The sequence below is a fragment of the Eublepharis macularius genome, chromosome 6, assembly GCF_028583425.1.
Source record: "Eublepharis macularius isolate TG4126 chromosome 6, MPM_Emac_v1.0, whole genome shotgun sequence".
In the NCBI taxonomy this organism is placed as follows: domain Eukaryota; kingdom Metazoa; phylum Chordata; class Lepidosauria; order Squamata; family Eublepharidae; genus Eublepharis; species Eublepharis macularius.
Genome location: NC_072795.1, coordinates 103,734,095 through 103,806,183, shown reverse-complemented (window position 1 = coordinate 103,806,183; position 72,089 = coordinate 103,734,095). Strand labels below are relative to the sequence as shown.

General features: G+C 42.4%; 1 protein-coding gene across 2 annotated transcripts; it reads right to left on the bottom strand.

Moving 5' to 3' along the window:
* Positions 1–26,659: 26,659 nt before the first annotated feature.
* LOC129331931 (putative lysosomal acid lipase/cholesteryl ester hydrolase) lies at positions 26,660–54,073 on the bottom strand. 2 transcript variants are annotated; one of them, XM_054982625.1, is made up of 11 exons: positions 53,106–53,184; positions 51,697–51,750; positions 46,459–46,567; positions 42,090–42,207; positions 37,848–38,046; positions 37,405–37,514; positions 37,057–37,193; positions 34,381–34,527; positions 31,700–31,771; positions 29,983–30,054; positions 26,660–29,698 (listed from the first exon to the last, which is right to left on the bottom strand). In XM_054982625.1, exons 3-11 carry the CDS (start codon positions 46,558–46,560, stop codon positions 29,465–29,467), a joined length of 1,191 nt encoding a protein of 396 aa, XP_054838600.1. In that variant the 5' UTR covers positions 46,561–46,567; positions 51,697–51,750; positions 53,106–53,184; the 3' UTR covers positions 26,660–29,464. The 2 variants fall into 2 exon arrangements, with proteins under 2 accessions (XP_054838600.1, XP_054838601.1); XM_054982626.1 differs by lacking the exons at positions 51,697–51,750; positions 53,106–53,184 and adding an exon at positions 54,000–54,073.
* Positions 54,074–72,089: the final 18,016 nt, after the last annotated feature.

The window sequence follows — 72,089 nt, the reverse complement described above, 5'->3', positions numbered from 1 at the left end:
GATGTGCAACCTATACTCTGGACAAGAGGCTACTGTCAGGACAGAATATGAGGAAACAGAATGGTTTCCAGTTGGCAAGGGTGTCAGACAAGGATGCATATTATCTCCCTACCTGTTCAACCTCCATGCAGAAGTTGAACAGGAAAACTGGATTAGATCCAGAAGAAGGTGGAGTGAAAATTGATGGGAGCAACATTAACAATTTGAGATACACAGATGACACCACATTACTAGCAGAAAATAGTGAAGACTTGAAACAACTACTGATGAAGGTTAAAGGAGAAAGCGCCAAAGCAGGATTACAACTGAACAAGAAAAAGACAAAAGTAATGACTACTGAGGAATTACACAATTTTAAAGTTGACAATGAGGAAATTGAAGTTGTTGTTCACGATTTTCTATTCCTTGGCTCAATCATCAACCAACAGGGAGACTGCAATGAAGAAATCAGAAGAAGATTGAGACTTAGAAGAGCAGCTGTGAGGGAGCTAGATAACATCCTTAAAGATAAAGATGTCTCCCTGGGAAGCAAGATCAAGATAATCCAAACTATGGTATTCCCCATTGCCACGTATGGATGTGAAAGTTGGACAGTAAAGAAAGCTGACAGGAAGAAATTTGATTCATTTGAAATGTGGTGCTGGAGGAGAGTTTTGCGGATACCATGGATGACCAAAAAGACAAATAAGTGGGTACTAGATCAAATCAAGCCTGAATTCTCCTTAGAAGACTAAGGCTATCATACTTTGGTCACATCATAAGAAGACAAGGTTCTCTGGAAAAGTCAATAATGCTAGGAAAAGTAGAAGGCAGCAGGAAAAGAGGAAAACCTAAAATGAAATGGCTTGACTCAATAAAAGAAGCCACATCCTCCAGTTTGCAGGATCTGAGCAAGTCTGTTAAAGATAGGACGTTTTGGAGGTCCTTCATTCATAGGGTCGCCATAGGTCAGAGATGACTTGACGGCACATAACACACACAGAGCAATCAACAAAACATTATCAGGGTATAAGCTTTCATGAGTCAAAGATCATTTTTTCTGCTTCTACTACGGGATTCAAATTTTATTCTGCCACTACAGACTAACACTGCTACCCACCTGAAACTGGGCACTAAAGAACAGCCTTTGAAAAAATCCTATTAAGTTCAGCGGAGTGATTACAGAATGCTACATCTTAAGAAAACAGGGTTGCTCTTACCTATATCTGTTGTTCATTGAGTGAAAGATTTCAAGCTTTAGAGCCCTACAAGGGGACATCTCCTCCTCTCTGCACATGCACAGCAATTTCCCACCCAATCACATGCACCCTCAGATCTCCTGAACCACTGGAGTCCTATTTTATGCCAACGGACAGAACTCTCAGCTGGGCAGGAGAGAGGAAATGTGTTCCTGCACAGAAGAGACTCGATGAACAACAATTACAGGAAGGTGCAACCATGTTTTCATCCTCCTCTCTTTTAGTGTGGTTCCACATGGGAGAATAACGAGCTACTTACTGAGGAGGTGGGTCAGTCTGTCAACTGAATAATGAGCGTAGGATGGCTGTTCCTGCAGCCAATTCTTGTCTAGAATTGGTATCCACTGAATAGTGCTTCACAAAGGTGCCGACTGAAGACCACATCAATGCTTGGCAAATCCTGTGTAGTGGGACACCTCATAGGAAGGCAGCTTAGGAGGCTTGAGCTCTGATAGAATGTGCCTTGATTGCCACAGACATGCAACATTGGCTTGTTTATATGAAAGTATAGTGACTGGGCAGACACCAGGTGCCCCTTATGGGGTCCCACATAACAGACAAATGGTCCTTTTGTTTTGCAGAAATTTTTTGTTCTAAGTAAAACAATAAAGCTTTACATCTATCTTGTGCAGGGCCCTCTCTGATTCTGATGTGGAGTCAGGAAAAAACACCGGTAAGGACAGGTGGAACTTTGACACTAACTTGGACAAAAACTCAAGGCTAGTGTGGAGCCCTACCTTCCTGGGAAGAACTGGGTGAATGGAGGATCCACTCTAAGCGCGGTCAGTTCCCCAACCCTTCTGGCAGATGTAATTGCCACCAGGAAGCTCACCTTCCATAACAGTAACACCATGGGGCAAGATGCCGTTAGTTCAAATGGCGGAAGCATGAGTCTGGCTAGTGCTAAAGATAGGCTCCATTGTAGGACTGGAGTGGGCCATGAAGGAAACGTATGGATGAGCCTGTTTAGAAACTGTTCAGACGTATAGTGTAAGAAAGCCGTCTTGCCATCAACTGACTCATGAAATACAGATATAGACACTAGGTGGACCTTAATGAAAGAGACTGACATCCCTCCCTCAGCTAGGGATAGCAGATACCCGAAAATCAACTCTAAAGAGCAGGAGAAAAGGGACTTCCCTTTCTCTTGTATCCAGGAAAAATACTTGGTCCATTTGAAGCCATAAGACCTACAGATTGAGCTTTTTCTCGCATTAAGAATTATATCCCATACCTCAGGGAAGTAAGAGCAGATTTAGGTAGAGCAGCCTCAACGTGAGTGTGAGCCTGGTCACGTCATGGTGGAAGGTCTGCTCCCTATGAAAGAAGTAGGGCATGGGAGGGAGATTAATGTATAAACAAGATTCTGACACATACCCCTTGTACGGAACTGTTTCCGCAGTGGGCACCCCATCCCTGAAGAGATGCGTCAATTGTAACTGTGATCTCTGCCGAGTAGTGTCCCAAACAAACTGCCCTTGGACAAGTTGGATGGCTGAACATGGAGGCTCCCCTTAGCCATCATGTCCGCTAAGCTACTGTTGGCGCGCTCACGTGCTTGCTAGCAAAGCCAAGCTCGCAAGAGGGCAACGAGGCTACGAAGCGCTCGGCCCGTTGCAGCCCGAAAGGAACCCCAAGGCCCCTCTGGACCAAACAGCTCCAGCGCGCCTCCGGGCTGCCGCATCTTCTTTCCTCCCACCTCCCTGCCGAGGCGAGGCGCTTCCAAGCCTGCCCGGGACGGATTCCACTTACCGGGCACGCGAAGCAGCGACGACGCACAGCTCAGCGAGTGCCCGGCGGAATCCTTGTAAAGCCGCCTGCCCCGCCTCCGAGGAAAGACGCGCAGCGCAATCAAAGCGAAGGCCTCTCCTCTCCTCCAAGCCCCTCCGGCAATGCACCTTGTGCGACCGGAGCTCACGGGAAAGCGAGGCCGACGCCGCCCGCTCTTTCCAGGAAAGTGGAGTTAGAGTGAAGGCAACGGGCAGGGCAGCTCGCCCCCATTACACAAGCCCGTTTTTCCTCTCTCTCTTCATTGCCGAAGTATCTAGAAAAGTGCTATAGAGATCGTGTGAAACGCATGCTTGGAATTGTGTGCGTGTGTGTGGGGGGGAGGTGGCGTTCGGAAACTCTCCCTTCTTCCTCTTGCAAATAGGTAAAAAGTCCTCTCCACCTGCTGCATGCTCTGCACCTGACCTGTTACACCCCGCGTTAGCTTCTGAAAATGAGGAGTAGCTAACTTTCCTGTTAAAACAATTTAGCAGAGGTCCAGTGCATAGGAGAGATTGTAACTCTAACCACAAAAGCACTCAACAGCAACAGTGCTTTGGACCCAGTAGCCAGCTAGCCATTTGGCACCTTGTTTTTACTCTTACTGTACATGCAAACAGGAAAAACAACATTGCATCACTTACTGGTGGTCTTCAACTTTTTCCAAATCCGAGGCTTCCCTTTAACCTCCAGAAGGCAACATGGAACCCATTTAGAGATGCTAACTCCTGGAATTAACAGCGGATCTCTAGATGACAGAGATCTCTTCCCCTGGAGAAAATGGCTGCTTTGGTGGGTGGACTCTGTGACGATGGAGATCCCTCCTGTCCCCAAACCCTGCCCTCTACATGTTCCACTCCCCACCCCCGTCAAATCTCCAGGAATTTCCCAACTCAGAGTTGGCAACCCTAGACCCACTGTGCTGAAAGCACATGAGCATACTGAAGTGTTTTCAGTAACATCCTTCCTTGAACCAGGCCAGTATTTTAGATTGAGCTGAATTAATAAAATGTTATTCCATTACAGAATTTACAGTGGACTAGGAGGACCCCCTACAAAAAAGAAGGGGAACTAGAGTTGGAATGTCATCGATGTCAAGGTGACAACCATAGACAGCAGTCCCCAGGAATCGCCAGTGTGGTAGCCATGCCAGAGCTGATCAAGAGGATAAATCTTGTTTCCTCTTCTCTCTCTGCTGTAGAAATCAGAGGCTGATTCTGGATATCGATATTCCACTTTGCTTCTGCAGGAAATAGCTGTCATCTTAGGTATCAGAACACTTTGAAGCCTGCTTCTTTGTACCTCCTGTTAAACATTTGCAAGGGGAAGAGTTATAGTTTATAAGGATTTCAGTGTTTATAAGGATTTCCTTTTAAATATTTTATATTTTTTTAGAGACTAAACCAGATCACTTGAGTCTCATGGTTCTCACTTTCATGAGTCCATTTTTTTTAAAGGTACCCAATGGGTACCATGGCATCTGCCGATAGCTTTCCTGGCACCCAAGAGTTTCAAGAAAGTGGGTAAGGCCAGAGGAACTTTTGCCCAGTAAGGCTTCTGATTGGCTGTGCAGATTTTTAAAAACATTGCTTTGGCAGCAGCTTTCACCAAAAAACAAGGATCTTCACTGTGTGACTGAAAGTAAGCTGTGTGAACCATTTTGTGGTTGTGCCCACCAAACGGTGTCAGAAATTTAAGTTCTGTTTTGAACAAAAAATTGTAGTCCCCTCTGTAATTGTAAAAGGATGCTTCTGGCGCTACACATATTGCAAGAAAAACAAACATGAGAAACAGACCTCAGAAGTTACGGTCAACATATATCTCACTCCAAAGTAGTACAACTTAGTGCCACAGTACCATCTTGTAATAAAACAACAACCTTGATGCAAGCAATGCTTGTTTGTGAAACACATGCAAACTGCAAGAAGTGACAGCACTTTCAAGACAATTGTATCAAAAAGCAAAAGCATGCTGCATTTTCAACATGTTCTTAAAATGATAGCGGAACAATCCTAGCGAGCTTGAGAGGACCCTCTAGGATAGTTCCCTTGATTGTGTAAGTTACTTAGGGACTACTTCTTTTAGTAAGTTCACTGCCACCCCACCACCACCACACTGAGAATAAAGGGGAAATAACCCTCTGCACCAAGAATAAAGAAAGGAGGATAACCAAAGCAAGAGCTCCTATTTCTGACCTAATTAATCTCCTCAAAAGGATGTATAAAGGAAAGAACCCCTTGAAATTTTAAGGATACTGGACTGAAGAGAAAATTTAGACTGAGAGTTGGCACTGCCTGGTATGCATCTTCCAACCCCAATTTCTAGATTAGGTAAATTTATTAATATGGTCAAAGGCCAGCACAAATCACTTAAAACAATTCACAAGAATTGAATAGAGACTTTGGATGCAAGATATTAGAAGTTAAACACAAAATCTGCAGACCAAATAAATAATGTTTAGAATCAATTACAAGATTAGTAATAGTAACAATAGTAACAAGCAGACCTCTAAGTACTTGCAGGGGCGTTTCATTTTCCTCTCTATTTCCTCTTTACCTTCTCTGAAAGCCCTCATAGCCTATCTTTTTTTTATGCTTCCTTCTTCCCACTCATCAGCCAAGCTACCTTTATCTGCCTTGCCTTCAGTTTTCCCTCCTGGCAGCCTCTTCCTAAGAAAACTGGGCCAGGTACCCACAAGAACTTGCAGGGGCCATGTCACTTTCCCATTTCCCCTTTCACAGACTATTTTGTCTTTTTTTCTGCCTGCTAGCAGCTCCCCCATATCCTCATCTTTCCCTTCTTCCTTTTTCCTCTCACTCATCAAGTAAGCAACCTTTTATCTTCAGCCATCTTCAGCTATAGTTATTATTAATTTATACCCAGCTTACTCCACAATGGGGAAACTTACATCATTCTCCTGTCCTCCATTTTATCCTCACAACAACCCTGTATTGTAGGTTAGGCTGAGTGTGTGTGACTGGCCCAAGGTCACCATGTGAGCTTCCATGGTGGAAGGGTGAATCGAAACTGATCTAGATCCTAGTCTGAAACTCTCCCTACTACATGACACTGGCTGGGGTGGGGTGGGGGGCTCCTGCTGAACAGTTGCAAGCATTCAGTCTGGGTGAGTCATGCAGGTCATGCGGTATCAAGTTGCCTGGTGGTGGCTGCTAATCCCAACCTCAATGAGTCTTCCGTCAAAGGCCAAAACAGCCCTGGAAAAGGCCCTGCCTGCTCCCTCTGCTTTTTAACTGACAGAAACCAAAACTGTTTTTTAAAAAAAAATTCAGGTTTTTCTGCAAACCTACAGCTGTTTTCACAGCCACCAATTTTAATTTAACCTCATACAAAATCTCACATCCATGGACTTTGTGGGGCCCCTTCCCTGGACTCCGCAGACGGCTCGATACATCCTGGTTCTAATGGACTATGCTACCCGCTACCCCAAAGCCATACCTCTACAAGACATGAAGGCAGCAGAGATGGCCCAAGTCCTGCTTTGATTTTTTGTGCAAGTGGGGCTCCTGAGGGAGATTCTGATGGAATGCAGCAAACCCTTTACAGCCAACCTAACTAAGCAGCTGTGCCAGACACTAATTGTCCAGCAGATCTTCACGAGTGTGTACCACCCCCAAACAGACTTGTGGAATGCTTTTGTCAGACCCTGAAGGCCATGCTTTGCAAGGTTGCCCACAACAAACCCAGTCAGTGAAATCTGTTTGTAGACTCGCTGCTCTACGCTGTTCAGGAAACCCCACAAGCATCCACAGGTTTTGCCCCTTTTGAGCTTCTCTACGGGTGCAACCCTTGGGGCATACTGGAGGAGCAATAGGGGCCCCAGGAATGGAGGTAACCTGTCAGCGGTACAGATGGCCCGGAAAAACTATAATGACAAGGGAACCAAGACCTGCACCCTTCAGATGGGTGACCAGATCCTAGTGAGCCAGAATGTGGTGGCACCAAGCCCCGGGGACCCCTGGTGAGGTCCCTTTCCCATCACGAAGGTTCTGGGGACCCTCTCATATGAAGGGCGATGTGGGCCCTTATGGCGACAGGGTAAATGACTGCATATCAACAAGTTCAAGGCCTGGCATAACCCTGAGACTGAGCACTGCAAGCTAGCAGAAGATCCCCTGGTCCTACCAGAGGGAGAACTGCCCTGGGAACCAGGCCCAGGTGGAACAGAAGACCCCAGTTAGATGATGGGCCTGACTGACGCACAACGTGCCCAGGTGCGGGAGGTACTACGCCTGAAACCCCGGGTCTTCTCTCAACAGCCAGGGTGGATGACAGCCATATCCCATGCCATCCATACGCCCCCAGGGAAGGTGGTTCGGGCCCCATGGAGGCCCCTTCCCTAAAAACATCCCATATTCTTAATCAGCAGACAGTAACAACCGGCTGAGACCAAGTATGCAACTGTCAAAAAGGAAGCCTTGGCCATAAAGTGGACTGTGGGTGCCCTACAGTTCTATTTGGCCATCAATCTCTTCACCCTAGTCACCGACCACACCCCCTCCTTTGGATGGCCTGGATGAAAGAGCATAATCCCTGCACCTTATGTTGGTACCTCTCTCTCTTTCCTTTCAGCTTCACCCTTCAGCATCAACTGGTATAATACCATGTGAATGTGAACTACATGTCATGGATCCACAAAGAATCCACTCCTGCGACAACACCAACCACCAGGGAGTGGCAGCCACCCACCCTGGACTTGAGTCCAATACCATCCTCCCAGCTGGGAAAGGGGCCGGAGTTGCCCGTCTACCACCTCCACCCCAGCTGCTCCCAACCTTCATGAGCCCACTCACCCATCTTAATGGCAACAGGGAGCACGTCCAGTGGGCCAGAGATCTGGCAGTCACCTCAGAGGGCCAGCAATGGGTGGGAGCCTCCCCAAGTGTAGCAGCCACTGTAAAGAGCCAGCTGCAGGCAGTGGCTTTGGGAGGCATGGCCACCACTGCTATGGCAGCCAGAGCCACCGCAGGGGCCACCCTGAGCAGTGACGAGCCTGCTGGGGGGAGACTTCCAGGACCTTCCCAAGTGCTGATACAACCACTCAGAGCCCCCAGGGATCAGGCGCTGGCTGCTCCAGCAGCTGGTGAATGGAGCCCAGCCCCACATGGCATTGTCAGGTTATGCTTGGCTGAGCCAGAGGGCAGGATCAGGGGGATGGGGGAGGGATAGGGAACAATTTGCCACCTTAACAGGCCATGGGCCTTCAGGCCAGGAGAAGGGGCAAATGAAGGCTGAGCAACAGGGCAACAGCCTGTTGCATCAATCCCACCAGGTGGGAGGGGGAACTGAGGGCAAGGTGTTGGGAGAACCAAAGAAGCTATTGGGTGCCTCTGGGGTGGGTGGGCCTTGCACAGGTGCCATCAAAGGAAGAATTCTTCATGAGGCCAGGTAGGAGACTGCTGGCATGACTGAGCGCAGCAAGAGTCATGGCACAGCACATAGAAGGAGGAAACAGGGGACGCAACCCGCTCCCCTACCCACATCTGAGGCTGAGGGAATACTCCCAGTACACCTAGCAATGGGCTTCTCAGGCACAGCATACAGCCCAGAGGTTTACAAATGTTAAGAGCAGTAACAAATGTTTTGAGGTCAGCCATGGGGAGCGGTTCCTTCAGGCTTTTGTTCAAATGCATGTTCAGTCTTTTCTTCAGTTCATTCCGCAGTACTCAGCTACATCCAGTGTTATTTACACACCGTGTTTCAAGCAAACCTCTTATCCAAAATACATACTTTGAGTAGCAGTTCAGAAAACTTTCCAAGCTTGGTCACTGGGTTGCTTGAAATCTTTATTGTGGCTACCGGTGCCAATGCAAAGAATTTTTTGATCTTCTTAGCTAGCTGTAGCATGGCGAAAATGCAACAAAAGCTGGATAGAGGGGCAGGGGAGACAGCGAATGAAATAGTTCTTAAATAAGCAGCACAGTCTTCAAAAAGGTGAATTCTATTCTCTCACTTTTATTACAGACAAAAACAATCCAGCACACTGCATTTATGATCTTTGACTTTATGAAACTCCCTCCATTTTATGGTTGTAATGCCATAGAAGTGAAAGGGAACTTAAAATGTTTAAGACTGTATGCTTCCTCAGCAATGCAAATAAAAAGCCTTTACAAATATTTTTGGCTCTAGGAATCAGCTCAAAAATTTAGTAGCCATATTAATTTTTAATAGTCAGAGGGTTTATTTTAACAAACATGTTCCTCATTACTGCTATCAAACTCAGTCTTAATCTCTCCATGGTTGCTTTTATTTTCTTAAAGTTATAATAGAAGTGTAACAGAATATAAATAAATATGAGGTAATCCTGGTTGTCATCACCATAACAAAAAGCTAATCTTCGACCCTAAAATTCACCTTTCCTCAGTTTCTCATCCTTTCATTACTACTTTTAAAAGCTCATTTAATGTATTTATTTACTTGTGTCATTAATAGTTTGCCCTTCTCACTGAGATTCAAGGCAGATTACACAGTGTGAGTTAGCACCGTACATTTCAAGGACATTTCAATAAACAATGCAATAGGATACTTAAATGCAACTTTGCAAGGATTTGAAACCAGCAGAAATCCAATACAGAACTGAAGAAATGCTGAAATAGAGCATAAGCAATTCTAAGACTGACACATTAAACAACAGAGAACACACAAACAACATAGGATGACACCCAAAGCAACAGGCAGCATACAGTAGCATGTAGTAGTGAAGTCTATTGTCCCTATCTGTCTAGTGAAGAATCCCTCTGAGACCACTTCCTTACAGTACAGCCCTCTTATCTGAGTAAAAAGCACTCTTGAATAGTTTAAAGAAGCACTTCCGCATAGTTTACAGAAAGCCAGGAGAGTGGGAGCTTTCCTGACCTCTTCAGGTAGGCCCTTCAATAAAGCGAGTGCCACCACAGAGAATGCATGTGTGCAGGCAGCAGTCAATTTTGCTCATGCGCAAGTGGAACCTGCAGAAGGCTGTGTTCAGATGAGCAAAGATGCCATGGAGGAACATATGGAAATAGGTGGTCCTATACATATGCTGAACCAAGGCCGTGAAGAGCTTTGTACGTGAAAGCCAACACCTTGAATTGAGTCCAGTAACTGATAGGTAGCCAGTGGAGTGACTGCAGAATGGAATTAATATTCATTCTTCTCCTAGTGGCATCTCTGTGCCAGCTTAGAGGGGAGACCTATGCATTACAAATCAAGTCCTGATGTTACCATAGCATGGATCGATGCAGCCAAATTGGCCTGTCAAGGTAAGGGACCATCTTCCAGGCTAGACTGAGGTTGTAGAAAGCATTTTTAGTAGCTGCCTTAACTTGCTTTTCTAGCAGTAGCACTGGATCCAGTATAACTCCTAGGGTCTTAACCAAGTCTGCAAGAGTCAGACAAACTCTGTTGAAAGTGGGGAGTACACTGTCCTTCAAGGTCTCTGCGTTCTCAGTGAGCATCACTTCCATCTTGTCTAGGTTACGTTTCAATTTGTTTGCTTTCAGCCATTTGACCACAGCTGTCAGGCAGCAATCCAAGATCTCTACTGCATCCTGCAATGATAGTGAGATGATAGATGATTTGGATAGTGAAATAGAGAGTTGGGTGTCATCTGCATATTGAAGGCATCCAATTCCATAGCTACAAATTCAGTACAAAAAGCAACCAATTAAGAATTGAATTCATCTACCGCCACTGAATAATGTAAAAGTTAACATATAATAAAGCAAAGAGTGCAGACAAGGAGAAGCAAGGAGCAGCTCTGCTGCCTCTCTGAACTTGGAACCAGGATGAGATGGTGCATAAGTTGGCAAGCCCATTGAATAGCCTGTTAAAGTGCAAAAAAATTTACCAGTTATAGCTTAGATATTAAAAATAAAGAAACTAAAATATATAAACAACCAATGATAAAAACTTCATGCACATGCATGATTGTGTGATATAAAACATGTTCTGATGTGAAATGATAAATAAGTTTTGTACTTCTACTGAGGATCTCTGAGAAGCACTGTAATAAAATGATTGCTGAAAATATATGCAGCAATGAAGTTTCTAGATGCCATAGTGCCTAGAATTCGTTGAGCCCTGGCAAGGTATATAGTTTTTGATTAGCATATTCAGTGGCTACCCTAAGAATCAGTGAGGCACAGAAGTGACAGCTGGATAATAAAATTCCACCCTCTGTTATCCTTAAGAATGTCCTTGGCCTATAGATCTGTTGGCCTGAAAGATCTGCTTTTCACACTTCTGTCTTTTAATATCACATCTAACTCTGACGAAAAGTCATGGTGGGCTCAAAAGCTTGAACAAAGTTCTGTGTCAGCTTGGTTGGTCCAAATAAAAAGGTATTACCTGAATTTTGTTCTTCTCTATCAGCCTTGCACAACCTCTGACCCACCGGCCCTGTATTGCAAACTACCAACTGCTTGACAGCATCCCTGGTTTTGGTACTGGCAGGAAGACAGCAGAACATGGGAAGAGTAATCAAGCACAGGACTATTCTGCATCATAATCTTTTTCTAAATTCTTAGAATTTGCTATGGCAAGCAATAGGAGACTAGTGTTTGTTTATAGCATTTATAAGTTGGCCAGATGTAGGACCCAAGGTGACTTGAAGTGCATCCTGGTGCAATCCAGCAACCTGAATCCACTGAAATCAATGTGCTTAGACTGCAGTAACTGCACCGGGGAGGGGGGGAGCGCCACACTATTAATGGTGGATGCTTGAAGCTGAGGCTCTGGTCCTTGCCCTCGATCTGACTGCTGTTTTAAACACCGAGGATCTATGAATACCAAGGGAAAGTCAGGGGTAGGCAAGGCAAAGCGCCCCCTCCTTTGCAGGACTTGACAGGAAAAACATACTTCTTGTCAGAAGAAATGAAATCTAAATTGAATTCTACTCTCAGTAAGAACCCCCAAATGGCATCTCCAAATATTTTCAATGCACTGATGAAACAAGACCTCTTAGAATCCTGCCAATTAATGGAAAGCAATATCACAGAAAAAATAACAGAACAGCTTACTGAAAAAATCCTAAAGTATCTAGAATCCCTTGTGAGCCAACTTGGAGAGACCAAGGAGTCATTAAATATCATGACTCAGACCATGGAGACTTCCCTTGAGCTAGGGATTACCCTGCAAGATGAAATGAGGCAGCTGCAAATTGTGGAAAACTGGCTGTCAGACAAGATTGAACCTTGATACAAAAATTAAAGCCAAGAAACTGAAATTCAGAGGATTTAATGAAAATGGTGAAGGGTCAATTGATCACTCTATTTTATTGCCACATGGCTGGCTTCTGTATTACAGTTAGAAGATGGCGTCACACAGCATTGATCTAGCATGTAGGGTAGGAGCACTCTATGCATCCCGATCCCGATCTTCATGTGACATTTTAGTACACTTCTGAGACTATAGAACAAAAGGAAAACATTTTATAAGAGGCACAGAAAACTGGATACTTGCCCTACCAATCCCCTCCATCTACCAAGATCTTCCAGCTAAAACCCTAAAAAAGTGACAAGACCTAAAGCCTATCACCAGTGCTTTATGTAAAGCCAACATAAAATACAGATGGGCAGGTTCCTCAGCTAAACTGTCCTTCATAATGGCTCTCTTCAAGAAACTTGGGACTTGGAAGAAGGAAGTGTTCTCCTAAAAGAGCTAAACCTAGATCTTCCAGCTGAAGTTTTTTCCAAGCCTCCATCTAAAGACTCCAAGATATCTTTGGTGACCAAAAAACTGAGCAAGATTCCTGCTAAAAATCCCTAAGAATCTTAGCTATACCATGGCTTACTTCTTTTAATTATTTTACTCTGCAGTCGGTATTGAATATGTTTGTTATAATCCAGCAGTTGGGTTGGGGGATGGGGACTAGGAAAACTTCAATAAGCTACATATTAAGTGTCTCATGTATTTTTAATTGGCATAGTTTTCATAGTGGATCATTTCAATGGCCTGAGGAAATCATTGTTAGATTTAACTAGTTCCTATAATAAGCTTTATCTTAAATCCATCAAATGCACTCATGTTAATATAGCTACTAAAATTACAAGTATATCTTCCTTGTATTTTATTTATAAGCGTATTAAGATAGCAATCCAACAGCTATTCATTTTTGCATCGTGGGAATGCTTAAAGATGATATTACACTATTTGACTATATTCTATCTTTTTTCCTTTCATTATATTAAACAATGAATTAAAATTATAAACTAGCATGAATCGATTGCAGAGGGCTGAACAACAAGATTAAGGTTAAAAGAATGGTGGCTGCTTTAACTAAACTTAGACCTGCAATTTCGTTTCTTCAAGAAACACACTTTTAAAAAAGCAGCAACCCCAATATTTAGATCAAATTGGTTTGCACAGCAGCATCAGGCCCCGGGCTCCTCCAAATCAAGAGGGGGGGGGTGATCTTGTTTTCAAAAAATATACATTTTTCTTTGACAGCCTCTAAAATTGACAGAAAGGGCATATATATATATTTCTGAAAGGTCTTTTAGAAAATGAAACAACTACTCTAGCATCAATATATACGCCCAATCAAAATCAATTACAGTTTGTGAAGGAAACTCTAGCATAGCTCTGCCTTTTTGCTGAAGGAAAAATAACGATCAGAGGTGATTTTAACTTTATCATGGACCCAGATTTAGATAGGTCCACAAAAAAACAATGTCAACCTAAATCAAGAAGTAGAAAAACTGATTTGGCACATCTTATGGACAAATTTGATCTTCATAACATTTGGACTTATTACCACCCAATGGTTAGAAACTACTCTTATTACTTACCTACCCACAAAATTTATACAAGAATTGACTAGTTTTTTTTAATCCCACAATTTAATTAATCATCACAAACTGGCAACAAATTATGGACAGATCATGTCTGGATCGACTGTATTCTAACAGAAAGATGCAGTTAAAAGACAGATGAACTGGAAATTGAACAAGTCTCATTTATTAAACAGAACAATTTATTCCAAAGTCACCCTTGAACTTAAACAGTATTTCAGAGTCAATGTACATTGCTGGGTTTACCAACCTTCAGGATGGGATGCCATGAAAGCAGTGATAAGGGGGAAATTGATCTCTATCGCCAGAGCCAGATCCAGGGGGGCAGGGGGTAGCCTGCCCCCGGTGCCGCCAAAGAGGGGGCACCGAGCACAGTTGCCAGCTGCAGGGAGCGTGCCGCGGCTTGCCATGCGAGAGGCTGAGCGCAGGGTTGGGAGGCCCTCGCCTGCCCCACTGATGGGGTGGCTGGCTTGCCACGCGTGCAGGACCTCCCAGCCCTGCGCTCAGCCACCTGTGCAGCAAGTCAGCCGCCCCAGTACACGCCTGTGCCGCCACCGCCAGCTTCGCGGTCCACCATGCACTGGGGTGGCCAGCTTGCTGAGCGGGCAGCATGGAGCAGCAGGGCAGGCAAACCCCGCGGAGGGCCTCCTAGCCCTGTGTTCAGCCGGCTGCCCCAGCGCACACCCAGGCCACCTCTGCCAGCTCCGCGGTGCACCAGGCGCTTGGGCAGCTGGCTTGCTGCGCAGGCGGCATGCCTCCCACCCCTGCGTGATGACATTACAGAGGTGAGGTCATCACACAATGCTGGCAGAGCGTGTGCATGCACAGAGAGCCAGCCAAGGGTTGCTCTGGGCGCCGGCAACCCTAGATCCAGCCCTGTCTATCACTTCCTATCATAAAAAACAAAAAGCAAAAATTAGAGAGGAGGGCGTAATTAGAATCACAAAATTGGAATTTGAACAAAAATGCAGTGAAAATTTATAAACCACTATTGGCAGAAAGAAATTTTTTTAGAAAATTTAGAAACATTCCTAATGAAAAAGGACGAATGTATATGAAACAAAAATATCTCTGAAACTACAGGCATGGAAAGTCAGGAAAAACATAGAAGTATTCATTATATCAATGATTCCCAAGGAAGAGTTCAGACTAGCTCTGATAAAATTGTTACCTCATTTGTAGAATAAACTACAAAAAAACCCGGTAAATCTGATAATCCCAATAGGAATCAAATCTTTGATTACTTACATCACACAATTTTATTTAAAAATTTTGCTAGAACACAAGCAGTTCATGGAGTGTCCTATTACATCTCAGGAGGTGAAGGACACCATCAAATCGCTAAAAGCCAATAAAGCATCCTGCAGGGATAGATTCACTACTGAATTTTACAAAATATTAATAGATACTCTTCTGGTTCTATTAACTGATACATGTAATTCTGTTTTGTCAGATGGCGTACTACCTCCTTCTTGGTCTGAAGCTGAAATAATAGTAATACCAAAAAAAGATAGAGATATAACAAACCCAGGGTCTTATCGAACCATTTACCTCCTGAACCAAGACCAACAAATTTTCTCTGCTATACTGGCCAAAAAGTTAACTTGCTTGCACCTATATACACCTAGATCAAACCCGCTTTATGCCTTCAAGAAATCTTATTGATAATACTCTTAAAACTTTAAATTTAATTAACTTCTGTGCCACCACCAAGATTCCAACAATACTAGTAGTCCTATATATTGAAAAGGTGTTCAATAGATTGGAGATTAGTTATTTAAAACAACTGTTGCATCACATGGGTTTTGGTGAACAGTTTTTAGGTGCAATTAAGGCTTTATATTCAGCTCCAAAGGCTTCAGTTAAAATCAACATGGTTTGTTCTGCAGAATTTCATTTAGCTAGAGCAATGAGGCAAGGGTGTCTCCTATTCTTTTTACAATGACAATAGAGTCCTTAGCTTCTGCAATCAGACACTATCCTCAAATCAAAGGTATTTTAATCAATGACAGATAATTCAAAATGAGCTTCTTTGCTGACGTCCTCTATATAACTGACCCCGTGCAATCATTACAAACACTAGAATCATTACTTACTCATATTAGGCAAATCACTGGACTCTCTATCAAACACTCCAAAACAGACTTATATCATATCAAATCAATTTAATGCCAGCAACTAGCAATTATGTCAAAGGTACATTTCCTTCAAGTGGATCATGAAATTTTGGAAACACTTGGGTATAAAAATACCTCTAAATTTAAATGATCTTTTAAAATATAACCATTTGGAATTACAACACTCTACAAATCTAGTTTTAAGAAATTGGTGCAATTTAAATCTGTCTTGGATGGAGAGAATCAACCTAATCAATGCTATGATTTCCCCAAATTTCTTTTCTATTTTAGAGCTATTCCTATACCGATTCCGTCTAAATTATTAAAGGGCAAAAATTATTTAACAATTTTATATGGAATGAAAAGAAACCCCGGATAAGTTTTCAAATTCTCTGTAGTCACTCAAAATCAGGTGGCCTCGACCGTCCCGATTTGAAACTATATTATGAGTCATTTCAGTTATTTGCTGGCAGTGCTAAACCATGCACATCAAGCAGAATGGCTAGTTATAGAATTTTTTATATGTACCCCAAAATATTTCAGGAGGCTATTTGGAATAAACAGGCTGATCTTCCTTTGAAAATCTCGAGTAATATTTTTTTAACCAATACCCTACAGATTTGGGATAGAAGAAGACATAAATGGACAACAATCTCTCCACTCACCTAATTTTGGGGCCAAAAATGGTTCAAACCTGGTGAACATCAAGACTTTTATAAAGCATGGAGAACCAACAGATTATCTCACCTTACTGATATTACCAAAAGTGGGCACCGTTTACCAAAATTGGTGCTAGAATCTCAAAAAAAAATACAGGGGTATCAATATTTTCAAATCATTCATATGATGAACCAACCTGATATAAAGAGTATGTTTTCACATAAAACAACCGAATTTGAAAACTAAACTGCATCAACTATAAGGGCTCCATTTCAAAGCTTTATAAAATTTTAATCTCTATTGAAAATTCAAAATCTCCTTCCTATATGAAGGCATTGAACACAGACTGTAATTTTACTATCTCTGATTTGCAATGGTCCAAAATTTGGAGATCTCACATTTTCATCACCAGATCAATTAATATCAGAACTCAATCTATAAAATTGCTTACTAGATAGTACCTAGGTAAAAAAAAGGTAAAGGTAGTCCCCTGTGCAAGCACCGAGTCATTACTGACCCATGGGGAAACATTGCATCATGACGTTTCCTTGGCAGACTTGTTACGGGGTGGTTTGCCATTGCCTTCCCCAGTCGTCTACACTTTACCCCTAGGAACCTGGGTACACATTTACTGACCTCGGAAGGGTGGAAGGTTGAGTCAATCTTGAGCCGGCTATCTGAACCCCAAATGCAAAAAAGCAAGCAAACAAATGCACTGTGAAAACCTTACTAACAAAGTGAAATAAACTCTATTGGTATATGTACAGTGTATCAAGAAATAAATACAAAGAAACAGTCAATATTGGCTGCTGGCTGCTGCGGTAGACATAGGAATCATTAGGGACATGTTCTTCTTTTAGCATTGTAAGCATAGATCACTTTAAATCTACATTTATTCATATGGTCTGCTGTTGTCTTCCAAAGGACATGTGACCTTGCAAATGCATTATAATTAGATGTCTTAGAGTGTTGTTGCATAGCCAGAAATTACTGTACATCAAAACTTGAATTAATTTACAATATTGACTGTTTCTTTGTATTTATTTCTTGATACACTGTACATATACCAATAAAGTTCATTTCACTTTGTTAGTAAGGTTTTCACGGTGCATTTGTTTGCTTGCTTTTTTGCTGTTTATCTCCGTGATTCTCTCATGTGTGGATTAGTTAGGCTGCCTGAACCCGGCTTCCGCCAGGATCAAACTCAGGTCTGAACCCGGCTTCTGCCAGGATCGAACTCAGGTCGTGAGCAGAGCTTGGGCTGCTGTACTGCAGCTTACCACTCTGTGCCACGGGGCTCTTAGATGGTACCTAACTCCCCCAAATTACACCATATTAACTCATCAATTCATCCTTATTGTTTGAAGTGATGCAGTGAAATAGATACATTTTCACATTCCTAGTGGCATTCTACACATATAAGGAAATATTGCCTTGACATTTTATCTCAGATTACAGGGTATTCTCTCTCCATGAAGCTGAAATTGGTTTTACTTACTTATGATTGGATATTGATTGCTATTCTTCTGGCAGTCACCAAGTCTACTACTGCCACTCTATGGAAAGATCCTAACCCCCCTTCTATTACCTTATGGCACAGGTAAATCTGGAATCACTTTTTCATGGAAAAGATCACCAGTCAAATTTCTCATGCTGACTTGAATCTCTACCACTCAAGTTTTTTAGAAGACTGGTTTGGAATATATAGCCAATTTGAATATAAAACCTGGTAAATTATATCCAATTGATCCTTTTATTTTATAAACTTTCACATTTGGAATGCACAATATACTTACTACATAAAGAGTATAAATGTCTCTATTCCTTATAATCTCTATTCTTGGTTGATGTTTATTACTACTCTGTTCCATTGTCTATAACCTAATCAATTTCCTTTATATTGTTAATTGTTAACATTTGTAATATCATGTTTCACATATTAAATAAAATTTAAATATAAAGTTTTTTAAAACCCACTGCACAGGATTCCAGTATTAATATGCTCCATCTTGATTCAGTTTAGCAGCAAATCAAAGGTGGCACATTTCTTAAACCAGAAGAAGATGGCTATCGGAGCAAAATGAACTTTCATTAGTATTCAGTGGCTACATTTGGGATTCGGTTTCGTTTTCCCGGCCATGTCGGACGCTCCTCTCCGCAGGTCCGGGAGTAAACGTCCGAGCAGCCTGATCGGGTGGTTGACCTGCAAGGGTTAACCCCCAGGACTCCCAGTGAGGGGGTCAGGGTCCGGAGCGCGGCGGGAAGAACCCCCTGAAAGCAATGCAGGGGGTAAATTGCCCGTTTGCTCCAACGGAGGCCGGCAGACTTGCGCAGCACATCGCGTGCCGCCGGGCCATGGAGAACGGCAATAAGCAGATTTAAGGTGAAAACCTGTAAGTAAGCGAATCCCTTCTGATTTCTAAGCGTATGCGAAGGATTGGTGGGAGTTGAAGCTAAGAAGGTGCGGATTTCTTCCCCTCCACGGAGTTTCAGAACTTAGCTGGCACCCCCCCCCCTAATATGGCGACGAAAAAGCAGAGCCCTGCGATGAGTAAATCGGTGATGGCGATGTTACAGGGGAAGGGGGAAACCCTGGAAGAGATGGTCAGACGAACGGTCTTTGAAGCTATGCAGCCCTTTGTAGCAAAGTTAAATGAAATGGGGCAAAAGGCTGATTCAGTGGAAAGCGAAGTGAAAACCATTAAAGAAACAGCGTCTGGAGCAGAGCAGTCTGCACGCGAAAACGTAGTACTCATGAAAGCAACAAGTAAAGAAGCGAAGCTCTTGGAGAATCAAATAATAGGATTACAAGTGGACCGTGCCCAAACGGTACTGTGTCTTCAGAATGTAAAAGAGGAGCAAAGTGAAAATTTAAAAGATTTGGTGTCGGAACTTTTGGCGTCATTCGCTAAGGCAACTAAAGAAGAGTTAAAAAGCGATATTCTGGAAGTCCGTCGGACATCTTCAAAATATGCAATGAAGCGTCAGCTGCCTCGCGAAATTATTATTGACTTTTCATCTAAGAAGACTCGGGACACCATCTTATATAATTCGTATAATGTGGACTTGGACTATCTGGGCAATAAGGTTAAGATATTGAAGGATGTTCCATTTTTGGCTCGTAAAAGAAGATTTAAATATAAAAGACTTGCGGCTTTCCTGAGGAAATGTGAAGTAAAATACAAATGGTTGTTTCCGGAAGGCATCTGGTTCAGATACAAGGATCAAACCTACAAGATAACATCTGAAGTACAGCTGAGGGACTTTTTGTTTAACCATCAGGAGTTTCAGCAAGAAGAAAGTCCAAAGTCTGAAGGGGAGAGTGGGGGGGAGGAGGGAACGAGCGCAGCTATTGTAGCTGCGCAGAGAGAACTGAGACCGAGACGCGGGGGGGGAGACCTGATCCTGAATGTAGTCTGTATTTTATAAGATCTACCAATCTGATAGCATATTAGAAAGTTAACTTTAAAGAAAAATTGCAGTATGAAGGGAATACAAGACATGTAGATGTAGTGTGTGTTTTCTGTTTATATGTTGCTCTTCCCTTTTCCCCAGTCCCCTTTTTTCCTCTATATTTCTGTAGTTTTTTGTAGTTTTCTATGTTAGAAATTAAAAATAAAAAAAATTTATAATAAAAAAAAAGTATTCAGTGGCTACATTTGTTAATTACTGGACTATCACTCTCTGCAGGATGTGGCACACAGCATCAAGTGTCTGAATGAATCTGTACCTATTAGAGTTGCTAACATGCACACACAAGCTAGTTAACCAACCTGTTGTGACGCCCTCAGAATGGCCAACATAGTATATATGCTCCTGTCCAGTTTTGTCCAGGATAAAATTTACTGAAGCTGGGAGGTCATATTTAGCCATTTCATCAAAACTGTAAAGGAAGAGGGATAGCAGATAACATTTAACGTATGCCAAAAGGATCCACATCATCCAGCCCTCAGTTTCCTAAAACAATTTGCTACCCACCACGGACAGACCTGCTTCCTTCTAGGAGACGAGGGGCCATGTCATACCTCCCCCATGGACTCACCATTGCTACCTTGCCTGTTTAGTTCCCCCACTCAAGAAAGAGATTGTAGTATCCTACTGCATGAATTGTAAAGGTTGTAAAGCATTAAAAAGGTAAAGGTAGCCCCCTGTGCAAGCATGGAGTTATTAAAAGCATTAGTAAATTAAAAATTAGTCACTGTCACTCTATTTAAGACCAGCCTACCTTTCATGACCATTGCAAGAGTAATAAAATGGAATAATCTCAAAGATTGCTCTAAGATCCTCAGATGAAAGACTAAACACATTATTGCTTCCGCAGTAAAACAACAACAACAGACAGACCAATTTATGCACTGAATCATCAAGCTGAAAAGCCTTGTAATAATCACTAATGCTAATTAAAATCTGGTGCATGATTTGCAAGCATCAGCTCATTGCTTGAACTCAACAATTTAAAATGATACCACAAACCTACCCTCCCCTACCCACCAGGTATTTGCAGTGGCAAACTTGCACTCTATGAGCTGTTGTAAACTAATTGCTCACCACATAGTACTTTTTATCGCTATATAATAAAAATTACATAGTAATTTCCCTGTGTATGCAAACCCCCTCACCCCTGATGCATGCAGGAGCCATTGGCTCAGTACCCTGGGCCAAGAACCACTGGCAAAGCTGCTCTGCTTGCTCAATACACGTGACCTAGTACAGCGCCCCACCCACCCCACACAAATTCACTGTAGCTTAATGATACACCACCAACTTTACAAGCAAACACTGCATACGTGTCACCACTCGGGCCAAAAAGGCTGCTTATTGTAGCAATAGCTACCAAGCAACCACTGTATGGTGATAAAACCAGGTTAAACAGATTATGGGTTTAGAATTACCAGTTGATACACACCACAAGCAGAATCTTGATAAGGAAGCAGGATGGGCAGCCATTTAAAGTGCAAGACAGATGCCCAAGCAGAACTTTTCTACCACCACAGTCCCCTCCCCAAATTACTTCTTTAAAAAGATATTTTTCTCTAATATCAAATGTAGCCCTGTTGGTACAAAGAAAGAATTCGGTTAAAAAAGGCAGTCTGTGGGAAGGAACTATGGGCAGAGAAAGAAAGAAAGAAAGAAAGAAAGAAAGAAAGAAAGAAAGAAAGAAAGAAAGAAAGAAAGAAAGAAAGAAAGAAAGAAAGAAAGAAAGAAAGAAAGAAAGAAAGAAAGAAAGAAAGAAAGAAAGAAAGAAAGAAAGAAAGAAAGAAAGAAAGAGAGAGAGAGAGAGAGAGAGAGCGAGTGTGTGTGTGGACAAAGAGAGAAAAGCATCACCGAGTTATCAGCAACACAGAGTTATAAGCACACTGTACCTGAACGTCCAGAATTCTTCTTGCTTCACTGTATAGTTTATGTGCTTTTGAGACCAAGTATTACCTTGGTTGTTTCCTAACCAAACATCATAGCCAGCATAAAGCCCAGGCTGTTGTGGTCAAAATTTATCACCCGGATACTGGCAGCTGTGATCGCACCATGCTGTAGAAAGACCACTGGTTTAGGATCTGAAAGGAAAGCACTTTAACATCATTAATATTCTGTTGCCAATGCATGATCCATCACAACTTTTTATGCTAGAACTCTGACCACACCATATCACCTGCAAATTTGGGGTGCACAGCATTTAGAGCCAACAGCTTAAAAGAAGGAGCTTCCACAAGTGATAGCTTTTGGCCTGCAGTGAATTATTTTTTATTGAGAAAGTTAGGTAAAGGAATATTTAAATTTCAACATATATTTGGATTTATGCAGGTGTTAGTTGATTTAACAAAACACAAATATCAGAGGCTCGTGGAAACTCACCCTTTCACTTATTTGCCCCTCTCTGACCATATACCTTCAAATCTTCTAATAGTACTATTCTGGACCCAAAGTCTTGCTTTGATTTACCTCTGCAATAAGCATCCTGGAATGTGCCCAGGAGAAATATTCTAAAGGAAGCCTTGAGATATAAGAGCAAATTTCAAAGGCTTACGAACTACAACTGGGAAAACAAAATATAGTACAATGTTTCAGTTAAATTAATAACATTTATTTCATTCATTTTTGTACATTTTATCCTGTTTTCTACATTCGACATGAGTTCAATTTACAACATGAGAAAAACAACCACCCCCCAAAATCCCATCAAATAGAAAAGTCTACCAGTCATCGATAGAGAGGGAGAGGTAAATGCTCTGCCTTCAGTGGAAACAATGGGTTGGATGCAGGCTAAATTTTCCAATGGCAGAAGAAAAAAATTTTGCTTCCCACTGCAGCCCACTGATCTCTGTGAAATACTGCCCCTGGGAAACAGGAGTCCCTGAGCAATGACATGAGAGAAATTTGCAGTAAGAAGGGGGAAATCAGTGTAAACTGCCAATTTAGTCTGAATAAAAAACAACCTCTTTCTTCTGGGATGCAGCTTCCAAGGGCTGCAGAGGAGAAGTAAAGTAGGTGGTAACAACTCTGCCCTTGGCAGAAACATTAGCACTTCAGTTACACTAAATAAGTATTTTCATAGAATCATAGAGTTGGAAGGGGATCATCAACTCCCTGCCCAACGCAGGAACCGCCTAAAGCCTCCCTAAAGTCTAACGTTTTTTCATAGCTTCTCTACTCAATAACTAATCTGTGTTCTGATCTAGCCAGACTTCAGAGGGAGCTTTGTATCAGTTTGATTTCAGTTTCTGATTCCCTAATTGGCTTAGCCCAGAAGGGGCCAAGTGAATGTATGGAGTTTAGCCTAGTGTTATTATTTTATTCAATTTTTAGCCTGCCTTCCCCACAAACGGGCTCAGGGCAGGTTACATTAAAAAAAAAATTAAAATTACAATAAAATCAAACAATCATAATACCAATAAAATATATAGGCTGTTTGACAGACTCAGCTTCAGATGCTGAGATTTCCAGAAGTGAAAGTATGATTGACATGTTTCCTTCCCCCCCACCACCTATGTGGCTAGCCTGAAATGGCAGTTGGGGGTGGAATGTTGGGGAAGCTGTCAGTTGGAGCTGGAGAGTAAACAAGGGAGTGAAAGGGAGTTGGAGCCTGGCTTTTGACCAGAGAGGGTCAGCCAGAGAATCCTCTGTGTGAGGAAGAAATATTTGTGAAGCACTGTTAGTCCTAGGACTAAAGTGGGAAAAACCAGCACTAACACCTGTTTAGACTTGAGAGATCTGGGAATTTTAGAGGGCCAAGGAAGTGAGTAGAAAGGAGTCTCCCCTTCAATGCCAAGAACAGGGTTATAGCTCATAACTATAATGCCTGCCCAGAATCTAGTAAGGCTTTTTCTCAGTGGAGCACCCTTGTCTGGAGAGGAGGGAAAGTCATGCTTTGTCTGTGCTTTGAAAGTAGAGCATTTGTGAAGCAGTGTCAACCTCTGGAAGAAGCCAGCAACCTAGTGTTAAACCAAGTGTTTTGTGCCTCACACCAGTGAAGTTCCTGTACACAAACCTTTATGTTTCTTCAGTTCAAACACCTGCCTTTTGATTTTAACCTTCTGTAAATAAACCTTCTGTTACCTTTTGAACTTTCCCAAGCCTTGTGTGCCAGTTTCTGCTAAAGGGAACCGCAAACCCCTGATCTGTTCCCTACTAAGACTTGGCTGGGTAACCATTTTTAATGATCCTTAAGGGTGGGACAAGAAGAAAAGTTGAAGCTTAACAACCACCATGCTACCAGAGGCTTCCCAGCCCAGTATACAGCTTCATAGGCTTAAAGAAGTTTTACCTCAGGGTAGGGGAAGGTCAGCCTAAGCCTGAGTTGGACGTGGGTTTGTGGCAGTCTGCAGTCCTCAACCTTAACATCCTCCTGTTTATAATAAACGGGGAAGGAAGGGAAGGGCAACATTTGAGTCAGACTGATTCGTGTGGGGGGCCAAGATAACACAGCCCCCTCCCAACAGGAGACTGTTGCGTTTCCACAGGACATCTGATTGTACCTTTGAGATTTGACTGGCTGTACAGGTTTTTAAAAACCATTCCTTGACAGCAGCTGCCACTACATTACAAGGACCTTCACTGTGACTGAAGGTATGCTGTGGCCATCCTTTCCTGGCTGGCTTCACGTGCTGCAGCAGCCATATGGTGTCTGCACCCACCATTGTGTGCCAGAATTACAAAAGTGCCTGCAGGCTCAAAAAGCTTGGAGTCCCTTGAACTACAGTATGAGATGGGATTTTTCAAGATAGACTATGGAGGGGTGCTCTGGGTCAGTGATCAACAGAGTTAGTAAAAGTGGGCAAGAAACTAAGGCGGAGTATAATACGTAATAGGAACACAGAGGTCTGGAAAGCTGCAGAACTGGACATTGAAACTAGAAAGGGGATAAGGACAAGATTTATACTTGAAAACAGAGGCTGTGGCTGACATCCTCATGAATTTGTAAGGGAACTGGGGAACTGACACCATTATGTTGCCTTGCATATTATCTGTTGCTTTAAATATGTACTCCAATATACTACCTGTGCTTCATGTTGTTTAATGTCTAGTCCTAGAATTTATTTATGTTCCGTTTCAGCAATTCTTCAACCCTATGTTGGATCCTTGCTAATGTTATGTCTTTGTAAACTTGCATTTATGTACCCTATGACATTGTTTATGGAAATGTTCTTGACACTGTATGGAAATGCTTGCCATTGTCCTTGCTACTGATTGTACTAATCTTAACACTATGTAATCCACCTTGAGTCTCAGTGAGAAAGGGGGATTATAAATGACATAAATAAGTGAATAAAGTTGAGGCATAGCTAATTTGGCAATAGCTACACACCTTCCAGAAATATCAAAATGTATCATATTTAATTCTACTCTACGGTTTGTGCCTCCTGTTAGAGCACTGACTCTACTCTCGGGAGCTGTCATTTCACTCTGGGAGGTGTCATTCCAGCCCCAAAGCACTGATTCTGTTGCTAGGGACCGTCATTCCACTCTGTGACCTGCCAGAGCTGGACTACATTTCAGAGTGAAGTTTTTTTGGAGTGCTCACTGAGTCCTTGTCTGTGCCTTCTGCTGCCTGTCTATCTGGAAGACCTTGTGTGCCAGTATTGTTTTGCATCTTGTTTTCAAGTATCAATTATTTAAAGTTGCCTCCTATCTTTGCTGGTGGGTTGTAGGGAGAGCCTTTACTTCCAGTTATTTGTAAACTTATTTTCCTTTTGTTTCGTGCTTTTAGCTGGTTCTGGATTGTCTGCTTTGGTGTTTCCAAAAGTTTATCTTTTCTTTGACATTGTTACTGTTTTACGGTGTTGTATGCTTGGAGAGAGTGTTAAAGTGGCATTTTTGTGGTTTTCCTGTTGGTTTTTAAAAACTCCTAGGTCAATTCTGTTGGAGTTGTCTGGTTTGGCATTTGTTTTGTTGTTTCTGTTTGCACTGGGAGGCTTTGACCAGTGTTTGTGTGTGGTTATCCTCATGAACCAAGAATAAAGAGCACCTATTCTGACCATAATCTCCTCATATGATGTCAAAGGGACAAAACCCCTTGAAATTTAAAGAATACTGAAGTGAAAATTGGGATCAGGAGATGGTATCCTCCAACCTCAATTTCTGAAATAAGAAAAATTCCCCTTCCCTGTAATGTACTGCTCAGGCTCAAGCTGGCTAAAGAGCAAATTAATCACCAGTCTGACAAATCCATGCAGCTCTTGTGCTATAGAGGGAGGAGCAAAAGTTTCCCTACCCTTCACTGTGCCCTTCTGCAGCAGCTCACACCCTCCACTTCTATAATGACTAGAACTTCTTGATGAGTATGAATACCACCAGTTTTAAGTTAATCTTATATAAAATGCTCCCCCTACTGGTCTAAAATTCCAATTAATTAAATTTTACACAAGATATTTCACACACACACACACACCCAACTTGTTTGGATAATCTGGGATTGTCCCATGAACTGTTTTATGTTACTGGAAATCAAGGTCTCTAAAGACAAAGTCTCCCTGAAGAGAATCATAATGAAATCCACAGGGGAAGAACACCATAGAAAACACTTGTTTTTCAAATAGATTTTCATTGAAAGTAAACATGGGCTCTGATTTCACAATGTACTTTCTTACAACAGTTTAGTGCTTAAACATGATTCTTATTTTCTTATTGCATTTCTCAACATAGTACAATATGGCTTATATTAGAAATTCAAAACATGTGACTCACAAAAGTAAAAAGAAATATATATTTATGGTAATTTGTTAAAATCTTCCACTTTCAGATCAATATAGACCTGATTATAGAACACACATTACAATAAGAGTTAATTTTTAAAAAATCAATGCAGAGATCTCCCTCAACAACACTGACAATCTTATATCCAGCTGTTAATTCAGTGCAGCAGTTTTCATCTTAAAAGCAAGAATCAAGGCACAGAAGAAACAACAGAACTTTGGTAGCTAACTTTGCAGCTCATTTCATCAGTGCAGAGAAACAGATGTGTTTCTTTAAGAACAGTAGCTTAAAATTTTCAAAGTTCACACAAACCACACAGCCTCACTTTTAACTATGTTTAAACTATGGGGAAACTCAAATTTCTTTTCATAACGTGCTTGAGATACAGAAAATGATACAAGATGTGCACAGAGCTAGAGACATTAAGGAAGAAAGCCAGGATATGTTTGGGCTGGGCTGAAAGACTGCAGTTATCAAATTACAACTTACACCACTATACTAGTATGTGCTCACTATTAGGGGTGTGCACTGCCAAAAAAATCGGGTTTCCCACTTCAGGTTTACCCAAAGCGGGGGGAAAATCCAGAATTACCAAAATTCTGGTATTCAGCTTGCTTCGGTATGTTCCGTAAAGATTAGGAGCATACTGGAAGGGGAGCAAACTTCTGCCCCACCCCCACCCCACTTACCGGACAGGCAGGGAGAGGGGAAGCTGATCAGCTGGATGGCGCAGAAGCACGGAGCTGGCTCCTGCGGGGCCTGCGCCGCTTCTCTGCTGCTGCAGTGACCAGCTGGGCGGCATGGAAGCGCAGAGCCAGTTCCTGCGGGGCCCGCACCGCCTCCTCTACCACTCCGCCGTGGTGGCCATTTGAAGGGCCGGAAGGGCCTTCTCTGCCTCCTCCACCACTGCGCAGCCCCGTAGGGTGGCAGGGAGGGCCGGAGCTGCCACCTCCGCCACCGTGCCTCCTCCTCCAGGCCTGCAGCGGCCCCGGAAGTAAGCGGGGAAGGCTGGAGCCAGCTTCTCTGGCCCTTCCTGCCCCTCAGGGGGGCAGGAAGGGCCTTTTCCACCTCCTCCACCACCACACAGCCCCGCCCCACAGCGCAGCAGGGAGGGCTGGAGCCGCTGCTGCTGCCAGCACGCCACCTCCTCTAGGCCTGCAGCTGCCCGCAGGGCGGCTGAGAAGCCCAGATCCACTGGTGCGCGGTACCACAGGGTGGCAGGGAAGGCTGGAGCCGCCGCTGCTGCACCACGGCCTCTACCACCACAGCAGTAGAACCAAGGTAAGTGGGGGGGGCTGGGACTTGCGGGGTTTGGAGTGTTTAAAGGGCCCTGCTGCTTGCAAGCGGCAGGCCTCTTTAAACTATCGGCTGTCAGGCAGGGGGGATCCTGCCAGCTGATAGTTTAAAGGGACCTGCCGCTTGCAAGCAGCAGGAAAGGAGACCTTTAAACTATCAGCTGGCAGGCAGTGGGGGGGATCTGCCCACCACCTAATAGTTTAAAGGGGCCTGCCGCTTGCAAGAGGCAGGGAAAGGGCCCTTTAAACTTGGCCTGAAGCTTCCTAAAGCAACCCGAATGGTTCGGGGAAGCTTTGATTCAGGATTTCCTAATCGGGGCCATCATTCTGGCCCTGATTCGGGAATCCTGAATCTTTACAAATTGGGTCCGATTCCGGTATTTTATCCGAATCGGAACCCCAAAGTGTACACGCCTACTCACTATTTGCATTTCTTAACTGGAAGCAAATTTCAACTAAAAAAACGAATTAACAGAACCTATTTCCAAGTATAATGCGTTAAGAATCAAGATGCTAATATAGTAAGTGATGAAAATTATCTTATTTTCCAAAAGCAAATCCCATAAGCGACAAAAATGTCATATTGGAAGCAAAATAAATGCATCAGTTACATCATACACACGTTTTTCTTCTTTCAATATTGCTGTTTTTCACATCTCTTATACATATCACTCTGGCCACATACAGGTGTGTCCTGAAAGTACTAAGATTGAACTGGATCATTAAGGCCACATGACCTTAATTTGCATTTTGATTACATAGTAAGAAGGCAGTTTTCAAAGCCCTTTTTTCCTGACAAGTCCTAAAGATATACTTCATTATAAGTGGACTATATGCTCCAAATCTCAGAATTCTATGGAAAGCCTGGGATTTGCAAGTGGCATGCTGCAATATTAAAGTGTGGCTTTTTGGGGGGAGCATGCTATGAGTCAGGTCAAGAAATCACTGTGTAAACGTCTGCTGGAGCTACTGACACTAGACACACTATACATACAGGAAGACAAGATGACTGGCCATTTTAAAAATCTTCCATGTTATTAATATTACAAATCCTGCTCCTCCTTTAACAAAACATATTCTCCCAACCACAGATACTTTTAAAATATCAGATTTACTTTCCAAGTATGCATTGCTTTGGGAGGTTTGAGGCAAGGAATTTTATTTTCCCTGATAGGAGGCAACATAGTTTTTAAAACATCTGCTGAGGCGGTGTGAGTTTAAAATACTTAATGAAGAGTGCAAAAATTCCATTTCCTGCAATACTGCTGCACTGCATGTAGACAAAGATTAGTACTGTACGTGTTTTTAAAAGAAGAAATGCCTTTTCATGGTGAATTAAATGACAACATGCCACACACTGACTCCCTGAAGAAGCATTTCACAATTACAGCTTCAAACACTCCACAGATCTACGGATTTTTCTGCATCAGCTGAATTATCTCTTTGTACATGCGCTGTGGGGCATCGATGCCCCAGATGAAATCCAGATGTTCCCATTCAGGAATATTATTGTGGTAAACTAGGTTTGGGATCTTAGTCAGTAACACGGCAATATCTTTTGGGTCTGCAAGCCAGTCATGACCACCGGACCACAGAGCTGTAGGCACATGCATTTCTTGTACTTTGTAGTAAGGTGGCGTTGACTAAAAAGAAATGTGAGGAAACAAAATAATTGTAGTTTATAACACAGCAAAGGCTTCCTAATTAAAGACACATGCAATAGCAAGAAAGAATGTCAGGGGTGGGGGGAAGAGTTCAATTCATGTTTCGGACAGAAAGAAATGGGTACCTGAAAGGATCCCCATCATTTTTCACCATTCAGGTCTACTGTGCGCACAAGTATGTGTAGTATGATTTCACATGATTTAACTAGTTCCAACTAAACCACAATCAGAAACAACCCTCAACGACAGTAAGGAATTCCTACCTGGTTATAGTGAGCCATGTTTTTCGCCTTGCTTCCCCAGTCAAAAGCTCTGAAGTTCCCAGACTTAGACATCTAAAAAGAAATGCAAACTAGTATGCATCTGAACAAATATATTATAGCAGCAGTTTAGGCAGGAATGACGAGCATCTGGATATAATATGACAATTAAGGCTATGCAACAACTAGCTACTAATCATTTCTTCATAACAGGGAGAAAGTTAATGTTTTAAGGACCTAAACTGGGCACATATAAATGAATGAATGAATGGATGGATGGAAGGAAGCTTCTATGTACACTTATTTGGAATCAAGCCCAACTGCACTAATTGGGATTACTTAAAAACAAGTACTGGATTGACCTGTACATTTCTTTGTCTATACCAACGAATCTTTCCCCTCCCCTTCAGGCAGCTGCTTTAACTGCATCATACTCAAGGCTTAACTACTACTTGTAAAAGGCGAAAGATTTATTTGGCCTTTGGCCAACTGCAATAAATACTTCTAGCAGTATCAAGAATCAAACGCAAACATACTCAGAATGCCTACAACTGGAGCTCCTAAATTTTTTTAAAAGGCCTCAAAACAGAATCCTGCTGAAATTGGATCTGAGCCATTGGTCCATACGAAAATTTATTTCAGATTTTCAAAAAACTGCTTCCTTCCTCAGCTGCTATTAGAAGATTGACTGGGAGACGAGGGGCATGATTTCAATTAGCAAACTTAGAGGGAGATGAGAGTTAACCTCTTCTCCCAACACCGTTACTTCTCTTCTCAACACCTGCTTTGATATCTTTCAAACAACACACACACCCTGCAACAACCTTGATTTTTTCTCCTACATGCTATTCTTGCCCATTGATTTATTTGCTTTGAATTGCTTCCATTTAAAAATAAACAGAAAAATAAGTTACAGAATCAAAGCCTGAACAGATCAAATCTGAACCTGTTTTCCCATGAGTATTTATTCATTTTTCTAATATGGATTTCGAACAAACTTTTATAGCTGTTGTGGTTTTTCTTGCTTTATTTTATTGTCAGTTTATTTTTTAGACTGGAAGCTTCCTTGTGTACTGAGAGTTGCAGATGTCAAGCCTTGAAAAGTAAACAAACATCCTCTCATCGAACACAACCAGAGTACCACAGACCAAGCAAGGTCAAATCGTTATATCATCTGCAAGGGGCCTAGGAAGATTTGTGGAGATTTGCTTCTCTGTGTTGTGCCATTACTACTCTACAACTTCATTGAGTTGGCTTGTTTGGGTTAAAAGGTACTCTCTTGTCTTAATATTGTTTAGCTCAGTTTTGTTACCAAAACTCAGTGGTCCTACAGACTTCCCAAACGTTAATCAGCTTCTCAAGTACTTCTAAAACACTTCAGAAAGGTAGCAATTGTACATTCTACATACAAGTCACATTTCTAATCAATGAACAGACGTGCTGCTGAGATAATCATGTGAATTTTACAATGGAAAAAATAACTGTTAACCTTATTTCTGCTTAATTGGCATTACACACTTCATTATTTATTGGATTGTGAATAGAGGGAAAGACACACAATACTAAGAAGAGAAATTATTGAAAGTTGCCTTTTATCCTTCCATTGTAGAAATTATTTTCATTCTATAAACCCCATTTTTTCAAAGCCACATGGTCTAAATACTAAAACAATGGAGCGAACAACTTGAAACAGGTTTGGTTTATTTCAAAGGATGCCTACCTGACCCCAATGAAGCATGTTCTGAACAGATGTTCCAGCAGGACAGTGTGTTGAATATACATCGACCCGCGTCTGTAACATTGAAAGAAAGAAAGTTACTCTGAAAGGCTAGGATATTTATTCATCAGATAGTGCAACAGCCACTTTGTTCCCTCTTAATACTTGGCTTAATTGAACACAACAAATGTTGTGCAGGCTCATTTCAACACAATATCTAGATTTCAAAATCATGCAGATTGCTGAAAATAAGCAGTTTGTATAATTTTTCATCTGTATTGAAATGCACCTTACTTCATATTTACGCAAGAAAGTAGTAATGACCCACGTTTCTTTAGGGAGGTCACCCTAACTTGGCCATTTAATAGCAGTTCTTGGTGGAACGTTAACCAAATGAAAACAAGATACGTTTAGAAAAGGATGTTTCAATTTAGTTATTAATGCATGATTTTATATTTAGAACAGAATAGAAAACATACTACACTTTTCTCCTATGGGAGATACAGACATGACAATTTTTAGCCATGATTCCATGGTAGAGCCTATCACAGTCCTCTCAAAGTTACTCACCTCATCTCGCCCCGTCCCTCATCTGCTCTAAATACACAAAGTGGATGAGAGAGCCCTCCCATAACAAATTGAGGTTTTGGGGTGTCTTCTCTAGGCTGCCACCACTTAAGGAACCCCCAAATTCTCTACTCCTGAAAACCCTCCATAGTGCCTTGAGTCACCAGAAAAGTAGGATGTGCATGATCTTATCTGAACAACTAGGCACACAGATAAGACTTAGTACAGTTAAGCTGCAGCAGGAATGTGTGTAACAGCTGTTCCTTTTATCCATTGACAACCAATTTAAAATAGCAGACAGTGGTAGACAAATTGCAAGAATGGACCAATCACTTGACATTTTGTCAACTTTTAAAGATTTATGAAGCTGATCTTGCACATGCTCCATAGTGTCACTTTTGGCTTTGGCAGAATGTCACATGACTGAAAATCTGAAGGAACAGCTAAATCTAAGATCAATAATATTTTTATATTATTTTCACATGTGAAAGATTTAAGAAAGATCTTTGTAGACAGCTCATGTCAAGAAGTATAGAAGATGCCATCAAGATGAACGATTAAGGTTTTGGCAAAGGAAATCTCATGAAGATGATTTAGGTGAGAAATATATTTCTCTGCGGGCTTATTGAAATTTCAATGCACTTCATAGCAGACTGATGATGATCTACTACTACTACCACTACTACCACTACTACTAAATTTATAGCCCACCCTCCCCGCAAGCAGGCTCAGGGCAAGTTACAACAGTATAATAGGACAAAAACATTTAAATACATTACAATCAGAGTCATCGATATGTACAGTCAAACCCCAGATGGCAGCCTCCTCCACTCTTCCCAACACAGCATGAACAAGGGGGGGAGAGGGGGTACAACTGGTGTTATCACTGTGACTTCACATATGAGGGGAGAAGTGGTTATGTAGCCCCCCTGCAGCAGGAGACCAGTCAGCATTCCCAAAGAAACTTTAGGCTAGCCTCAGCCATACATCTGGTGGAACATCTCTGTCTTACAGGCCTGCCAAAAAGATATAAGGTCATGGCGGGTCCAGGTATCTTCCAACAGAGTGTACCACCAGGTCGAGACCAGATGAGCCTCCCTGGGGCCAGGGACTACGAGTAGATGTTTTCCTGCTGATCTAAGTGTTCTCCGGGGCACATATGGGGAGAGATGGTCCCTCAGTTATGTCAATCCCAGTCCATTTAAGGCTTTAAAGGTTAAAGCGAAGACCTTGAACCTGATCTGGAACTCTACAGGGAGCCAGTGCAGCTGCTGCAAGATTGGAGTAATGTGTGCCCTGTATGGTATACCTATCAGGACACGTGCAGCAGCATTCTGGACCTGCTGTAATTTCCAGGTCAGACCCAAGAGAAGCCCTGTGTAGACTGAGTTATAGTAATCTAGTCTGGAGGTGACTGTTGTGTGGATCAATGTAGCTAGGCCATGGGTCGACAGATAGGGCGCAAGTTGCCTGACTTGCCTAAGACAAAAGAACGCAGACTGGGCAACTGCCACAACCTGGCCCTCCATCGAGAGGAAAGAGTCCAGCATCACTCTGAGACTCCTGACCGATGGAATGGGCACAACTGGTGCCCCATCAAAGGTCAGGAGCCAGATTCCCAAGTCCAACGGCCCATGACTCAAGTACAGGACCTCCATCTTCGCTGGATTCAGCCTCAGCCAGTTTTGCTTCACCCATCCAGATACGGCCTCTAAAGCTCTCACCAGGACATCCAGAGCAGATTCAGGATGGCCATCCATCTAGCCACCATTTTAAAAAAATCAGCACCATAACCGTCCTGCCTTAGCACAAAGGGGAGATGATGATCAATAACTAGGTCTACAAGCAAAGTAGCATAAAAAAGGAAAAAGAATATTCACCATTTTTAAAGAGTGATAGAAGTGCCGGCGAGGAATTGTGCTAGAGTTTTGTGGGGAACTGTACTGTGCCATGGCTCAGTCACGTGTCCTGCCCTCTCTCCACAGAACTAAAGTATGCAGATGAATTCTAACCTTCCATTCACTTCAAAGGACTCCACACAGATCTAAATTCTGATGAATATTCTCTTTCCAGTAACCCCTGTAAAGAGGTATTTGTTAGGCACATAAGAAACTTACCAAGTTTAGGTTTCTTTCATTAAAACCACACAATAGAAAGAAGATATTGCCGCAAAGATCATCAAGTAAGATGTGGTCGCAAATGTGAGTAGCAAGCCACCTTATAATTGAATTCTGGGGCAAAAACTGCTTAGTTCCAAACACTTCCTGCCAAAAAAAGAAAAATGGATACACATGGTCATTTTCTTTTTTTTGGTAAAAATTTTTATTAGGTGAGTAAAATTTCAATATTACAAATTTTTAATTAAAATCCTCCTTTCCCTATTCCCCCACCCTTTCCCCTCCCCCCTTTATCTAAGACTTCCAACAGTTTTCCAACCCTTTCCCCTCCCCCCCTTTATCTAAGACTTCCAACAGTTTTCCAACCCGCTGTCTAAATCTACTACTTATATCTCTTTTTCTATTCTTAACTATCTTCATATACCACTAGAATAAATAATGTATATTAAACTAAAAAAGTCTAACATCAAATTATCAATTGCATTATGTTTCTAACTTTTCTCTTCTTGTAAAGATCAGTATCTCCTCCCTTCTGTAAAATTAATAGTTATTCTCCCTTTACGTCCCACTTCTTTTCCAAATACTGTTTTAATTTCCCCGTCATTAAAAAATTCTTCTGGATTCTGTTCTCTCAACCTTCTTGTCATTTTGTCCATTTCTGCCATGTACAGCAATTTTTGTATACAATTTTCAATAGATGGTACTTCTTTTGTCTTCCACTTCTGAGCATTTAAAATTCTTGCCGCTGTTGTCATATAAAATAATAGTGTTCTATGTTGCCTGGGAGTCTCTTCCAAATTCAAATTTAACAACAGTAGTTCTGGGTTCTTATTTATTTGGATTTGCAAAATTTCAGCCATTGCTTCTGTAGTATCTCCCCAGAACTGCTTTGATACCTCACAGGTCCACCACATATGATATAATGAACCTTCATGGTTTTTACATTTCCAGCACCTATCTGACATTTTGTTATTCCCATCTGCTATTTTCTTCAGCGTTAAGTACCATCTATATATCATCTTGTAAACATTTTCTTTAATATTAGTACAAGTCGATATCTTCAGATACACATGGTCATTTTCGTTGGGATATTTCTCACATCATGAATCAAGAAGCAAAATACAGCAAAGCTTTCAAATATAATCTTTACTGTCATTTGTGGAGTAGAGGTTTGAGTTGGACTCATATCAGGATTTAAAATATGCACTCAGCCATGAAGGTCACTAGGTCATTGGCCCTGAACCAGTCCTACTATTTCAGCCTAAATTGCCTCACAGCGTTGAGCACCTTGAAGAAAGGGCAGGATAAAAATGCAGGTGACAGAGAGATAGGTGGGTCTTCCAATAGTTATTTACTGCCAAGCTACTAGGCACTCAAAGTCCAACCCTACAATGGCAGAGACTGGACCAGCCATACAATCAGCACTGAACTACCAGTATAAATACACGCATCATTACAGCAGCATCACCACCAGCCCCTTCTGAATACTGGAACAAACATACAAGGAGCACGGCACCCAGCAGCCACGTACAAGTAGAAATCTGGCTTTTGTCCACACTGTTGCACAAATATTTACTTATCTATTGCTGCAGATATAAGTCTGAATTAAGTCGTCAGCTTAATGTTCATCTTGTAAGCTTCTCAGAGTCTTCTGGATGCTTTTTGCAGCAACAGAATATTGGCCTAGATGGCCCTCTGGTCAGATCTGTCAAGGATTGTTCCTTTTTTCCTTATAAATGACTACCCTCATTAAGAGGAACAGGCTGACAGCACTTATTTGCTCTACGAATGGACAGCAACTTTATCCAATTATTCTGTGAGGGAAAAGCTACACTCTGTATAAGATAAATGGCGATCAAAGATCTATTTTCCAGAACTCTTAACAGGAGTTAATGCATGAGCTGCTCTTGAGCTGGGAATGTGGGACTCAGGGCAGCACAATCCTCACAGGCAATAAGTAATGGAATATTTAAGGGATTTTAACCCACCTTACCCTGTGCAAGGACCCCAGTCATGCTACAATGTTAATAAAAACAACATAGATCAGTCCTGACTATATGAACAGATTCAAATTCAAGCAGTACAGCAGAAATCCAGAGAATCAGTAAATCAAAAATCCCAAAAAAGCTCATCTCAATAGCTCCACTGTGCATAGTCTCTGAAAGATCAATAACAGAACATCAGGAAGGTCACTGCATCCTGGAGGGGCCATTACTGAAGAAACTGTGGACTGAGGAGACTTCTTATTTGCCTGCAAGAAGGAACTTTTAGTAAGACCCGGTCCTACAGTGCAGAGTTGACACAGCAGAGTATAATGAGAAAGAACAAGGGCTCCCTCTACTATGTGCCTGTTTCAAGCCCTTTACTGAATAATGTTTTAAAATTTCACATCTAACAGTCCCACATGCCTTTAGCACCACCTGTGCACAGTAAAAAAGTAGGATTTATACTAGTCAGATTCAGTAACCACGGGATATGAGATGCTCAGGAAAGCATCTCATATGGTCAACCATGTTCCTTTTAATAACCAGTGGTTACTTCAGGCTTCTGTTGAAATGTTTGGTCTTTCTTCAAGTGTGTGCAGAGTAAGCAAGAAACTCATTTCCTAATACTCAGCTACATTCAGTGTTATTTACATACTGTGCTTCAAGCAAATCTCTTGACAAAAATACCTACTTTGAGCAACAGATCAGGAAACTTTCCTAGCTTGGTCAGAGGGCTGCTCGAAAACTTTATTGTGGCTACCGGTGCCAATGCAAAGAACATCTTAATCTTCTTAGCTAGTTGTGGCATTGTTGAAAACGCAAGGAAGGCTTGTGGGGAAGAAGAGAAAAGGTTATTAACAGTCTTCAACGAAGTCCAACTTGAATATTTTCTCCTCTTTTTATCACAAGCAAAAGCAATAAAGCACACTACATTGCATTTATCATTACCTGAATTCATGAAACTATGCAGCATGAAATGCACAAAAGAATTTGTAGCTATTAGAATTGCCAACAGGCATGAATATGCTTGGTAACCTACCAATGGTAGTTCCCTGTGAATGGCCAACGTAATATATTTGCTCTTGTCCAGTTTTGTCAAGGATGAAGTTTATTGAAGCTGGAAGGTCATATTTAGCCATTTCATCAAAACTGTAAAGAAAGTAACAGCAGACTACATTAAACACATGTGGAAGGACCCAAATAATACCATCTAGTAGTGAATGGGGAGAAAAAGCATTAACTGAGAAAGCCTATTTCACCCAGTCATACTGGGTTTTAATTCCCAACATTACCCCATTTGACTGAGTTCCAGCCACAGCATACCTGGCCAAACTCAGTTCAAGGTCATAATATCTAATGATTTCACCATGACATACTTGCTACAAGCATTCAATTACCCACAGACAGGCAAAAGGAATAGTTTGACTGAAGCACTTAACCAAGTTATCAGCAACACAGTTATATTTTGAAAGCTCACTGTACCTGAATTCCCAGAATTCTTCTTGCTTCACTGAATAGTATTTATGCTTTTGAGACCAAGTATTACCTCGGCTGTTTCCTAACCAAACATCATACCCAGCATCGGCCAGAATAAAGCCTAGGCTGTTGTAGCCAAAATTTGCCACCCAATTACTGCCAGCTGCAAGCAAGCCATGCTGCAGAAAGACCACTGGTTTAGGATCTGAAAGGAAAACATTAACATCATTCACATTCTGTTGCCAACACATGATCCATCACAACTTTTTATGCTAAACTCTGACCACATCACATCACCTGCAAATATGGGGTGCACAGCATGTAGAGCCAACATCTTAACAGAAAGAACTGATTTTTAGCCTGCAATGAATTATTTGCGATTGCAGAAATCTAGGTAAAGAAGTTACAATGTATTTTTGATCCAGTAGCACTTTAAAGATCAACTAGATTTCCAGGGCACAAGCTTTCAAGAGTCAAAACTCCCTTTTCGGATACATTTCTGAACATGAACTTGTGCCCTGCAGGCTGTTTTGGAGTGGATGCGGATTAATAAACTAAAGCTTAATCTTGACAATATGAAAGTGCTACCAGTGACCAGAAGGGCTTACCCAGAACTTAAGGTGTTCACCCATTCTGGAATGGGCTGCACTCCCCTTGAAGAAACAGTTCTGTAGTTTGGGAGTGCTCTTGGACCCAGGCCTACTATTGGATAAGTAGGGAGCCCCTACGGCCAGGGTGTCTTTTATCTGCTTCATCAGGTTAGCCAGCTGTAGTCTTTCCTATGCAAAAAAGATACGGCCACTGCAGTGCACGTCCTGGTTACATCTACATCAGATATCTGAAGTTTACTCTACATGGAACTGCCCTTGAGAAGTATTTGGTAACTTCAATTTGCATAGAATGCTGCAGCCAAAATGTTGACCAGATTGAGTCACAGGAACCTTATGACAGTCTTCGCCCATCTACTTGGGCTCTCAGTTTTTTCTGGGCATAATTCAAGGTACTGGTGTCGACCTTCAACACCCTAACTGACTTGGGACCATCATACCTGAACAAATGCCTACTGCTTTATGAACCTGCGCAACCACTGTGGTCATCTTCACCATTTTCTGAGATTAGGCAGGTGGTGATTAAAAAAGCCATCTTGGGTCATGGCTCCAAAAATCTGGACCTCTCTCCCCAGGGAGATTTGTATGTTCCCTTCTGTAACTATTTTCTGCTTTGTTTGGCACGCCCCTCAGTGATCCTTCCTTATGTTTTAATTGTTGTTTGTTTTTATATGTATTTTAGTTCTGCTTTTAATTATGTTTTATTGGTTTTAATGGTTCTTTAGATGTGATTTTTACATCTATCTTTGCTAGTCACCTTGGTGACCTTGATGAGGGTAGAAAGGCAGGGTATAAATTTTGTAAAACAAAATAATTTTTTGTGCTAGTTTGAGACTCTGCCCACTGAAAGCTTAACTATTTAATACCTGCAGCAATCTGTGAATGACTATGTCACTCTTTGCAATCACTGCAAATTAGTCTATAGGCCAAGAGCCAAAAATTGACATCAGTACCAAAAAAAAAACATAACTTCTTTCTGTTTTTCTGAAAGATGTATGTCTATGCATTATTTGATGTGATAACCCATTCTAATTGGTACCTTAAGGTTTTATATGGTGTCATGAAGATGGCCAAAGCCAATTTTTTCTACCTTTACTAATTTGAGTTATAACTTGTGAACCAACTGATCAATTCCAAATTTTAAAACACTGTTGGAAAGCTATTAAATTCCCCTAAAATTATTAACTAATATCAATAATGACTCTATCCATTACCACTTTTTATATAAGCCATGAATCAAAATCAATTTTTTCCACATTTTTATAAGGTTAACAGCATATGGCAATTACCTGATGAAGGTCATCTACAGTATATTAGACATTTGTAACTTTTCTTTTTTGCTTTTCCAATGAGGTATAGCATCAAACAACCATGTATCCAGGTGTTTTGTGATTTTTAACCAATGTCATTAGATAATAGGTAACTTTGTTGTTAATGCAAAGAAATTTCTTTCAGTTATAAGTTCAGCAGATGTTCAACATGCATATGTTTTTATTTTCAAATCCTACTTTATTTCACAGCTGCTAACATTTAACATATTTTCATAGTATTTTTAATGCTCATCACTACTGAAATCATCCTCTGAACCCTCAAGTTCAATTGCAAAATCCACATCTCTTTTTCTGGTTGCTACATGTCTATAATTTACACATAGCAAATAAGTCCATAGGAAAGGCAGTTGATAGGAACGCACACACGATTAACATCGCCAAAATTGCAATTGGTGCAGGTGGCTCATGTATCCAGTCAATGACAACACTTGCCATCTCTGCCATCCATCCATAATACTATGGGCTAGGTACATTTAGCCATCTTAGCAAACTGTCTCCAAATTCCTTCCTGGAAGTTGGCTGTAAAGGCATGCCTTAATAGGCAATCTTTGAACCATGAGAGCTGGCTGGGCTCCACCTTTTCAAGTACAGAAGTAGCACAGGTACATAGTGTAGTTCCTCTACAGAAGTAGCACAGTTATTTGGAATAAACATTTGACAGACAAATTGCTGTACCTTCTCAAACAGCTCTGTCATTTCTCCCCTAGTTGACTGAATGTGTTCCTGGAAGTTCTTAACTTTTCTCAGTAGTTTCAAGGGAGTTAACTTATCTCAACTGGCAAAAACACTCAGTAACACAGCCAATGAAGGTACAGTCTAATCAACACAATGCACACATTCTGTCCAAGGGAATTTCTGAGTTAGCTGATGTCAGTAAATCTTGTGTTGTTCTTTGTTCCACATTTAATAAGCATGGGGCATGATAATTCAGTTGCAAATCCAGTAGTTTGAATCTTCTGAAACAATAGATTTTGTCCCGACCTTTGCTACATGTAATAACAACAACTGTGCTTATATACTGCTCTTCTAGACAGATTAGTGTTCCACTCACGAGCAGTGAACAAAGTCAGTGTCATTATTTTCTCCACAATACAGCTGAGGAGCTGAGAGGAACATGCCCAAGGCCACCGACTGAGCTCATGGCAGTAGTGGGATTTGAGCCAGCAGAGTGTTGATTTGCAACCCAACCACTTAACTGCTATGCTACGACAGCAGTCATGCAGCAACGTCCTACTGTCAGCTTCTTCTTGCGTAGAACTCGGCTTACATATTTCTTCTCAGTGGTTGTAAACAGTTGAAATTTCAAATGCAGGAGCATTTATTGTGGGAAAATACTACCTTGCTGCAATGGTCTAATATACTTTAGGTCACTATACGCCATAAAGTGGAAATAACTTTTTCTTTGATGGCTGATATCACAAAAATGGCAAGAGAGCCATTATTAATGTGGGTTATTTGTAGAGGACTGCATTCGCTTTCCAATAGTGCTTTAAAATTTGGAATTGGTTTACAAGTTATAGCTTGAATTAGCAAAGGTAGGAAAAATTGTCTTCGGCTACCTTGATGACACCATATAAAGCTGTAGCTACCAATCAGAACAGGTTAGCACATCAAAACATAATACATAAATGTTCAGAAAAACATAAAGAAGGTTTGCCACCTGTTCCGATACTAACATCTGGTCTGGCCCATGGGCTAAATGTGGCAAATGATTCCTGAAAAAAAAATCACATGCATTTGACTGACTTGTGTCAAGCAGGAAGGCAATACAAAGAAAGAACAGAACTATGACCGAAGTCAGCATGAAGCAATTCCCTCAGAAGAAGGAAGTTATGAGACCAAAGGCTGCCAAGTAATCACTTAAAATCTCCATTCTTTCACTCTACCCCCGCACCACATCAAACTTCCCTATGTCTGTTTATAGCATTCTGAATTAAAATAATTTGATGTATTTTTAGGGTTCAGAAATATTAGATGCATAAGAGCATGTCAGATGTATATTAGACGTATAAGTCACCATGACAATCAAGTGACATTACTTTCAAGTAAGAGCAGAGGCTGAGCAGCACTGGGATTACAGTATCTACTAGTTACATTAAAAAGTCATATTAAAATATCCACTAGCCTCTCTTTCCTCTATCAGGATCTTTTGAAAGAAAATTTATTTTCTTACTATATCATTTACATATGCTTTCCTTGGCCACTCTTGACATAAACCAAGCTTCTCCAAAGCAAAATAGATCACTTTTCTAAAAAGCTCATTTCCTCCAGTATTAAAATGTTTCAAACAAGTATCTAAGACAACTCACTTTTGTTCCACTGGCCGCCTTTCCCATGAGGTATTCTGTTAACACTGAGGATATAGCCATCATCTGTCACTACTTCATATTCCTCACTGGGATATCCTCTGAAGGAAATCATTTCACTCTGGAGAAGGAATAGCACAGACAGCTTTTGGTTGAAACAGTTAAAAAGTTAATGTGGAATGTATTGTCGAAGGCTTTCACGGCCGGAGAACGATGGTTGTTGTGGGTTTTCCGGGCTGTATTGCCGTGGTCTTGGCATTGTAGTTCCTGACGTTTCGCCAGCAGCCGTGGCTGGCATCTTCAGAGGTGTAGCACCAAAAGACACTGAGAGATCTCTGTCTTTTGGTGCTACACCTCTGAAGATGCCAGCCACAGCTGCTGGCGAAACGTCAGGAACTACAATGCCAAGACCACGGCAATACAGCCTGGAAAACCCACAACAACCATCATTAATGTGGAATGTTTACAGATTTTGTTTTTCCTCTTCCCACAAAGCCAAGAGGGGTGATATTTCAATTGCTGTGGAGCCCTAGGAAGAAGAATAAAGCAGCAGAAAAGGCAAAACCACTATTTTTCTACACAAGACAATCATTTGTTTGTTATTTGTAAACAAGCTAAAAAGCCATTGTGGTAGTCAATTTCAGAGTCCTGGTATATCCTTCAAATAACATTATTTAATCCAATGCATCTGAGGCATACAGCTTTCTGAATCTGCAAAATTACTGAAGCTGCCTTCTATATTTTATCAGAGTACATTATCAAAGACAAACTCAAATTATGTGGCAAACATCAACAAGGTCTGGAATGTCTGCATACATCATTCAGCATAACTAAAAAAACTGGAGTTCTGTAGCCAGAACCTCCAGTGTGTCTTTTGAGCATAAGTAACAGCCATGGTGGTTGGAAAAAGGGGTTGTTTCTCTGATTCAAAATCCATACCCCCATCACACACAAACACGCTGTTTCTAGAACAGGTAGAAAATATAAGAAGATACCCGTATCACATCTCCTCTCTCCACAAAGTCAAAAGTTGCTGGGAGAGGGGCACAAGGAGTCATTACTCAATGTTGTGGCCCAAACCCTATGAATGAATTTAAGGCCAGAACACACAGCCAGGGTTCCAGTCACGAAACTCCACGATCACATGCAGTTTAATGCATTTGAAAGTATTCTAAAAAGGAAGCTTTTGGTTAGTGAGAGTGTAACCTCGTGAGAATCCAATGATCAAATCAAGACAACAAGGCCACTAGAAGAAAAAAATGTGGGGTAAAGGTATCAAAAACCAATCTTGTGATTGTGATATTTTTGTCAAGGAAGTTTTGAACCATAAGTTGACTGGGGCACAAGGAGGAGAAGGATTAGATTGTACAACCAACAGCATAAAGAGGAACTCTCCAAGACAGAACGAGTTAACCTTGAATCCACTGCCATCCACCAACCGCCATATTTATTCAAAAGGGAGAGAACGTTAAATATAAGATGACTCCCTCCCCCACCCCAAAAGAGAAGCCAATCACAAAAAGCAGACAATTCTGAACTTTAAATTGACACACACACACACACACACACACTCAAAAAAGGAAACCAGCGAGCCAGACAGGCAGCTTTTTGGGACCAACCAGGTAAAAGAGACATACACATGTACTGATGTTAATTGGACCAGTGATTTCCAGATGTGAATGAAATAATTGAAGTCTAGTGTTCTGTTATATGGAATTCATAGTATATGCTGAGTTTTTAATTTGGTTATCACACTGGTTCTTGTGATGTGTTATGTTTTTCACGGAGTGAAATATGACTGTGCTAATTAAGTTTATAGTGCAAGCCACTAATGAAGGCATTTGGCATCGTTTGATTTTACTTGATACTATGACTCTTTTTACTATATGTGCACACTTGTGTTGTTTTTGAGATGCCAGCATATTAAATTATTGATGTTATGTTTTGTGCACATAACTGAATTGGTTTTATTTATATACTGAATCATACTTTTCCTGTCTTTTGTTTTCTCAACCCCTTTGGGTACAAGGCAGAGCCATTTTGCTCTTCCCCTCACTTCTTCCCTCTGGGCCTGTATCCCACAAGGGCACTTCCCTTGCCCCAGCACAGCACAGGTCAGCTTTCTACTTCTTTCCACCCAACAAGTCCAGGGAAGGCTTCTCCACGCATGCAGCAAGTGGAGCAAGAGGATCACACAAGCTGCTTCTAGTCTCATCCCCATCTGGCAGCACTTCCAGCCTGTGGTACTCAGCTAATGGAAGGCAAACCATCTTGCCTTTCTCTGAAGCCAGCCCTGTGCCAGCAGAGCCCACCAGTAATAGAACGGGATCAGCTTTGAATACTAGTAAATTTGTATGCGAGTTGGAGACAGGGGGCCTTTTAAAGCCCCCTAAAAGTACACATCATCTTGTTTTGGAGCGAATATGGTATACAATATAGCATAATATCGTATAACATTATTGCTGAGTATCCCCAAAAAAGTTACCCAAAAAGTGAAAATTTTTATTTGTGTCCAACTGGAACTTTTTGGAGAATGTTTCTCCTATGGCTTTCTTGCTATTACAGCTCATCACACACAATCACATGGATGGAGGAGTAGTTTTGTTCACAGTTGAGGGGAAACGGACATTCCAGTTTGCTGAATGCCATTTTAAGGACCTATCAAGGAGATCTAGATGTTTCATTTAATCCTTTGGAGGGCTTAAAAAGTATAATACTGCTTTACTGGTGTCAGAAACTATTGCAAGTGCGAAGGGCTGCTTAAAATCCCAAATGCCCCCCAAGTAACTCCCAAAATTCTGAATACCCTTCTGATTTGTAGCTTACTGTCTAGGGGACCATATGCTCTAGTTAAAAAACAGTGGTACAAATCACAATAGGCAGTTTATTAAAGGAATAGTGAAGTAGGTCACAAGAGTGTTTTGCAAGATTCAAAAAATAAGAAGGGAAAGAGGACAAAATATACTTTGCACATTACAGGTTTCCTACAGAGAAAATAGTTCCTGGTAGATGCTTGTACATATTTAGTAATCCAATAAAGTACATGTACACATGCTGGAAATTCTTTGCAGTTCACTGTGTATGTTTATTGACACAGGTTATACATGCAGTGAAAAATCTACCTGTATGGATTTCAACTTACAATTTGCATTCAGATACTTTACAACTTCCCATAAGGACATGATTTACATTCTGAACTTACATATCTGTGGATAAGGACAGTTTCCATTTTATTAGTGTCCATATTTAATTATTCAGGAAGTTTGTTAAATCATAAGACCATTTCTCTGCTCCTGGGCATATAGAGCAAGTTACAGCTAGAAACAGGAAACTGCAGCAGATAGAGCCACACACACACAATTTTCACATTCTCAGCCCATATATGCAACCTAAAGTATGAGGTGCTCCTATAAAGATTTCTTTTTAGAAGAAATTTCACATGAGCAAAACTCTACAGAAGGGGTCCAATAACGCAGGCTCAGACAGCTACAATGCTTTTTATCTGACATGTGGCATTTAAAAACAAAAAGCACAGGAAACAAATGTAGTAGGTACAATTTTAAAAAAGAGAAGGGCAGCATTTCCCTCCAATATCAACTTCAGTTACTACACAGACACAGAACTTCCCAAGGAGGGCATTCTGCTAATGCTGTCTCCACCTAGCACTCCCTGCCTCCTTTTGGAAATGTTCACAATCCTTGTCCATCTACAAGGGAGCACCAAGGGGGGGAATGCATCATCATTACAGATGCAGCTGGGCTGATGCTCTTCTGCTATGATTCTGACATAACTAACTTATTAGAATGTAGATGCACATCTAAACACACACCCAACTGACAGCAACATAATGCAAGATGGGCAGCTTCCAGACCTGGATGCTCACTCCATGGAAAGTAATGCAGCAAAATTGAAGGACATGTGCATCTGAATCGATTAATCAGTACTGCCTTACTACCAATAGGATGCCCAGCAGAATAGGCACCTGCAATCCCATCCACATTCTGCCCCGGTCATTTATGCAGAAACCCAATACAACTAGCAATGCATCAGGGAGAAAAGTCTTGCTGGTTTCCACAGGTAGGTAATGAAACTCTCAACACAGCTGACAAGGTAGAAAGCATCACCTCAGTTGCCTGGACAACAGGGATGCATTCTTCCTGCCTTTCCCTCTTGGAGCAGCAAGCGGAGCAAACAATGGCCACAAAAAGGCATAAACAGTGTGTGACAGTGGGAGGCAAACCAAGAATGTTTCCACACTCCTGATGTGGCAATCTGCACACCAAACAGTCAGTAGAGCATTATGCAACAATAATAGTGGTTGAAGGTGCCTTATGTAAAAGAGAATATAAACATTATATGATTCGTGACTTACAATATTCATAGCTGTTTCTGGATCAACATTTCTTCTTTGCCCAAATGTATCTGCGCTTATAAGTCCTTGAGACAAGCTTATCACAATTATGAAAAGCCACATCTTTGGCCTGCATAAAAACAAAATCAGAAGAAACACAAGATTGCTTCCTTGAAAAAAACAGATTAATAATTTACCATAATGTCAACAAACAAAAGCACTGAGAAGGTTCAGTTAAAACAACAATTTGTCCCTCAGAGACAACAGCAGATAAGGCACCTTAAATGTACAGGGACCTTCTTTAAAGAGAGCACAGTACACAGTTGTAAATGCATGCCTCTTGGAAAGCACTGATTACTCTTCCTTGCTCTTTCTAGCCAAGGATCCATGGCCTCTCAGCAGGAAACTTCAGTTAGAGAGCAGGCAGGTTGATCATGGTCTGATTTTCCCAGCCTGGTGGGGAGTTCAGGTGGGACAAGAGTGCTTGGGATTTTATTTTGGGATTTTATGATGGGCCAATGCAGAACTCTACATCTTTGATGCGCAGGGAAAATGTCATGTGTGAAGTAGCCTTAATGGTGTTCACTGTAACATGGAAGGTCCTGTGGAAGTCACTTTATTAATTATGCTTGAATCCCTGTTTGAGGACACTGCTATATAAAGCTGTTGGACTGGAATGAGACAATGTAAAGAGGATGCTGGATGCAGAGGAGGAAAGGCTTTAACAGCAGCAGCAAATTTCAAGGAAAATAAATGGACTGGAATTTGCCCCAGATAGCTACAAACACTGGCAGATATACATTAATAGTACAGTCATAAGTCAAGAGATTAAGGCTTTCATCCCCCCCTCAAGGGCTACAGGTTTAATTTGCAACACCAACAGTGCACTGTAAGGGTCAATTTAATTTAGACGGATATTGTGCTATTCAAATCTAGGTTAAAGTTGGTCAATTAGCTAGGAGTTTTAATTGCTATTTTGGAAATGCAATCGTCTTTAAAGTTCAAAATGCTTCAAACAGGAAAAGTTCTTTCAATAAAATATTGTTTTTAAAGCAATTTTTTCCTGTTAAAGATTACCAAGAAGTATGCAGGTCTATTACAACAGCATGGTAAATTTGGGCTACCTTGGATTTACGTATAGGTGGCAACTTCTCCATTCGATTTACATATAGGTGGCAATTTATTCCATTGTAAGTAAAATGCAAATTTAAAATGACCCCTAATATGTTATAGTAAACTCATCACCTTTTGGACTTTGAGATTATTATGAATGCTTGAAAGATGCCAGTTGAATATAAAAGTTCAGGTATCCCATAAAAAGTTTACATTTAACCTCTTAAAACTAAATGATGTCCACCTAAATACAGCAACTTAAAGATTACTTTTCTATGCAAGATAGACAACTACAGCAAAAAAATATGTAGTCATGTCCACTCTCTGCTCCATGGGGGACTGGCACCACAGACTGTTCACTCCTGAGTCCTGACCCATCAGGCTGGGCAGGCTAGGGGAGTGCTTGCCCCTTCTCTTGCCACATCACCATCATCGCAGCAATGAAACCAGACATTACAATTATTACAACATGGGGGGGGGGGTTGCCTCATTTTCCCCTTCCCCACTATTTCTGCTTTCCCTTCCTTGAAAGCTCCCACAGCCTCTCCCTTTTTCCTGCTTCCTTCCCTCCATTCCATCTGCAACCATGGGAAACCAAAGCATCTTACATCATTCTCCTTTCCTCTATTTTTATCCTCACAAACAACCTGTGAGGTACGTTAGGCTAAGAATGTGTGACTGGCTCAAAGTCACCCAGTGTGCTTCAACAGCAGGGCAAGGCTTCAAACCTGAGTCTCCCAGATCCTAGGTTTAAACTCTAACCATTTCACTACACTGGCTTTTGTGGGATGACTGCTAGGCATGTGTGCTTCGGGAATCCAATTCAGAAAAAATGCCTGAATCGGACCCGATCCGTAAAGATTAGGGAAATCCCGATCAAAGCTTTCTGAAGCATTTGTAATGCTTCGGAAAGCTTCGGGGCTGAGTTTAAAGGGCCCCGCCACTGCTTGCAAGCAGTAGTGGGACCCTTTAAACATTACCCCAGCCCCACCCACCCCAACTTACCTTGTCGGCAGCAGCGGTGGCGCCGCCCCGCCCTGCCGCCCGCGGAGTCGTGGAGGAAGCCCTTCCTGCCCCTCAAATGGCCGCGGTGCCAATTTGAGGAGCAGGAAGGGCTTTCTATGCCTCCTCCGGCCCTTCCTGCCCCTCAAATGGCGACCACGGCGCTGCGATCATTTGAGGGGCAGGAAGGGCTGGAGGAAGCGGCTCCAGCCTTCCCCACCGCCCTGCAGGCTCAGGAGGCAGTGCAGTCGCAGAGGAGTTGGCTGGCTCCAGGCCACTGCAGCCTTGTGCTGCCGTCACCACCACCCAGCTGATGACCCTCCCGCTCTCCCTCCGGCCAGGTAAGTGGGTGGGGGTGGAGGGGTTGCCCCAGGGGGTGTGGAGGGGTATGCTCCGAATATTTACGGAGCATACCGAAGCAAGTAAAATACCATAATTCCGAAGTGGCTTGCCACTTCAGAATTATGGTATTTCCGAAATGTTTTCCCGCTTCGGGTAAACCCAAATATTTTTGGGCTGCACACCCCTAATGACTGCTACTGAACAGTAGCAAGCAGCCAGGGTGAATCATGCAAGTCACATGGCTGCCCAGCGGTTATAGTTAAGCCTGATCCCATAAGTTCTCCCCCAAAGGCCGAAAACAGACCTACAAAGGGCCCTGTCCCCTTCTCCTGCCATTTACTGACAGAAACCAAGAACCAAAAGCTGGCAATACTATTGTAGTTGCCTAACAACCCCCACAAGGACCACTGAGAGGATTTTCATTTGTTAACACTACAGGTGCTGCTTCCGTTATTGGGGGAAGGCAGTAACAATATAAAGCGTTGTTTTATTATTATTTCAGAATTTTCTGCAAATCTGGAGCTTTTCTGAGGTTTGAGGAAAGATCTATCTTGTCAGTTCATGGCTCAAACCTCCATGTTGAGAATTAGATAATTCATTGTAGGATTACTATTAGACTGAGAGCCAGACACCAAGATTCACAAGATCCCATACTCCAGTGCATCGGGATTATTTATAATCCATATGCATGATCCTGTACTTCTATTTTATACCTCCCACCTACATAAGTTCTTCAATAGTGTCAGTTTTCAAAATATGGATATTTATGTCTTTATCAACAAAACAGTATGGACATCTACCTTATATCCTATGAGACACATTATTTTGGCCCAGTAACTGCTAGCAGTTCCTTCTGGAAAGTTCAAGTCACTTAGTTCCAAGTAAGACTGCATAGAATTAGGCTACGAGTCCCACTTTATTCAATGGACTACTTTAGAACAAATAACTCAAGTCTCAACTTTAAAATAAGAGATCTTTCTTATTGTCTTGCATAGGGCTAGCAACTCGTTTGGGAAATTCCTGGAGATTTGGGGCAGGTCTTGGGAAGGACAGCATTTGGGGAAGACAGGGAGCTCAGTGGGGATCTAATACCATAGAGTCTTCTCTCCAAAGCAGGCATTTTCTCCAGGGAAACTGATTCTGTAATTAGGAGAGAATGGTTATCATTCTAGAACTCCAGGCCTACCTGAGATTGGCAACCCCACCTTGAATAAGCACTAAGTCTAAGCAGTCAAAAGTTTGCTGCGAAAAGGTCATGCATAGTCTGTACAATCTATGTGCAAATCAGTAATTTTGTTTAAAAGCAGGGTGTTAAGACCATCAGCATACTTGCTCTAGAAATATGTGAACTTTAATTAAATCAGTTTACCATGCTATAATTTGTCTTAATATGTGAAAAAGATGGTAACACAAACAGTAATTAAGAAACCATCTATGTCATAGAATCATAGGGTTGGAAAGGACCTCTAGGGTCATATAGTCCAACACCTGCACAATGCAGAAAATTCACAAATACCTCCTCCACAACACACACCCAGTGACCCTTATTCCATGCCCAGAAGATGGCAAAACACTGTCAGGATCCCTAACCAAACTGGCATGGGGAAATTGCTACCTGACCTAAAGTGGCCATTGGCCTTACCCTGGGCATGTAAGAAGGGACCTTGAAAACTAAGCACTGATGGAGCCCTTCCTGCCCTCCCTCTCATGATCTGCCTAGGTTCACAGAATTTTCCAAAATAAAAAATGGATCTTTAATTCCAAAGGCTTTGTTCAGCTTTCTATTTAATGAAATACATCAATTTTCATATTATTTGGAACAGGGTGGATTTGATTTAAATCAAACTGATTTAAATCACTAGTCAGTAAGGCTTGATTTAAATCATAGTTTTCTACATAAAGACTAATTCTTGCTGGTATAACTTTAATATGCAAGTAGATGCCTGCCTTACCGATAGGTAAAGGAACTTCATTAAAGTATTCCCAAACTGGGTCTCTTTTACGGCCTGCTGCCATTATAGGTTTTTTCCTCCAAGGAAAGAATGTGATAAACCTCAGGTCATACACACAAAAGATCCAAAGACTTGTGCAGTATTGTGCTCAAAAAGTTTCACTTTCATTTTGTGCTGCTTGCCCCTCCCTCCTCACACTTAGTTTCTTCTTGTGCAGATCTATTCCACTCCAAACAATCAGAAAAATATTGTTTCTATTCACTGAACTTCTTGAAACTTAGCACTGGAGGGGTTGATTCTGTCTTCATAGGTTTGTAGAACAATAGGATTAAGGTCTTTTTCTCAACTCTGTTCATGTTATAACATTTTTGCTGTGAAGAAGAGGCATGTGATCTCTGCTGAGCTGACACAAATTCAGTTTTGAGAATTGCAAAACCAAGCATCTGTGATAATATCTTGTAGGCAGAGAAACTGCCCAATAATCTTACAAAAACCTCTGGAAGAGCATGACATTGTGAATGGATTAATGGAATTTATTTACCAAAAAAATTAAACATATACAGCCTTATTCTACATAATTAAAAACTAATCTTTATTTCATGATGGAATAACCTTTGGATGGTAATATATTTTCCTCAAAAAGCATTTTATTTAAAAAAAAATCCAATTTAAATTTTAAAAAATCCGATTTAAATAAAAAAATTCGATTTAAATCAAAAAAATCTGATTTTTTTGATTTTTTTTTTTTAAATCATTGATTTTTATCCACCCTGATTTGGAAGAATGTTACCCCCATACCTCATGCTTTTGGAAAAGAAGTATAAATACTACTGGAGAAAGCATTCCCTACCTAAATTAGAGCAAATCTTCCTGTTCCCTTTTTGTGGGTGGCCCTTCACAGAGTCTGACAGAGAACAGAAAGGGGAAGAAACAGAACAGATGAAAAACAAGACTTAAAAAAGGTATCCCCAACTAAGCTAAGCAGGCTGCAAAATCTATCGTGTCTCGCAGCAATAACATGAATATCTTCATTAGTAACAGCCAAGACAGAGGACACTTTGCAAAAAAGTGGAATCCAGACCTTCTGATTTCAGGGATGAATCAGTTGGCGCGATCTAAGACTAATTTTGGGGTGCAGAATTGTTTTAGTATTGTTAATACTAATGGTTTGCTTGGAGAATATGGATCCAGGAACATATAAGGAACTGATAGCCAACTTTAGCCTCATAGCTACTAATGAAGAACAATCCAGAGATTCTTACTGAGAAGCATTATTCTAAAATCATTACAACTAATCATAGCAAGTCAGCACACATAATGAAACATGACAATTCAATAATTTCTGACCATGAGAAATAAGTCACAGGGCTGGGCAACAGTCACAGAGATTCATAAGCTAGGGTAGTCAAATGACTAGAAAGATTTAACAGCAAAACTCAGCATGAATCTTCTTAAGGTATGGAAACATGCCTTATCACCTGCCTTTGTTTATAGATCAAGGTAATTTGAAAGACGGAATTGGTGAACAAGATGGCAACCCAAACACACTCAGGAATAGATACCACACTGAGATTCCATATTACAATTACAAATATGGATTAGAATCTCCACTAAATTTCATATACTGCATACATACTCTACATTGGCCATTTCCACAATGATTATTTGTTCCAGATTTGATGCTAATGAGAAGTGGGTTTTATTCCTCCTCCTACACAGTACTGCTAGGCATTCATGTACCTCCTGAGGCTTCCCTGGTTTTCCCTCAAACGTTCCCAAACCTACTTTATGCCTAAGTTTTGGGAAAGATTGCAAAAAAGCCTGGGCAGCTGCCATGTGATTGATTGGGAACGTTCAGAGTTTCCCAGACCTGTCCACATGACAGCTATTTTTCCCAGTGGACATTTCCTCCCCCCACCACTGGCAGGCTGGCTTTTTTAAAAAGGACATTCAAGATTATAATATGATAACACTCATCACAAGTTCTCTGGATTCTCAACTTTCTTTTTAAAAAACCAAAGATCTATAGTACATTCCACTGCAGAGATACAAAACATACTTCCATAACAAAACGGACTAGATACTTATTTGTTTCCAAATGAAAGCTGAGAATTCAAAGAACCTGTCATACACTGTTATAATGATAGTCAATTGCCAATAAAAAAAAACTGAAAAGGCCCTGGTGGTGCACAGAGAGGGCAAAATGCACACAGAGGGGAACAGGACTGCTGGTCTCCACCACAACATCTTCATATCTACCTGGTGTCTTAGTTGTGCAGTACTTATGTTCTTCCGTGTGACTGGAACCCTGCAAAAAAGCATGGTCCCCAGCAGCAAGAACAGACAACAGAAATACACTCTGACTTCTGCAGCAGCACGTCCTTCCTTCAGCGGTGTAAAAAACATGTTAAAACTGATCCCAGGAAAGACAGCCACAAACAAAAGTAATGAAATCACTACCTTGCTAAGAAGGGCGACTGCAGCCTCTCTCAATTCTGTCAAGCAAAAATAATCGCTAAAAAAGCAAGGCAAGGAAGGGGAGAGGAAACACACTGCTAAGATTATCTTCCCAGGTACCTTCCTCTTTGCCGCTATTAATTCATCTCCACTCCACAGCGTTATTCTACTCCTCCTCCCCACAGGCAATGCAGAGGACAGCGAAGTTGCAAAGCTCCCCTCGCCCCTTTGCTAGGTCTTTCGAGTAGGATCGTCTCAATTCGGATTTTGTGTATGTGGGCGCGTTATGTACTGTCAAGTCACTTCCAGTTTCTGGCGACCTTATGAATTAAGGGCCTCTAAAACCGGCAATGCAAGGAAAACCCCACAAAGGCGGCTCAGCTTCCCTTCCTCGGCACTGCTGCACCGGTGAAAAGCCCGATTTTGGCGCACCCCGACCCCGTCCAGGGTTACACCTTTCTCGCAGGTAGAGAGCACCGGCGCGCTTCCTAGAAGAGAGCCCCACCAAGTGCAACGAGGCCAACTGCCAAGAAAGGGCTCCGCGGGCTGCCGCGGCCCGAAAGAAACCAGAAGCCCCCTCCTCTGTGCCAAGCATTTCCCTTGCTCCCCCGGTACAGGCGGCGCACCAGCGGCTCTCCTCTCCCGTCCCTGCCAAGCCAGCGCTTCCAAGCCTGCCCAAGGACGGGATCCACTCACCGTGTCCTCCAAGCAGCGGCGAAACAGAAGAGCGAGAGTGCGGCCAAGTTCTAGTTACTTGAACCCGCGCGCCCCGCCTCGGAAGAAGGAGGTCCCGCGTGACCAACGGTAGGCCTCGCCCAGCCCCTCAGGCTATCCGCCTTGTCCAATCAGAGCTCACGGAAAGCGAGGCCGTTGCCGCCTCCCCCGCCCTTAGTCCACTGTGGAGACTTAAGGGTTAAACGGAGCCTGGAGCATAGTGCCTCTGTGAACACTTGCAGCGGTCCTACGTCGTTGGATGCTGCGCCCTGCCAGTCACGCGCTTCCTGAATTGGCCTTTCCGCACAGAAAAAATCCAGGGGTAAAGTTATAGTAATGCTACGATAGTGCAGTCTCCTAAGAGGATGTACTAAAAGGAATGATAGGATTGCCCATGAAAAATAATGGGAGAGGCTTGAATGCCCATTGGAAATAACGAGAACCAGGATTGCCCATTTACTTGCATGGGCTCCATTGAAACACATTACAGCAACAACAACAAAAAGTTGAAAAGAAAATGAAGGAAGGTCCCAGGGTGCAGATAGACTATTCAGGGACTGGAATGACAGGCCCCTGAGTGGAATGATGGCCCCTGGGTGCAACAGAAGGGGTCTGGGACGGAAATGACAACTCCCTGACGGGAATGACAGACCCTGGGTGTAGCAGAAGTGCCCTGAGACTGGAATGACAGCCCCGGGGTGTGACAGAAGGGCTCGGAATGGAATGAGAGGCCCCTGAGTGGAATGATGGCCCCTGGTGCATCAGAAGGGCTATGTAACTAGAATGATAGGCCCTGGAGAGGAATGACGGCCCCTGGGTGTGACAAAAGGGCTCTGGGACTATACTGACAGGCCCCTCAGTGGAATGACAGCCCCTGGAGGTGACAAGGGTTGTGGGACTGGAATGACAGCCCCCTGGGTAGAATGGCAGCCTCTGGGTGTATCAGATGGGCTCTCAGACTGGAATGACAGGCCTCTAAATGGAATGACAGGTCCTGTGTGTATCAGAAGTGCACTGGGACTGGAATGACAGGCTTCGGAGTGGAATGACACCCCTGGATCTAGCAGAAGCATTTTGTGACTGAAATGGCATGCCCCTGAGTGGAGTGACAGCCTCTGGGTGTAGCAGAAGCCTTCTGGGACAGGAATGAAACCCCCAGAGTGCAGAAGAAGGGTTCTGTTACCTGAATGACAGCCCCCTGAGTGGAACGACAACCCCTAGGAGTAGAAATATTCGTTTGCAACCAGAGTCTCAAACGATATACAAGGAAATAAACGTAACATTTTAGTTGATATTTCTTGACGATGTGTAGGTATCACCAGTTCTATCTGTGTATTTATCCTTCCTGTCAGCTCCTCAGTTTACTTTTACTTCCATGCAGTTAATATCAGCCATCTCCTCTATTTTCAAGCATAAATCCTCCCTTGTTCCCCTCTCCCATTCAGCAGCCTTCCAGGCTTCCATGTTCCCCTAACATGTCACACCCTGCCTGAGTTCCTTGCTCACTTTTGCACACTGATGACTACTGACCCAGAGCACCCCTCCATAGTCTCTCTTTGAAAAATCCCATCTCATACTCTACTTGACAAACAGTTAACAAATTGTTTTGAAGGATTTATCTTGTTTTATGCTATTACTGTTTTATCTCTTTATGCACTTGGTTTGTTATTACCCATTCTGCGCTTGCTTGCAGGGAGAGTGAAGTATAAATCCAACAAAATAAACAAATATTTCAAAGGTCCTCAATCTTTTGGGCCTTCAGGTCCCTTTATAATTCTGACACACCATGGTTAGTTCAGACCCCAATTGACTGCTGCAGCAGGTGAGCCACCCAGGAAAGAATGGCCCCAGTGTACCTTCGTTCACACAGTGAAGATTCCTGTAATATAGTGGCTGCTTCTGCCAAAATAATGATTTTAAAAATCTAAACAGCCAATCATATCTCAAATGTAGAATCAGAAGACCTGCTGAAATGCAAAAGCACTAGGCTAAAGTCCATACATTTACTTGGCCTATTCTGGGCTAAACCAAATAGGGAAAGCGAAACTGAAAGTAAACTGATAGAAAGATCCCACTGCAAACCAATGTTTACTTCTATCCAGTTTCTGGCATTCTCACTTTGTAAGGTACCATACTCTTCTCCTGAAATAACACTATAGACATTCAATGTTGTGTATACTCCACAGTCATAAGTATTGGTCTGTTGAACTGTGTCTGCACATAGCATTATTTTCCATTCTGCATGCCTAAAAGGAACATCTGCTATTTGATGACATGCTGCAGCAGTTGACAACAAAATGTTTCTGTGTTGCTGTGATTGATCCCAATCTTTTACTGAATCAACAATGATAATTTCTCTTGTTTTAAAGATTATTATGCCCAATACCCAACAATGTCTGGTGTATAAGTCAGTATTGAAAGGAAGGAGTAAAATGTTCTTGTTGAAAGCCACTGTGCAATCTAGAAATGGATAAAAAACATTGGATTTGCGAAACAAAGTGTCAGGGAGCTGCTGGTAGGGAATGAAGCACCAACATTTTAATCCTTTCCTACTTTGGCTCTAACAAAATAAATGAATGTTGAACAAGCTTTAAAAGTACATTTTCCCCTAGAATGCCACTACTAATTTTCTCTCCAGTGGCCGCGGAAAAGCCCAATCAGCAAATGCTGTGGGGGGAAGGGCTCCAACACTGCAACTTTACCACACGTGAATTTTTTTTTTGAAAAACTGATGTCAGCTCCAGCCCCCACAAAATGCTGTTCCAAATAGACACATCTCAATGCATCAGCAGACACCAAATACCCTTGAGATTTTGCAGTGCAGAATTATGGGACCCCAAGCCATTTCAGCACCAATCAATATGAATGCTCAGCGTAGCCACCTTAAAGTGTGCCATGGTTTTCCTGGTGCCCATCAAGTGTTTTAAGAAAGCGGGATGCCAGATGTGACACCGGCCCAGCAAGGCTACTGCTGTGCTGTGCAGATTTTAAAAAATATTCCTTTGGCACATGTGACAGAAGGAATGCTGTGGCCATTCTTTCCTGGCTGGCTCACCTGCTGCAGCAGTCAGTTTGTGGCTGCACCCACCATGGTGTGTCAGAATTACAAACGTGCCCACAGGCTCCAAAAGGTTGCAAGTCTGGGGACCCCAGAACTATTTATTTGTTTCCTTTATTGGATTTCTAGTTCGTTATCCCTGCAACTGGGCTAAAAGTGGATAACAACAAACCAAGTAAATAAAGAGATAAATCAGTAATAGCATAAAACAAGATGAAACCATTAGTTTGTTAACTGTTTGTTAACTAGAGTATAAGATGGGATTTTTCACAGAGAGATTATGGAGGAGTGTTCTGGGTCAGAGGTCAACAGAGTGAGCAAAAGTGAGCAAGGAACTCATGCAGGATGTGACACTTAAGGGGAACATGGAAGGCTGTGGAATAGACCAGGGGAACAGAAAGGGAGACAATGGAGGGAATTATGCTTGAAAATAGAGGACGTGGCCAATATAAACCTCATAAAAGTGTAATGAAACTGAGCAGGTGATAGGAAGGATAAATATACAAGTGGATCTGATATGGTGATAGCAACGCATCTCCCAGAAATATCAATTATAATGTAAAGAATTTAAATCTAGTCTTGGTGACTCCAGTTGCAGACCACTATCTCAACTCCTAAGGGCCATCATTCCACTCAGAGGCATGTCATTCCAGACATAGAGCTCTTCTGCAATATTCAGGGAGTGCCATTCAGGTTTCAGAACGTTTCCTCTACACCCAGGGGCTTTAATTACACTCACGGACCTGTCATTCCAGTCCCAGAGCCCTTCTGTCAAACCCAGGAACTGTCATTCCACTCAAGGGCCAATAATTCTAGTCCCAGACTACTTCTGATATACCCAGGGGCCATCATTCCACGCAGGGGCCAGTCATTCCAGCCCCAGAGCCCTTCTGTCACACCCACGGGTTGTCATTCCATAGACACTCCAGAGCAGTATTTTAGAAATGAAAACTCTGAACTGGCACGTGTTTATTAGCCCTTTCCCTGCCAAAATGCTCCCAGAACACCACAGAGTGGGCTGGAATGGGCACTAAAGAAATTCCAGTACCACAAAAGACAGGAGGAAGCATAACAGACAAAGCAGACCAAATTTTAGACATGAAAATACTGAACTGGCATGCTTTTATTAACCCTTTCCCTGCCAAAAGGGTCCTGGAACACTGCGGAACGGGCCGAAACAGGCATTAAAGAAAAGCTATGACCACAAAAAGCAATGGAATGTGTTAAAGAAGCTGGAGAACAAAATTTTAGAAGAAAAACACTGTAGTCTCTTGCTTTTATTGACCTTTCCCTGCCAAAATGCCCCTAGAATAGCACGGCGCTAAAGAAATGCCAGTACCACAAAAAACAGTGGGAAGCAATACAGACACTGCAGAAAAAAAGATTTTAGAAGTGAAAACACTGAACTGATTCACTTTTATTATCCCTTCCCTGCCAAAAGGCTTCCAGAACACCATGGAACGGGCACTAAAGAAATGCTAGTACCACAAAAAGAAGTGGGAAGCACTGCAGACACCAGAGAACAAGTTTTTAGAAATGAAAACCCTGAAGTAGTATGCTTTTATTAACCCTTTCCCTGCCAAAACGTTCCTGGAAGAGCACAAAACAGGCCGGAACAGACACTAAAGAAAAGCCAGTACCACAAAAAACAGTGGGCAACATTACAGACACTGCAGAACTACAAATACTGAAGTGGCATGCTTTTATTAACCCGTTCCCTGCCTAAGTGGTCCCAGAACACCATGGAACGGGCAGGAATGGGCACTAAAGAAATGCTAGTACCAGAAAAAACAGTGGGAAGCATTAAAAACACCAGGGAACAATATTTTTGAAAGGAAAACGTGAAAATATCGTGCTTTTATTAACCCTTTCCCTGCCAAAATCTGCCAGAACACCACAGAACAGGCCGATATCGGCACTAAATAAATGCTAGTACTTTCTAGAAATATCACATGTACCCTTATTTGCAGAAAAATCTTGAAGGTTGCAATCCATCTAAAGTAGCCAACAAGTCTTCTACTTGCTCAGACATTGCACAAATACTGTCTGATATATGGGGTTGCCAGGTTCCATAGAAAGGTTTGGATGAGCTACAGGTGAGTTCTGGAAGGCGGGTTTGCCAGATTTTCAGGAGGGGAGAAGAATAGAGAATGGGATCAGAACAGCAGGAAGCAGGGTTTTCTGCAGTGGCTCGGGGCTTTAAGTGCACTCAGACCACGTTTTCAAACCCCCTCCCCATTGTCTTGAGTTAGCCTGGGGGTTAAAACATGGCTTCAAGCCAATACTGGTCGCCTGGCTGGAGGCTCCAACAAACAAAAAGAGATGTCCTATTAATATATATAATCAACCAAACAAAGGAAACTGCTTCCCCATAGACCAATTCAGTCAGTGGGTCAAAATGAAGATGAGTGCAACAATGATGGAAAGGGGCTGTGTGTGAACATTGAACAGTGGATGAATGTGAACAAAACTTGGCGACACATGGGTATTTGGAGAGGGTTTTGACTAAAGCGTCAGTAAGTGCATGGAGAGATGATTCAAGCATACAGAGGAGAACAGCAGAGCTGATTTAAATAACAGGAGACTGGGTAAGATTGTCAACCTCCAGGTGAGGCCTGGGGTTCTCCTTGAATTACAGCTGATCTCCAGGTGAGAAATCAATTCCCCTGGGGAAAATGGCTGCTTTGGGGGGGGGGATTTTACGGCATTATACCATGTGGAAGTTCCTTCCCTTCCTAAACTATGCCCTACTCAGGTTTCACCCCCAAATCTCCAGGTACAAGCAGGAGTCAGCAACTGTAAGACTGGTGAGGCTGTGGATGGTGGAGCAGCAAATGTCATATGCTAGGATATAAATGATAAGGGGCTTCTAAGCAGGAGTAGGTTTGCCATTATGGCCTCCAGGAGAAAATTTCCCATCAGATGATGTCCTGGGATACAACTTCTCCACACACACACCCATTAGTGCTGTCATGTATGCTTGCCTGCAGTACGTGTCATGTGTATGTTATGTGCTACTTATTAATCCTCTGACACTATAGAGAGTTCTGAGTACCATTCAATGCCTGTTATTTGGGAGTTCAATGCATTAACTCTTCTTTGAAGTTAAACACTCTCAATGTGAAGCAAAATACTTTCACTTTTCAAGCAAGCGGCATTGGAGGCCACCTGCAGCTAGGCTGAATTGTATTCTTCTCTGAGAATGGGGATGATTTCATACCCAATCTGCTATTGTAGTATATGATAGTCTAAACTGTGATACATTTTGTCTCTGGCGTTCGCGCTAGGATTTCAACAGATCTCTAACCTGAGTGCGGGACATTACCCTATATCTAACCATGCTTTTCCTTAACATATCACTTCTGCCAATTCCACTGTCTGAGGAACCTGAACTGATGGATCTCTAATAAAAGTTACTTCAACCAAATGTTTGCTGTGGAGAACTAAGTGATCTAACTGCCAGGGACTGACATTTTGGCAGAAGTCTCTTTGGAAGTGCTTCTGGAACCAGTACCCTGAATGAGGCCATTGCTGCCATAGCAGGAAGACACTGTGATCCAGAGGACTTTATTGAGCGTGGTGTCTCGAGGAAAAATCTTTTCAAAATTGAACTTGAAAGATGCTTACTTTAGGGTACGAATAAGGGAGGGGGATGAATGAAAAACGGTGTTCAACACTCTCTTGGGACAGTTTGAAAACACTGTGATGCCTTTTGGGCTCCAAGGGGCCCCTGGGGTGTTCATGAACCTGATCAACGAAACCCTGCATGAATACCTGTACAAAGGTGTTGTTGTTTATATGAATGATTCAAAGGATTATGAGTCACATGTCCAGATGATCCGACAGGTACTGAAAGCCCTACATGATAACCACCCGCCTGTAAAACAGTCTAAGTGTGAATTTTACAAGGAGGAACTGGACTTCCTTGGCTATAGAATTTGAGGTCATTGGCTAAAAATGGACCCTGCAAAAGTACAAGCAGTAGTGGGGTGGGAATCCCCCCAAACCAGGAGACAGTTACAAGTGTTCCTGGGCTTCGCCAACTTTTACAGACCCTTCATAAAGAACTTTGCTCAGATATCTTTGCCCCTCACCAACCTATTAAAGTTACAATTGTTCCTGGGCTTCGCCAACTTTTACAGACCCTTCATAAAGAACTTTGCTCAGATATCTTTGCCCCTCACCAACCTATTAAAAACCAAAGGCAAGGGGCCAAAAGGGGCTAAGCCAAGTGTAAAATTAGCCTGGTCTCAAGAATGCCAAGAGGCTTTTGAGCAATTGAAAAAGTTGTTCACCTCAGAACCAGCTCTACAGCACCCAGATGAAAACCGTAAGTTCATTGTGCAGGTGGACACGAGTGACATTGCCATGGGAGGGGTCTTGTTGCAAGCCGATGATGAGGGGAAGCTGCACTCCTGTGTGTATGTGTCCAAAAAGTTTTCTGAAACTGGGCAATCTGGGACAAAGAGGCCAGCATGGTTAAATTGGCACTGTCTACCTGGAGGCATTGGCTAGAGGGAGCCAAGGTACCTTTTGAAGTATGGACTGATCATAAAAATCTGGAAGTGTTAAAAACACTGCACAAGCTCGGCACCAAACACTTGAGGTGAGCGGAGTTCTTCTCCAAGTTCAATTTTATATTGAAGCACCTCCACTGGCAAGTCTAATTTCCTGGTGGATGCCTTATCACACATGCCCCAACATGAAAGCCAAAGGGAGGAAGTAGTAGACACTATCTTTTCACCAACCCAGCTGGGAGGGGCCGTAATCACTAGAAGCCAAACCCAGTCAATGAAACAAGACACCGTTCCCACAGGTTGGGAGGAGAGAGTCTCCAAGGAGACCGAAAAGGAGGGAGATGCCTTACCCAAAGATGTGCTGAAAAAAGGCGAATCGGGAGGCTGGTACGAACAAGGAAAATTGTACATTCCAGCCAGCTTATGGAGGGAAGTATTAAAACAATGTCACGACTCCAAATTAGCCGGGCATTTCGGCTCCTTAAAAACACTACACCTAGTACAGAGACAATTCTGGTGGCCGGGTATGAGAAAATATGTTTCCCAATACGTTTTCGCCTGTCAAGTGTGCGTAATGGGGAAAACTAGAGAGGGCAAGCCTCCTGGACTGCTTTGGCCCCTGGAGACCCCCTCTCGACCTTGGGCAGTGGTCTCAACGGACTTTATTACCGACCTCCCCTCCTCTAAGGGGAAAACTGATTCTAGTGGTGGTGGACTTATTTTCCAAACAAGCCCACTTCATCCCTTGCTCCAAGATCACCACCACGAAGAGAGTGGCCACCCTATTCATGCGACACGTGGTAAGGCTGCACTTATTTCCTGATACTGTAATTTTGGATCGTGGAGCACAGTTTGTTGCCAACTTCTGGCAGGAGCTATTGAAAGTGGTAGGGATTGAACTGAAAGGGTTAATCAAGTGCTGGAGCAGTTCTTAAAATGTTATATCAATTGTCAACAGGAAAATTGGACTGAATTTTTGGTGTTCGCCGAATATTGTTATAATAACACAATACACACATCCATGGATGCCTCCCCCTTCATGGTAGCTCAAGGATATAAAGGCACAGTGATGCCATTTACCCAGACCCCAGAAACAAAGCAACCAGGTGACTTGGGGGAGTGGTGGACTAAACTGACAAAACAATGGGACATAATCAAAAAGACTCTTGAGAAGACAAAAGAGAACTACAAAAAACGTGCTGATAAAAAGAGATCAGCTCCTTGGGAGTTACAAGTTGGAGACTACATATATATCTCCACTAAGCACTTACGGGGGGAACAACCCAGCAAGAAGCTAGGCTGGAAATTCCTGGGCCCCTTCCAGATCACCAGGATCATAAACGAAGTAACAGTGGAAGTAAAACTGCCAAAGAACTTAAAAAATATCCACCCAGTGTTCCATTTCAGCCTTCTGAAGAAAGTGGCATTCAGACCACAGAGTCCCCACCCCACTTCTAGTGGATGGACAACAGCATTACAAAGTCAAAGAAATCCTGGACTCCAAGCTAAAGCGAGGAATGTTGTTTTACCTGATACGTTGGATACATTTTGATGAGGGGCAGAGGGAGTGTGTGAAAGCCTCTGATGTAAATGCCCCAAAACTGATTCACAAATTCCATAAAGCTTACCCTCACAAACTGGAGCCAATGTAAGGGGGGAGGTTGATTTTGGAGGGGGCAGTATGTCATGTATGCCTGCCTACAGTACATGTAATGTGTATGTTATGTGCTACTTATTAATAAGTAGCACTCACTGACACTATGGAGAGTTCTGAGTACCATTAAATGCTTGTTATTTGGAGTTCAGTGTGTTATGTCTGCTTTGAAGTTAAACACTCTCACTGTGAATACTTTAAAAGTGAAATACTTTCACTTTTAAAGCAAGCAGCCTTGGAGGCCAGCTGCAGCTAGGCTGAATTGTATCTTCCCTGAGAACGGGGATGATTTCATACCCTATCTACTATTGTAGTATATTCATACCCTATCTACTATTGTAGTATATAATAGTCTAAACTGTGATATATTTTGACTCTGGTGTTCGCACCAGAATTTCAACGGGTCTCTAACCTGAGGGTGGAAAAGCCAGATGGTGGACAACCCTGATGGGGAGGGTTTAGATCTTTCTCTTCTCCTCTTACCAGGCCAGCGGAGGCTCAGCCCAGCCTCAGCCATATGCCTGGTGGAACATCTCTGTCTTACAGATCCAGCAGAAAGATAGCAAATCCTGCTGGGCCCTGGTCTCTGTCGACAGAAAGTTCCACCAGGTTGGAGCCAGGACCAAGAAAGCCCCAGCTCTGGTCGAGGTCAGGCGGGCCTCCCTGGGGCCAGGGACCACCAATAGTTGTTTCTTTCCTGATTGAAGTGTCGCCTGGAGCACATATCCTGCCACAGCATCAAATGTCCCAAGAATGCTTGGGTTATTACTGGTAAGAGACTTGGAGGTTTGGGAAAGGCTTTGGATGCCAAGCATGGGAAGAAGCATAGGGAGAGAAAAATACTACCATGGTGTCCAGTTGGATTTGTAAAACCAACCAATTTCTGCCTCATTTGCCTGCTGGGTACGGCCAGCCCTGCATAATATGGTGAGTGGCCGTAACTGGTAGGGCACACTCTGGAACTCCATAGTGTGAGGAAAGGGCCATGCCTTGCCCTGCCTATGATCGAGTGCCCAGAGTTTGAGATCCAGATTCTTCTGATTAACAAAGGGCTCTGGTGGTGCATTGTGCAGTGCCATTGGTCCATTGCCATTGCTCCATGCTGCACAAAGGCATAGAGCAGCATGTGCCTGATCCATGGAGGGCTTCTGGAAAATCTCCTTTCTCATCCATTTTGAGGCCCACCAAAGTGGATTGTGATCTGGATGGAACCAGATTTCAGAGTTGCTGGACCAGTCGGAAGTTCTGGGTCCATGGCCCCATTGCCAAGGCCTCTACCCACTTTTCGCCTTGCACAGGAGTGGCCAGTAGGATCACACCATTTGAAACATTTGCACTGGGCCCTCTCAGAAAATCCTAAACCCAGGGCTTCCACCTCTGTGTGGCCAGAGCCGATTTCCGCCCTTTACTAATGATTTTGGGTATTGTTGCCAAGGCAGAAGGCAGCTGAGATGGGCTAATGCCAGCTGGAGCGTCAAAAGAGAAAAGTGCCAAGCTAGAGAACTGTATCGGGTGGATTTAATATTGTACATAAATACACTTTACAATCACAGAAAGGCTGTGTGCTAGGAGAAAAACCATTGGAATATTTTATAGTGATGCAGATCAAGTGAAAAGGCTGTGAATAAAAAAAGAGAAGATAATTATTTGATGGAGTTCTCTTAGGATACTCCACAGCAGAGAATACTTACAGAGAATATATATTACTAGAGAGAGACAGCCATTCAAGCATCAAACCAACCTATAAATTGTCACAGGAAAAATTAGAGGAGAGAAATAGAGAGAGGCTGAAGTGCCGGACACATTATTAACGCTGGGTTCCACTTCCTACCTCACCTGCTGCTGTTGTCTGCAGCCACAGAGCCCCACAAAAAAGGGAAGACTGTATCTAATAAATGTCTAGTACAAATTTTGGCCCAAGAGCTACAGTAAAAAGATGGCATCATTTATCTCTCTACCATCTGCGCAGGATCATTTGGCCTGGTGGCAGCATCCTGCACTTATTTCACATGCCTGTTTTGTGGCTTGCTTCTGATCAGAACTGAAGCTGTTTGCAAAGACGCCTTTCCCTCTCAGCCCTGGCAGTCCTGCTCTTGAAGTCTGGAGTTCCATCGGAGCTGGTTCCCATCATAATTGACTCACTGCCCACAGGAACTTTCAACAAATGTGAACAAGCCAAGGCAAGACATGCTGGCTTTCCCTCTCAACATGCCCAATTTATTTCTTATTTTAAAAATGTACACACACTGCCTTATCCAGAAGTTCACAATGGTTTACAATCCACAAGGAAGAAGTCAACAATGCAACAATTAATATACAACACATTTCAAAAGAATTCAAACGTCCAGATTATAACGAGTAACAAATGAATTACACTAGATCAGTGAATGCTCTGTAGAAATGTCACGGCGGTGAATGTGCCTTCCAGATTTCTTCCAGCAGCCCATTCAGTGAATTGGTGCTACCTCTTAAAGAAGCACAAATTCTTGTAGAGAATGTCCCCTCTCGTAAGATAAAGGGAAAAGCCAGCCAGGCCTGCAGAGCACACCTATGCTCCTGTGAATCCCAGCTCAAGAAAGACTTTGGAAGTAAGACTGCCAGCACCAGTAACTGAGCCTGCAAGCACAGGAGAAGTCAGTGCAGTAGTTTCCAGACAGGCTGGATTTGTGCATGCTTCCCAATACTGTCAAGGGGTGAGTGGCTGTATGTTGGGCCAGCTGAAGCTTCTTTTGTCAAGATCCCACCATGCAATGCATCTACAATAGGTCAGAAACATAACACGGGCCACCGTGCCTGGGAGGGGCACAATTTATATAGATAGGGAACCTGGCTGCTAATCCTATTGGCCTGAGGAAAAGCTTCTTCCCAGCATCAATGTCAGAGAAGCTCTGCTGGATGAGACCTGTGGGCCTTCTAGCCCAGCATGCAGTGAGGGATCCATCAGGTCCAGAGATCTTGCACAAATTCCATCCCAAATTCCCCTAAGTGCCCATGCCCACTCTCTCTTGCAGATGCCAATTCCAGCTGTAAGTGGGAGATTGCCCCAGAGAAGCCAGGCCAAGCACAGCTGGTCCCCAGGGAGGGATGCAGGTGGCACTTCCATTGGCAAAAGCCCTGGCTTGCATTCCTCCCAGTGGATTCAGTTTGCCTTAGCATCAACGCCATTATCCTCTATGGACCGGTGTCAGTGTCAGGCCCCCAAGACATGGTTTAGCTCCAGCATTAAACACAGCTGAGGCTGTGCTGATTAGGATTGCCATCTCTGATTTAAGAAATTCTTAAATGCTTACAGGTAGGAGGAGTTTGAGGAGGTTAGGATATGATGTCACTGTAGGACTTGCCTTTCTCTTAGACTTTATGATATAACAAAAGTTTGGTCTCTGAATCTGCCTTTTCTCCAGGGGAACTGCCCTCTGTAGACTGGAGATCAGTGAAGAGCCAGTTTGGTGTAGTGGCTAAGAGTGCAGCACTCTAATCTGGAGAGCCGGGTTTGATTCCTCTCTCCTCTGCTTGAAGCCAGCTGGGGGACAATGGGTCAGTCACAGCTTCTAGGAGATCTCTCAGCCCCACCCACCTCACAAGGTGATTGTTGTGAGGATAATATTGACACTGACTTGTTAAGCACAAGGTTATTATTATTATTAATTCTGTGAGAACTCCAGACCCCACCTTGAGTTTGGTAACCCTAGCTCTATTTCCTCTGGTGACGTCTGCTGCAGCTGCTGCAAGACTCTCCTCTGTTCATCATACCGTGAAGATGGTCTTGTTGCCTTTGGGTGGTCCTTTTTTGCAGTGGGCAGTTAGGAGACACACATGCACCGTTCACCTTCAGAGCTCTTGAGACTCCTGGCTGCAGCTGCTGCACTGAAGCTCTTCACTGGTGAATCAAGCAGCCCTGTAGATTCTGACGGACAGACGTCTTATGCTGACAAGAGAGCAGCCAGACTGCATCTTGGTAAACAAAGCCGAAAGCATGTTGGAACATCTTTGGCAGGGCTGTGTCACGAGGCCTTATGTAAAATGGGCAGGCATACAACTTGTTCCAACTCCTCCTGAGGCTGTAGAAACACCTCTGCACTGAGCAATGTGCCGATGCAGCATCAGGGAGGGAATTGGCTCCCTTGGCTCAAGGCCTGAGTGCTAACAGATGGGCATTTGAGCCAAAAGAGAAAGGGAAGAGAAGCTATGAGTCTGTTTCAGTTTTTAAGGCAAAGGGCTGGGAATGGTGAGAAAAGAGCATGGAAATGAAATGGCCACGACTGCAGTACCTTAAATCCGCAGTGTGGCCGCAGTGGTTCTGTTGGATACAGTTATGATGGAAGAAGGGCAGAAATGGACAACCGGAATGATTAGGGGGTTGGAGCACCATACCCATAAGGAAAGGCTGAAGAGGGTGAGGTTTTCAGTTTGGAACAAGTATAATTAAGGGGAGAAATTATAGAAGTTTATACAAATATGCATGGGATGGAGAAAGTGGAGAGAGAGAATTTTTTTGCTCCCTCCTATCACACTAGAACTCAGAGTCCAACTCATCCCATAAAGTTGATGGACAGTGGATTTAAAACAGAAAACGGAGTACATCTTCACATAGCTTGTGGAATTGTCCAAGATATGCTGGCCAGTGGGTAAGGCCTGGTGTATATGTGAACCAGGACGAAGTGGTAGAAAGAGTCCAGTAGCACCTATAAGACTAACAAAATTGTGGTGAGATATAAGCTTTCATGAGTCATAGCCTACGACTTCCGGTTTGGGCTTCATGGAGGTCTGACGCAGCTCCATTTGCGGAGCTGACCGGACTGCCGTTTTAAGTGGCCGGCGGGGGAAAAATAGCCCGCGGCCGACTGCTCTCAGGCGGAGAGCAGGCAAAGAACGCTCAAGACCCTAGGGTGTGCTAGATCTCGGACGAGGGGGGGCTCTACACAACGGGTCCCCTCCCGATCCTTGAGGTCCCACCCTGTGACGGGTCGGCTACAATCTCTGCGGCAGTTCTGGGGCCAATTCGGCTGGCATAAGACCTACATACCCAAGCTTCGATTGGGGGAAGAAACGGAGAGGAGAAGTTAAAATCGAAACAGCGATTACAACCCGAGAAAAGTGAATGAGAAGGTAAAGATCACTATCTTCTGTTACAGGACAGATTGATTAAAGCAGAGAGGAATAAAAGTAGATTTTCAAACTGCAACAGGCTAACGATAAAGAGGGGAAGACTCGGCAAGAGTTGTATTTGAAAAGAGACTCAGTTTAAAGAAGTTATTAAAGGAATTGGACTATTGTTTTGAATACTTGCGGTTATGGAGCTGTGAGAAAAAGACACCATCGCGAGACCTACTGTGGGAAGTTGGGAGACAGGAAGTGCGTAACAACAATAGAGTTGCTGGAGAGAAGCGGCCCTTGCTGGAGGGCAGGAAGAAGGGAATCACCATCTTTGAAAGGGGAAGGGTCGCGGCCTCCGCGGAAAAGGAAGTAGGCCATCTTGGATTGCAAAATCATAGAGAAACCATAGAGAAAAGACGCCCGACATTTTGGACTCTTTAAAATTTAATTTTTGTAAGAAGACCGGGACATTTGAAATAAAAGGACATTAAATTTTACGCCACAGAGTTAAGGAAGAGAGTGGACTCGTGGGAGCGAGCCAAAGCAAGCCCCACGATGTCAAAAAAAGAGTGGCAATCGGCAATAGAAAACCTGGATAAAAAACTTTTAGATGTGATTAAAGAACTTAAGGACACGAAATTGGAGCTGATTAAAGAGGTTAAAGAGGTTACACAGACAGTAAAATCGGAGCTGTCAGAAGTGAAAAAAGGTATGGAAACAATACAAAGTGAACTACAAGGAACGCAGCAGAGAGTTAAAACAGTAGAAGACGCGATGGAGAACTTAGCAGACACGCAACAAACAGAGATGAGACTGATGAGGGGGAGAATGTCAGTTGCAGAAACTAAACACATGGAGAAGCAGTTACGTTTTCGTGGCTTGCCAGAAGTGGAAGGAAAATCAGCGCAAGAACAGATGACTGAGGTGTTAGCTGAATACCTGGGGAAGGAGGAGGAGGAAGTTGTGGCTATCCTAGATGTGGCATATCGTGTGAACTCGAGAATTGCAACCCAGAGGAAATTACCAAGAGACGTGATTGTGCAGTTTACGACACGAAATATGAAAGAGAAGATTGTGACAAAACAGTTTCAAGATCCATTGGAGATTGATGGCAAGACGATTATCATAATGAAGGAATTACCCAGGTCAGTGTTATCAGATCGGAAAAAATACAAAGTGCTAATTCAGATCTTGAAGGACATGAAAATCAGGTACAGATGGGAGTTACCAGAAGGTGTGTTTGGAGGGGCCAAAAAGCGCATCAGATCTGAGCGAGAGATGGAGCGATTTATAAGGGACAATGAAAAAGACTTACCAACAAGACTATGAGTATGGAGTGTAAAGTTTTATCTTGGAATGTAAATGGACTAAACTCACCGAATAAGAGAAAAAATATTTTCCACTGGCTATTAAAACAAAAATGTGACATTGTTTGTTTGCAAGAGACCCATATCAGAAAGCAGGATGTAAAATATTTAAAATCAGGAAAATTGGGCAAAGAATTTGTAGCGGCCTCCAACAAGAAAAAAAGAGGAGTGGTGTTGTACATAAAAGAGGAGCTACAGCCAAAATTTGTAATGAAAGATGTGGAAGCCAGATTTATTGCAGTGGAATGTACTTGGGACTTAAAGAGAGTGTTGGTAGTCGGAGTTTATGCACCTAACGGTGCAAAGGAAAGCTTCTTTGAGGATTTGAGGAAGCAACTAGATGATCTTTCATACGACCAGATAATTCTTGCCGGAGACTTCAATGGAGTGACGAACTTGGAATTAGATAAAAAGACAACAACTGCACAAAAGAAAAGAGGACTATTACCAAAGCTCTTTTTTGACTTGATACAACAGGAGACTTTAGAAGATGTATGGAGAAGAGAATATCCTAAAAGTAGACAATTTACTTTTTATTCTGCAAGGCACTGTACACTATCAAGAATTGATATGATCTGGGCCTCAAAAGACTTAGCGTTATGGACCAAGGAGGTAGAAATAATGCCGATGGTAGGCTCAGATCATAATCCAATCATGTGGAAATTAGGGAAAAGGAGAAAAAGGAAAGCATGGAGAATAAATGAGGACTTGCTACAGGAAGGAGAAAATATGGAGATGTTGAGAAGAGAGACAAAGTTCTTCATACAATACAACGTAAATAAAGAAGTACCAACTGACAAAGTTTGGGACGCTTATAAGGCGGTTATAAGGGGCATACTAATGGACTTAAATGGTAGAGCAAGAAAAAAGAAAGAGGAGAAAAGACAAGAGATTGAGGAGAAAATAAAAGCCAAAGAAATACAGTTAAAAAAGAGACCAGGGAAAAAGAAATTATATCAGGAAATTAAAATACTTCAAGAACAGTTAATAGCAATGAATAATAAGGAATTGGAGTGGAATCTTAAAAGATTGAATCAGAAAGCGTTTGAAGGTGCAAATAAACCTGGGAAGTATTTGGCATGGCAACTGAAGAAGAGAAGGGAAAAGAAAATAATAAACAGAATTTGCGAAGATAATAAAACGTATTTGGAACAGACTACCATTAGTAGAGCCTTTTACAAATTCTACGCTAAGTTGTATAATAAGAAAGAGGTAAATAAAGAGTCAATAGCGTTATATTTGGAGAAAATGAAACTTCCAGTAATTTCGGAAGCTTGGAGAAATAAACTGAACAGTGAAGTAACAGATGAGGAACTAAACAAGGCAATACAATCTGCAAATCTAGGAAAGGCGCCAGGGCCAGATGGACTTACAGCGAAATTTTATAAGGTAATGGCCAATGAACTGGCACCATTCCTAAAAGAGGTGATCAATGGAGTTTTAAAGGACCAGCGGATTCCAGATACCTGGAATGAAGCGAATATATCATTGATCCCCAAAGAGGGCCAAGACTTGACTAATGTGAAAAACTACAGACCTATATCGCTACTTAACAATGATTATAAAATCTTTGCGAAGATACTGGCGGAGAGACTGAAGGGGTGGCTTTCGGAAGTCATTGAGGAGGAACAAGCAGGCTTTTTGCCAGACAGACAAATCAGAGACAATTTAAGGACAGTGATTAATGCTATTGAATATTATGACAAGCGTTGTGACAAAGAGGTTGGTTTCTTCTTTGTTGATGCTGAAAAGGCGTTTGATAATTTAAACTGGGACTTTATGTTTGCCACTATGGAAAAGCTATAATTGGGAGAAAGATTCATTAGAGCAATTAAGGAAATTTACAGAGACCAGACTGCAGCAATTGTGGTGAATGATGAAGCGACTAAGAAATTGATTATAAGTAAAGGAACAAGACAAGGTTGCCCGTTGTCTCCACTGCTGTTCATTTTGGTATTGGAGATCCTGATGATACAAATACGACAAGATGAAAAAATTCGAGGAATTAAAATAAAGGACTATTCATATAAGGTCAGAGCATTTGCGGATGACATAATGTTAATTGTAGAAGACCCATTGGAGAACATGCCAAAAGTGATAGATAAGATTAAGGAGTTCGGAGACTTGGCAGGTTTTTATACTAATAAAAAGAAGTCAAAGATACTATGCAAAAATATGACTAAGCAGAAACAACAATTGTTAATGGAAATAACGGATTGTGAAGTAACAAATAAGGTGAAATATTTGGGAATCGAACTGACTGCTAAGAATATAGACTTATTTAAAAACAACTATGAAAAACTATGGACTCAGAGAGAGATTTGATTAAATGGAACAGACTAAATTTGTCATGGTTGGGAAGAATTGCAGCAGTTAAGATGA

Coding starts and splice junctions, on each gene's coding strand:
- LOC129331931 (XM_054982626.1), bottom strand. CDS start 46,560: ATGTGGCTTTTCATAATTGTGATAAGCTTGTCTCAAGGACTTATAAGC. Junction 42,208..46,458: donor CAGAAACAGCTATGAATATT/GTAAGTCACGAA, acceptor TTCCTTCTCCAG/AGTGAAATGATTTCCTTCAG. Junction 37,194..37,404: donor TTCACAGGGAACTACCATTG/GTAGGTTACCAA, acceptor CTTCCCCACAAG/CCTTCCTTGCGTTTTCAACA.